We start from the raw sequence: 72,089 nt of genomic DNA, 5'->3' as shown, positions 1-72,089 counted from the left end.
CATCATCTTGAGTTCATTAGCAATTCTTCCGACATCACTGTTGCATCATTTTGAGATCTTTAGCAGTTCTTCTGACATCACTGTCGCATTATTTTGAGGTTCGTAGCAACTCTTACTACATGACTGTCAGCATCACTTTGAGGTTGTTCGAAACACTTACTACATTACTGTAAGCATCACTGACTTGATTAGCAACTATCACTACATTACTGTTAGCATCATTTCAAGTTCATGAGCAATTCTTCCGACATCACTGTCGCAATATTTTGAGGTTCGTAGCAACTCTTACTACATTATTGTTGCATTATTTTAAGCTTCATAGCAACTCTTACTACATTACTGTTAGCATCACTTTGAGTTTATTAGCAACTATCACTACATAACTGTTAGCATCATTTTGAGTTGTTGAGCAATTCTCACGACATCACTGTAGCATTAAATTGAGTTCATTAGCAACTCTTACTAAATGACTTTCAGCATCACTTTGAGGTTGTTCGAAACTCTTACTACATTACTGTAAGCATCACTGAGTTTCTTAGCAACTATCACTACATTACTGTTTGCATCATCTTGAGTTCATTAGGATTTCTTCCGACATCACTGTCGCAATATTTTGAGGTTTCGAAGCAACTTTTACTACATTACTGTCGCATTATTTTGAGGTTCGTAGCAACACTTACTACATGACTTTCAGCATCACTTTGAGGTTATTCGAAAGTTTCACTCCATTACTCTTTGCATCATTTTGAGATCTTTAGCAATTCTTCTGACATCACTGTCGCATTATTTTGAGGTTCGTAGCAACTCTTACTACATGACTGTCAGCATCACTTTGAGATTGTTCGAAACACTTACTACATTACTGTAAGCATCACTGACTTGATTAGCAACTATCACTACATTACTGTTAGCATCATTTCAAGTTCATGAGCAATTCTTCCGACATCACTGTCGCAATATTTTGAGGTTCGTAGCAACTTTTACTACATTACTGTCGCATTATTTTGAGGTTCGTAGCAACTCTTAGTACATGACTGTCAGCATCACTTTGAGGTTATTCGAAACACTTACTACATTACTGTAAGCATCACTGAGTTGATTAGCAACTATCACTACATTACTGTTAGCATCATTTTGACTCCATTAGCAATTCTTCCGACATCACTATCGCAATATTTTGAGGTTCGTAGCAACTTTTACGACATTACTGTCGCATTATTTTGAGGTTCGTAGCAACACTTACTACATGACTTTCAGCATCACTTTGAGGTTATTCGAAAGTTTCACTCCATTACTGTTAGCATCATCTTGAGTTCATTAGCAATTCTTCCGACATCACTGTTGCATCATTTTGAGATCTTTAGCAATTCTTCTGACATCACTGTCGCATTATTTTGAGGTTCGTAGCAACTCTTACTACATGACTGTCAGCATCACTTTGAGGTTATTCGAAACACTTACGACATTACTGCAAGCATCACTGAGTTAATTAGCAACTATCACTACATTACTTTTAGCATCATTTTGAGTTCATTCGCAATTCTTCCGACATCACTGTCGCAATATTTTGAGGTTCGTAGCAACTTTTACTACATTACTGTCGCATTATTTTGAGGTTCGTAGCAACTATTAGTACATGACTGTCAGCATCACTTTGAGGTTATTCGAAACGTTCACTCCATTACTGTTCGCATCATTTTGAGATCATTAGCAATTCTTACTACATCACTGTCGCATCAATTTGAGATCTTTAGCAATTCTTCTGACATCACTGTCGCATTATTTTGAGGTTCATAGCAACTGACTACATGACTGTCAGCATCACTTTGAGGTTGTTCGAAACACTTACTACATTACTGTAAGCATCACTGACTTGATTAGCAACTATCACTACATTACTGTTAGCATCATTTTAAGTTCATTAGCAATTCTTCCGACATCACTGTCGCAATATTTTGAGGTTCGTAGCAACTTTTACTACATTACTGTCGCATTATTTTGAGGTTCGTAGCAACACTTACTACATGACTGTCAGCATCACTTTGAGGTTATTCGAAAGTTTCACTCCATTACTGTTAGCATCATCTTGAGTTCATTAGCAATTCTTCCGACATCATTGTTGCATCATTTTGAGATCTTTAGCAATTCTTCTGACATCACTGTCGCATTATTTTGAGGTCCGTAGCAACTCTTACTACATGACTGTCAGCATCACTTTGTGGTTGTTCGAAACACTTACTACATAACTGTAAGCATCACTGACTTGATTAGCAACTATCACTACATTACTGTTAGCATCATTTCAAGTTCATGAGCAATTCTTCCGACATCACTGTCGCAATATTTTGAGGTTCGTAGCAACTTTTACTACATTACTGTCGCATTATTTTGAGGTTCGTAGCAACTCTTAGTACATGACTGTCAGCATCGCTTTGAGGTTGTTCGAAACACTTACTGCATTACTGTAAGCATCACTGAGTTGATTAGCAACTATCACTACATTACTGTTAGCATCATTTTGACTCCATTAGCAATTCTTCCGACATCACTATCGCAATATTTTGAGGTTCGTAGCAACTTTTACGACATTACTGTCGCATTATTTTGAGGTTCGTAGCAACACTTACTACATGACTTTCAGCATCACTTTGAGGTTATTCGAAAGTTTCACTCCATTACTGTTAGCATCATCTTGAGTTCATTAGCAATTCTTCCGACATCACTGTTGCATCATTTTGAGATCTTTAGCAATTCTTCTGACATCACTGTCGCATTATTTTGAGGTTCGTAGCAACTCTTACTACATGACTGTCAGCATCACTTTGAGGTTATTCGAAACACTTACGACATTACTGCAAGCATCACTGAGTTAATTAGCAACTATCACTACATTACTTTTAGCATCATTTTGAGTTCATTCGCAATTCTTCCGACATCACTGTCGCAATATTTTGAGGTTCGTAGCAACTTTTACTACATTACTGTCGCATTATTTTGAGGTTCGTAGCAACTATTAGTACATGACTGTCAGCATCACTTTGAGGTTATTCGAAACGTTCACTCCATTACTGTTCGCATCATTTTGAGATCATTAGCAATTCTTACTACATCACTGTCGCATCAATTTGAGATCTTTAGCAATTCTTCTGACATCACTGTCGCATTATTTTGAGGTTCATAGCAACTCTGACTACATGACTGTCAGCATCACTTTGAGGTTGTTCGAAACACTTATACATTACTGTAAGCATCACTGACTTGATTAGCAACTATCACTACATTACTGTTAGCATCATTTTAAGTTCATTAGCAATTCTTACTACATCACTGAAGCAATATTTTGAGGTTCGTAGCAACTTTTACTAAATTACTGTCACATTATTTTGAGGTTCGTAGCAACTCTTACTACATTATTGTTGCATTATTTTAAGCTTCATAGCAACTCTTACTCCATTACTGTTAGCATCACTTTGAGTTCATTAGCAATTCTTCCGACATCACTGTCGCAATATTTTGAGGTTCGTAGCAACTCTTACTACATTATTATTGCATTATTTTAAGGTTCGCAGCAACTCTTACTACATTACTGTCAGCATCACTTTTAGTTTTTTAGCAACTATCACTACATAACTGTTAGCATCATTTTGAGTTGTTGAGCAATTCTCACGACATCACTGTAGCATTAAATTGAGTTCATTAGCAACTCTTACTAAATGACTTTCAGCATCACTTTAAGGTTGTTCGAAACTCTTACTACATTACTGTAAGCATCACTGAGTTTCTTAGCAACTATCACTACATTACTGTTTGCATCATCTTGAGTTCATTAGGATTTCTTCCGACATCACTGTCGCAATATTTTGAGGTTCGTAGCAACTTTTACTACATTACTGTCGCATTATTTTGAGGTTCGTAGCAACACTTACTACATGACTGTCAGCATCACTTTGAGGTTATTCGAAAGTTTCACTCCATTACTGTTAGCATCATCTTGAGTTCATTAGCAATTCTTCCGACATCACTGTTGCATCATTTTGAGATCTTTTGCAATTCTTCTGACATCACTGTCGCATTATTTTGAGGTTCGTAGCAACTCTTACTACATGACTGTCAGCATCACTTTGAGGTTGTTCGAAACACTTACTACATTACTGTAAGCATCACATACTTGATTAGCAACTATCACTACATTACTGTTAGCATCATTTCAAGTTCATGAGCAATTCTTCCGACATCACTGTCGCAATATTTTGAGGTTCGTAGCAACTCTTACTACATTATTGTTGCATTATTTTAAGCTTCATAGCAACTCTTACTACATTACTGTTAGCATCACTTTGAGTTTATTAGCAACTATCACTACATAACTGTTAGCATCATTTTGAGTTGTTGAGCAATTCTCACGACATCACTGTAGCATTAAATTGAGTTCATTAGCAACTCTTACGAAATGACTTTCAGCATCACTTTGAGGTTGTTCGAAACTCTTACTACATTACTGTAAGCATCACTGAGTTTCTTAGCAACTATCACTACATTACTGTTTGCATCATCTTGAGTTCATTAGGATTTCTTCCGACATCACTATCGCAATATTTTGAGGTTCGTAGCAACTTTTACTACATTACTGTCGCATTATTTTGAGGTTCGTAGCAACACTTACTACATGACTGTCAGCATCACTTTGAGGTTATTCGAAAGTTTCACTCCATTACTTTTAGCATCATCTTGAGTTCATTAGCAATTCTTCCGACATCACTGTTGCATCATTTTGAGATCTTTAGCAATTCTTCTGACATCACTGTCGCATTATTTTGAGGTTCGTATGAACTCTTACGACATGACTGTCAGCATCACTTTGAGGTTGTTCGAAACACTTACTACATTACTGTAAGCATCACTGACTTGATTCGCAACTATCACTACATTACTGTTAGCATCACTTTGAGGTTGTTCGAAACACTTACTACATGACTGTCGCATTATTTTGAGGTTCGTAGCAACACTTACTACATGACTGTCAGCATTACTTTGAGGTTATTCGAAAGTTTCACTCCATTACTGTTAGCATCATCTTGAGTTCATTAGCAATTCTTCCGACATCACTGTTGCATCATTTTGAGATCTTTAGCAGTTCTTCTGACATCACTGTCGCATTATTTTGAGGTTCGTAGCAACTCTTACTACATGACTGTCAGCATCACTTTGAGGTTGTTCGAAACACTTACTACATTACTGTAAGCATCACTGACTTGATTAGCAACTATCACTACATTACTGTTAGCATCATTTCAAGTTCATGAGCAATTCTTCCGACATCACTGTCGCAATATTTTGAGGTTCGTAGCAACTCTTACTACATTATTGTTGCATTATTTTAAGCTTCATAGCAACTCTTACTACATTACTGTAAGCATCACTGAGTTTCTTAGCAACTATCACTACATTACTGTTTGCATCATCTTGAGTTCATTAGGATTTCTTCCGACATCACTGTCGCAATATTTTGAGGTTTCGAAGCAACTTTTACTACATTACTGTCGCATTATTTTGAGGTTCGTAGCAACACTTACTACATGACTTTCAGCATCACTTTGAGGTTATTCGAAAGTTTCACTCCATTACTCTTTGCATCATTTTGAGATCTTTAGCAATTCTTCTGACATCACTGTCGCATTATTTTGAGGTTCGTAGCAACTCTTACTACATGACTGTCAGCATCACTTTGAGATTGTTCGAAACACTTACTACATTACTGTAAGCATCACTGACTTGATTAGCAACTATCACTACATTACTGTTAGCATCATTTCAAGTTCATGAGCAATTCTTCCGACATCACTGTCGCAATATTTTGAGGTTCGTAGCAACTTTTACTACATTACTGTCGCATTATTTTGAGGTTCGTAGCAACTCTTAGTACATGACTGTCAGCATCACTTTGAGGTTATTCGAAACACTTACTACATTACTGTAAGCATCACTGAGTTGATTAGCAACTATCACTACATTACTTTTAGCATCATTTTGACTTCATTAGCAATTCTTCCGACATCACTGTCGCAATATTTTGAGGTTCCTAGCAACTTTTACTACATTACTGTCGAATTATTTTGAGGTTCGTAGCAACTCTTACTACATTATTGTTGCATTATTTTAAGCTTCATAGCAACTCTTACTACATTACTGTTTGCATCACTTTGAGTTCATTAGCAATTCTTCCTTCAACACTGTCGCATCATTTTGAGTTCATTAGCAATTCTTCCGACATCACTGTCGCAATATTTTGAGGTTCGTAGCAACTTTTACTACATTATTATTGCATTATTTTAAAGTTCGCAGCAACTCTTACTACATTACTGTCAGCATCACTTTTAGTTTTTTAGCAACTATCACTACATAACTGTTAGCATCATTTTGAGTTGTTGAGCAATTCTCACGACATCACTGTAGCATTAAATTGAGTTCATTAGCAACTCTTACTAAATGACTTTCAGCATCACTTTAAGGTTGTTCGAAACTCTTACTACATTACTGTAAGCATCACTGAGTTTCTTAGCAACTATCACTACATTACTGTTAGCATCATCTTGAGTTCATTAGCAATTCTTCCGACATCACTGTCGCAATATTTTGAGGTTCGTAGCAACTTTTACGACATTACTTTGGCATTATTTTTAGCTTCGTAGCAACTCTTGCTAAATGACTGTCAGCATCACTTTGAGGTTATTCGAAACACTTACGACATTACTGCAAGCATCACTGAGTTAATTAGCAACTATCACTACATTACTTTTAGCATCATTTTGAGTTCATTCGCAATTCTTCCGACATCACTGTCGCAATATTTTGAGGTTCGTAGCAACTTTTACTACATTACTGTCGCATTATTTTGAGGTTCGTAGCAACTATTAGTACATGACTGTCAGCATCACTTTGAGGTTATTCGAAACGTTCACTCCATTACTGTTCGCATCATTTTGAGATCATTAGCAATTCTGACTACATCACTGTCGCATCAATTTGAGATCTTTAGCAATTCTTCTGACATCACTGTCGCATTATTTTGAGGTTCATAGCAACTCTGACTACATGACTGTCAGCATCACTTTGAGGTTGTTCGAAACACTTATACATTACTGTAAGCATCACTGACTTGATTAGCAACTATCACTACATTACTGTTAGCATCATTTTAAGTTCATTAGCAATTCTTACTACATCACTGAAGCAATATTTTGAGGTTCGTAGCAACTTTTACTAAATTACTGTCACATTATTTTGAGGTTCGTAGAAACTCTTACTACATTATTGTTGCATTATTTTAAGCTTCATAGCAACTCTTACTCCATTACTGTTAGCATCACTTTGAGTTCATTAGCAATTCTTCCGACATCACTGTCGCAATATTTTGAGGTTCGTAGCAACTCTTACTACATTATTATTGCATTATTTTAAGGTTCGCAGCAACTCTTACTACATTACTGTCAGCATCACTTTTAGTTTTTTAGCAACTATCACTACATAACTGTTAGCATCATTTTGAGTTGTTGAGCAATTCTCACGACATCACTGTAGCATTAAATTGAGTTCATTAGCAACTCTTACTAAATGACTTTCAGCATCACTTTAAGGTTGTTCGAAACTCTTACTACATTACTGTAAGCATCACTGAGTTTCTTAGCAACTATCACTACATTACTGTTTGCATCATCTTGAGTTCATTAGGATTTCTTCCGACATCACTGTCGCAATATTTTGAGGTTCGTAGCAACTTTTACTACATTACTGTCGCATTATTTTGAGGTTCGTAGCAACACTTACTACATGACTGTCAGCATCACTTTGAGGTTATTCGAAAGTTTCACTCCATTACTGTTAGCATCATCTTGAGTTCATTAGCAATTCTTCCGACATCACTGTTGCATCATTTTGAGATCTTTTGCAATTCTTCTGACATCACTGTCGCATTATTTTGAGGTTCGTAGCAACTCTTACTACATGACTGTCAGCATCACTTTGAGGTTGTTCGAAACACTTACTACATTACTGTAAGCATCACATACTTGATTAGCAACTATCACTACATTACTGTTAGCATCATTTCAAGTTCATGAGCAATTCTTCCGACATCACTGTCGCAATATTTTGAGGTTCGTAGCAACTCTTACTACATTATTGTTGCATTATTTTAAGCTTCATAGCAACTCTTACTACATTACTGTTAGCATCACTTTGAGTTTATTAGCAACTATCACTACATAACTGTTAGCATCATTTTGAGTTGTTGAGCAATTCTCACGACATCACTGTAGCATTAAATTGAGTTCATTAGCAACTCTTACTAAATGACTTTCAGCATCACTTTGAGGTTGTTCGAAACTCTTACTACATTACTGTAAGCATCACTGAGTTTCTTAGCAACTATCACTACATTACTGTTTGCATCATCTTGAGTTCATTAGGATTTCTTCCGACATCACTATCGCAATATTTTGAGGTTCGTAGCAACTTTTACTACATTACTGTCGCATTATTTTGAGGTTCGTAGCAACACTTACTACATGACTGTCAGCATCACTTTGAGGTTATTCGAAAGTTTCACTCCATTACTTTTAGCATCATCTTGAGTTCATTAGCAATTCTTCCGACATCACTGTTGCATCATTTTGAGATCTTTAGCAATTCTTCTGACATCACTGTCGCATTATTTTGAGGTTCGTATGAACTCTTACGACATGACTGTCAGCATCACTTTGAGGTTGTTCGAAACACTTACTACATTACTGTAAGCATCACTGACTTGATTCGCAACTATCACTACATTACTGTTAGCATCACTTTGAGGTTGTTCGAAACACTTACTACATGACTGTCGCATTATTTTGAGGTTCGTAGCAACACTTACTACATGACTGTCAGCATTACTTTGAGGTTATTCGAAAGTTTCACTCCATTACTGTTAGCATCATCTTGAGTTCATTAGCAATTCTTCCGACATCACTGTTGCATCATTTTGAGATCTTTAGCAGTTCTTCTGACATCACTGTCGCATTATTTTGAGGTTCGTAGCAACTCTTACTACATGACTGTCAGCATCACTTTGAGGTTGTTCGAAACACTTACTACATTACTGTAAGCATCACTGACTTGATTAGCAACTATCACTACATTACTGTTAGCATCATTTCAAGTTCATGAGCAATTCTTCCGACATCACTGTCGCAATATTTTGAGGTTCGTAGCAACTCTTACTACATTATTGTTGCATTATTTTAAGCTTCATAGCAACTCTTACTACATTACTGTTAGCATCACTTTGAGTTTATTAGCAACTATCACTACATAACTGTTAGCATCATTTTGAGTTGTTGAGCAATTCTCACGACATCACTGTAGCATTAAATTGAGTTCATTAGCAACTCTTACTAAATGACTTTCAGCATCACTTTGAGGTTGTTCGAAACTCTTACTACATTACTGTAAGCATCACTGAGTTTCTTAGCAACTATCACTACATTACTGTTTGCATCATCTTGAGTTCATTAGGATTTCTTCCGACATCACTGTCGCAATATTTTGAGGTTTCGAAGCAACTTTTACTACATTACTGTCGCATTATTTTGAGGTTCGTAGCAACACTTACTACATGACTTTCAGCATCACTTTGAGGTTATTCGAAAGTTTCACTCCATTACTCTTTGCATCATTTTGAGATCTTTAGCAATTCTTCTGACATCACTGTCGCATTATTTTGAGGTTCGTAGCAACTCTTACTACATGACTGTCAGCATCACTTTGAGATTGTTCAAAACACTTACTACATTACTGTAAGCATCACTGACTTGATTAGCAACTATCACTACATTACTGTTAGCATCATTTCAAGTTCATGAGCAATTCTTCCGACATCACTGTCGCAATATTTTGAGGTTCGTAGCAACTTTTACTACATTACTGTCGCATTATTTTGAGGTTCGTAGCAACTCTTAGTACATGACTGTCAGCATCACTTTGAGGTTATTCGAAACACTTACTACATTACTGTAAGCATCACTGAGTTGATTAGCAACTATCACTACATTACTTTTAGCATCATTTTGACTTCATTAGCAATTCTTCCGACATCACTGTCGCAATATTTTGAGGTTCCTAGCAACTTTTACTACATTACTGTCGAATTATTTTGAGGTTCGTAGCAACTCTTACTACATTATTGTTGCATTATTTTAAGCTTCATAGCAACTCTTACTACATTACTGTTAGCATCACTTTGAGTTCATTAGCAATTCTTCCTTCAACACTGTCGCATCATTTTGAGTTCATTAGCAATTCTTCCGACATCACTGTCGCAATATTTTGAGGTTCGTAGCAACTTTTACTACATTATTATTGCATTATTTTAAAGTTCGCAGCAACTCTTACTACATTACTGTCAGCATCACTTTTAGTTTTTAGCAACTATCACTACATAACTGTTAGCATCATTTTGAGTTGTTGAGCAATTCTCACGACATCACTGTAGCATTAAATTGAGTTCATTAGCAACTCTTACTAAATGACTTTCAGCATCACTTTAAGGTTGTTCGAAACTCTTACTACATTACTGTAAGCATCACTGAGTTTCTTAGCAACTATCACTACATTACTGTTTGCATCATCTTGAGTTCATTAGCAATTCTTCCGACATCACTGTCGCAATATTTTGAGGTTCGTAGCAACTTTTACTACATTACTGTCGCATTATTTTGAGGTTCGTAGCAACACTTACTACATGACTGTCAGCATCACTTTGAGGTTATTCGAAAGTTTCACTCCATTACTGTTAGCATCATCTTGAGTTCATTAGCAATTCTTCCGACATCATTGTTGCATCATTTTGAGATCTTTAGCAATTCTTCTGACATCACTGTCGCATTATTTTGAGGTTCGTAGCAACTCTTACTACATGACTGTCAGCATCACTTTGAGGTTATTCGAAACGTTCACTCCATTACTGTTAGCATCATTTTGAGATCATTAGCAATTCTTACTACATCACTGTCGCATCATTTTGAGATCTTTAGCAATTCTTCTGACATCACTGTCGCATTATTTTGAGGTTCATAGCAACTCTGACTACATGACTGTCAGCATCACTTTGAGGTTGTTCGAAACACTTACTACATTACTGTAAGCATCACTGACTTGATTAGCAACTATCACTACATTACTGTTAGCATCAGTTTAAGTTCATTAGCAATTCTTCCGACATCACTGTCGCAATATTTTGAGGTTCGTAGCAACTTTTACTACATTACTGTCGCATTATTTTGAGGTTCGTAGCAACTCTTACTACATTATTGTTGCATTATTTTAAGCTTCATAGCAACTCTTACTACATTACTGTTAGCATCACTTTGAGTTCATTAGCAATTCTTCCTACAACACTGTCGCATCATTTTGAGTTCATTAGCAATTCTTCCGACATCACTGTCGCAATATTTTGAGGTTCGTAGCAACTTTTACTACATTATTATTGCATTATTTTAAAGTTCGCAGCAACTCTTACTACATTACTGTCAGCATCACTTTTAGTTTTTTAGCAACTATCACTACATAACTGTTAGCATCATTTTGAGTTGTTGAGCAATTCTCACGACATCACTGTAGCATTAAATTGAGTTCATTAGCAACTCTTACTAAATGACTTTCAGCATCACTTTAAGGTTGTTCGAAACTCTTACTACATTACTGTAAGCATCACTGAGTTTCTTAGCAACTATCACTACATTACTGTTAGCATCATCTTGAGTTCATTAGCAATTCTTCCGACATCACTGTCGCAATATTTTGAGGTTCGTAGCAACTTTTACTACATTACTGTCGCATTATTTTGAGGTTCGTAGCAACACTTACTACATGACTGTCAGCATCACTTTGAGGTTATTCGAAAGTTTCACTCCATTACTGTTAGCATCATCTTGAGTTCATTAGCAATTCTTCCGACATCACTGTCGTAATATTTTGAGGTTCGTAGCAACTTTTACTACATTACTGTCGCATTATTTTGAGGTTCGTAGCAACTATTAGTACATGACTGTCAGCATCACTTTGAGGTTATTCGAAACGTTCACTCCATTACTGTTGGCATCATTTTGAGATCATTAGCAATTCTTACTACATCACTGTCGCATCATTTTGAGATCTTTAGCAATTCTTCTGACATCACTGTCGCATTATTTTGAGGTTCAGAGCAACTCTGACTACATGACTGTCAGCATCACTTTGAGGTTGTTCGAAACACTTACTACATTACTGTAAGCATCACTGACTTGATTAGCAACTATCACTACATTACTGTTAGCATCATTTTAAGTTCATTACCAGTTCTTACTACATCACTGAAGCAGTATTTTGAGGTTCGTAGCAACTTTTACTTAATTACTGTCACATTATTTTGAGGTTCGTAGCAACTCTTACTACATAATTGTTGCATTATTTTAAGCTTCATAGCAACTCTTACTCCATTACTGTTAGCATCACTTTGAGTTCATTAGCAATTCTTCCTACAACACTGTCGCATCATTTTGAGTTCATTAGCAATTCTTCCGACATCACTGTCGCAATATTTTGAGGTTCGTAGCAACTCTTACTACATTATTATTGCATTATTTTAAGGTTCGCAGCAACTATTACTACATTACATTCAGCATCACTTTTAGTTTTTTAGCAACTATCACTACATAACTGTTAGCATCATTTTGAGTTGTTGAGCAATTCTCACGACATCACTGTAGCATTAAATTGAGTTCATTAGCAACTCTTACAAAATGACTTTCAGCATCACTTTAAGGTTGTTCGAAACTCTTACTACATTACTGTAAGCATCACTGAGTTTCTTAGCAACTATCACTACATTACTGTTTGCATCATCTTGAGTTCATTAGGATTTCTTCCGACATCACTGTCGCAATATTTTGAGGTTCGTAGCAACTTTTACTACATTACTGTCGCATTATTTTGAGGTTTGTAGCAACTCTTACTACATGACTGTCAGCATCACTTTGAGGTTGTTCGAAAGTTTCACTCCATTACTGTTAGCATAATCTTGAGTTCATTAGCAATTCTTCCGACATCACTGTCGCAATATTTTGAGGTTCATAGCAACTTTTACTACATCACTGTCGCATCATTTTGAGGTTCGTAGCAACACTTACTACATGACTGTCAGCATCACTTTGAGGTTATTCGAAAGTTTCACTCCATTACTGTTAGCATCATTTTGAGTTCATTAGCAATTCTTCCGATATCACTGTCGCAATATTTTGAGGTTCGTAGCAACTCTTACTACATTATTGTTGCATTATTTTAAGCTTCATAGCAACTCTTACTACATTACTGTTAGCATCACTTTGAGTTCATTAGCAATTCTTCCTACAACACTGTCGCATCATTTTGAGTTCATTAGCAATTCTTCCGACATCACTGTCGCAATATTTTGAGGTTCGTAGCAACTCTTACTACATTATTATTGCATTATTTTAAGGTCCGCAGCAACTCTTACTATATGACTGTCAGCATCACTTTGAGTTTATTAGCAACTATCACTACATTACTGTTAGCATCATTTTGAGTTGTTGAGCAATTCTCACGACATCACTGTAGCATTAAATTGAGTTCATTTGCAACTCTTACTAAATGACTGTCAGCATCACTTTGAAGTTGTTCGATACTCTTACTACATTACTGTAAGCATCACTGAGTTTCTTAGCAAGTATAGCTACATTACTGTTAGCACCATCTTGAGTTCATTAGCAATACTTCCGACATCACTGTCGCAATATTTTGAGGTTCGTAGCAAGTTTTACTACATTACTGTCCCATCACTTTGAGGTTCGTAGCAACGCTTACTACATGACTGTCAGCATCACTTTGAGGTAATTCGAAAATTTCACTCCATTATTGTTAGCATCATTTTGAGTTCATTAGCGATTCTTACTACATCACTGTCGCATCATTTTGAGATCATTAGCAATTCTTCCGACATCACTGTCGCATTATTTTGAGGTTCGTACCAACTCTTGCTACATGACTGTCAGCATCACTTTGAGGTTATTCGAAACACTTACTACATTACTGCAAGCATCACTGAGTTGATTAGCAACTATCACTACATTACTTTTAGCATCATTTTAAGTTCATTAGCAATTCTTCCGACATCACTGTCGCAATATTTTGAGGTTCGTAGCAACTCTTAGTACATGACTGTCAGCATCACTTTGAGGTTATTCGAAACGTTCACTCCATTACTGTTAGCATCATTTTGAGATCATTAGCAATTCGTACTACATCACTGTCGCATCATTTTGAGTTCATGAGCAATTCTTCCGAAATCACTGTCGCGATATTTTGAGGTTCGTAGCAACTCTTACTATATGACTGTCAGCATCACTTTGAGGTTATTCGAAACCTTCACTACATTACTGTTAGCATCATTTTGAGTTCATTAGCAATTCTTACATCACTGTCGCATCATTTTTAGATCATTAGCAATTTTTGCGACATCACTGTCGCATTATTTTGAGGTTCATCGCAACTCTTTCTACATGACTGTCAGCATCACTTTGAGGTTATTCGAAACGTTCACTCCATTACTGTTAGCATCATTTTGAGATCATTACCAATTCTTCTGACATCACTGTTGCATCATTTTGAGATCTTTAGCAATTTTTCCGACATCACATTCGCATTATTTTGAGGTTCGTAGGAACTCTTACTCCATGACTGCTAGCATCAGTTTGAGGTTGTTCGAAACACTTACTACATTACTGTAAGCATCATTGACTTGATTAGCAACTATCACTACATTACTTTTAGCATCATTTTAAGTTCATTAGCAATTCTTACTACATCACTGTCGCAATATTTTGAGGTTCCTAGCAACTTTTACTACATTACTGTCGCATTATTTTGAGGTTCGTAGCAACTCTTAGTACATGACTGTCAGCATCACTTTGAGGTTATTCGAAACACTTACTACATTACTTTAAGCATCACTGAGTTTATTAGCAACTATCACTACATTACTGTTAGCATCATCTTGAGTTCATTAGCAATTCTTCCGACATCACTGTCGCAATATTTTGACGTTCGTAGCAACTTTTACTACATGACTGTCGCATTATTTTGAGGTTCGTAGCAACTCTTACTACATTACTGTCAGCATCACTTTGAGTTGATTAGTCACTATCACTACATTTCTGTTAGCATCATTTTGAGTTAATGAGCAATTCTCACGACATCACTGTTGCATTGAATTGAGTTCATTAGCAACTCTTACTAAATGATTATCAACATCACTTTAAGGTTTTTCGAAACTCTTACTACATTACTGTAAGCATCACTGAGTTTCTTCGCAAGTATCGCTACATTACTGTTAGCATCATCTTGAGTTCTTTATCAATTCTTCCGACATTACTGTCGCAATATTTTGAGGTTCGTAGCAACTTTTACTACATGACTGTCGCATTATTTTGAGGTTCGTAGCAACACTTAATACATGACTGTCAGCATCACTTTGAGGTTATTCGAAAGTTTCACTCCATTACTGTTAGCATCATTTTGAGATCATTAGCAATTCGTACTACATCACTGTCGCATCATTTTGAGTTCATGAGCAATTCTTCCGAAATCACTGTCGCAATATTTTGAGGTTCGTAGCAACTCTTACTATATGACTGTCAGCATCACTTTGAGGTTATTCGAAACCTTCACTACATTACTGTTAGCATCATTTTGAGTTCATTCGCAATTTTTGCGACATCACTGTCGCATTATTTTGAGGTTCATCGCAACTCTTTCTACATGACTGTCAGCATCACTTTGAGGTTATTCGAAACGTTCACTCCATTACTGTTAGCATCATTTTGAGATCATTACCAATTCTTCTGACATCACTGTTGCATCATTTTGAGATCTTTAGCAATTTTTCCGACATCACATTCGCATTATTTTGAGGTTCGTAGGAACTCTTACTCCATGACTGCTAGCATCAGTTTGAGGTTGTTCGAAACACTTACTACATTACTGTAAGCATCACTGACTTGATTAGCAACTATCACTACATTACTGTTAGCATCATTTCAAGTTCATGAGCAATTCTTCCGACATCACTGTCGCAATATTTTGAGGTTCCTAGCAACTTTTACTACATTACTGTCGCATTATTTTGAGGTTCTTAGCAACTCTTAGTACATGACTGTCAGCATCACTTTGAGGTTATTCGAAACACTTACTACATTACTTTAAGCATCACTGAGTTTATTAGCAACTATCACTACATTACTGTTAGCATCATCTTGAGTTCATTAGCAATTCTTCCAACATCACTGTCGCAATATTTTGAGGTTCGTAGCAACTTTTACTACATGACTGTCGCATTATTTTGAGGTTCGTAGCAACTCTTACTACATTACTGTCAGCATCACTTTGAGTTGATTAGTCACTATCACTACATTTCTGTTAGCATCATCTTGAGTTCATTAGCAATTCTTCCGACATCACTGTTGCATCATTTTGAGATCTTTAGCAATTCTTCTGACATCACTGTCGCATTATTTTGAGGTTCGTAGCAACACTTACTACATGACTGTCAGCATCACTTTGAGGTTGTTCGAAACACTTACTACATTACTGTAAGCATCACTGACTTGATTCGCAACTATCACTACATTACTGTTAGCATCACTTTGAGGTTGTTCGAAACACTTACTACATGACTGTCGCATTATTTTGAGGTTCGTAGCAACTCTTACTACATTACTGTCAGCATCACTTTGAGGTTGTTCGAAACTCTTACTACATTACTGTAAGCATCACTGAGTTTCTTCGCAACTATCACTACATTACTGTAAGCATCATCTTGAGTTCATTAGCAATTCTTCCGACATCACTGTCGCAATATTTTGAGGTTCATAGCAACTTTTACTACATTACTGTCGCATTATTTTGAAGTTCGTAGCAACACTTACTACATGACTGTCAGCATCACTTTGAGGTTATTCGAAAGTTTCACTCCATTACTGTTAGCATCATCTTGAGTTCATTAGCAATTCTTCCGACATCACTGTCGCAATATTTTGAGGTTCGTAGCAACTTTTACTACATTACTGTCGCATTATTTTGATGTTCGTAGCAACTCTTAGTACATGACTGTCAGCATCACTTTGAGGTTATTCGAAACGTTCACTCCATTACTGTTAGCATCATTTTGAGATCATTACCAATTCTTCTGACATCACTGTTGCATCATTTTGAGATCTTTAGCAATTCTTCCGACATCACTGTCGCATTATTTTGAGGTTCGCAGCAACTGTTACTCCATGACTGCTAGCATCAGTTTGAGTTTGTTCGAAACACTTACTACATTACTGTAAGCATCACTTTGAGGTTATTCGAAAGTTTCACTCCATTACCGTTAGCATCATCTTGAGTTCATTAGCAATTCTTCCGACATCACTGTCGCAATATTTTGAGGTTCGTAGCAACTTTTACTACATGACTGTCCCATCACTTTGAGGTTCGTAGCAACACTTACTACATGACTGTCAGCATCACTTTGAGGTTGTTCGAAACACTTACTACATTACTGTAAGCATCACTGAGTTGATTAGCAACTATCACTACATTACTGTTAGCATCATTTTAAGTTCATTAGCAATTCTTACTACATCACTGTCGCAATATTTTGAGGTTCGTAGCAACTCTTACTACATTATTTTTGCATTATTTTAAGCTTCATAGCAACTCTTACTACATTACTGTTAGCATCACTTTGAGTTCATTAGCAATTCTTCCTACAACACTGTCGCATCATTTTGAGTTCATTAGCAATTCTTCCGACATCACTGTCGCAATATTTTGAGGTTCGTAGCAACTCTTACTACATTATTATTGCATTATTTTAAGGTCCGCAGCAACTCTTACTATATGACTGTTAGCATCACTTTGAGTTTATTAGCAACTATCACTACATTACTGTTAGCATCATTTTGAGTTGTTGAGCAATTCTCACGACATCACTGTAGCATTAAATTGAGTTCATTTGCAACTCTTACTAAATGACTGTCAGCAGCACTTTGAAGTTGTTCGAAACTCTTACTACATTACTGTAAGCATCACTGAGTTTCTTAGCAAGTATAGCTACATTACTTTTAGTATCATCTTGAGTTCATTAGCAATACTTCCGACATCACTGTCGCAATATTTTGAGGTTCGTAGCAAGTTTTACTACATTACTGTCCCATCACTTTGAGGTTCGTAGCAACGCTTACAACATGACTGTCAGCATCACTTTGAGGTTGTTCGAAACACTTACTACATTACTGTAAGCATCACTGACTTGATTCGCAACTATCACTACATTACTGTTAGCATCACTTTGAGGTTGTTCGAAACACTTACTACATGACTGTCGCATTATTTTGAGGTTCGTAGCAACTCTTAGTACATGACTGTAAGCATCACTTTGAGATTGTTCGAAACACTTACTACATTACTGTAAGCATCACTTAGTTGATTAGCAACTATCACTACATTACTGTTAGCATCATTTTAAGTTCATTAGCAATTCTTACTACATCACTGTCGCAATATTTTGAGGTTCGTAGCAACTTTTACTAAATTACTGTCACATTATTTTGAGGTTCGTAGCAACTCTTACTACATTATTGTTGCATTATTTTAAGCTTCATAGCAACTCTTACTCCATTACTGTTCGCATCACTTTAAGTTCATTAGCAATTCTTCCTACAACACTGTCGCATCATTTTGAGTTCATTAGCAATTCTTCCGACATCACTGTCGCAATATTTTGAGGTTCGTAGCAACTCTTACTACATTATTATTGCATTATTTTAAGGTTCGCAGCAACTCTTACTACATTACTGTCAGCATCACTTTTAGTTTTTTAGCAACTATCACTACATAACTGTTAGCATCATTTTGAGTTGTTGAGCAATTCTCACGACATCACTGTAGCATTAAATTGAGTTCATTAGCAACTCTTACTAAATGACTTTCAGCATCACTTTAAGGTTGTTCGAAACTCTTACTACATTACTGTAAGCATCACTGAGTTTCTTAGCAACTATCACTACATTACTGTTTGCATCATCTTGAGTTCATTAGGATTTCTTCCGACATCACTGTCGCAATATTTTGAGGTTCGTAGCAACTTTTACTACATTACTGTCGCATTATTTTGAGGTTCGTAGCAACACTTACTACATGACTGTCAGCATCACTTTGAGGTTATTCGAAAGTTTCACTCCATGACTGTTTGCATCATCTTGAGTTCATTAGCAATTCTTCCGACATCACTGTTGCATCATTTTGAGATCTTTAGCAATTCTTCTGACATCACTGTCGCATTATTTTGAGGTTCGTAGCAACTCTTACTACTTGACTGTCAGCATCACTTTGAGGTTGTTCGAAACACTTACTACATTACTGTAAGCATCACTGACTTGATTAGCAACTATCACTACATTACTGTTAGCATCATTTCAAGTTCATGAGCAATTTTTCCGACATCACTGTCGCAATATTTTGAGGTTCGTAGCAACTCTTACTGCATTATTGTTGCATTATTTTAAGCTTCATAGCAACTCTTACTACATTACTGTTAGCATCACTTTGAGTTTATTAGCAACTATCACTACATAACTGTTAGCATCATTTTGAGTTGTTGAGCAATTCTCACGACATCACTGTAGCATTAAATTGAGTTCATTAGCAACTCTTACTAAATGACTTTCAGCATCACTTTGAGGTTGTTCGAAACTCTTACTACATTACTGTAAGCATCACTGAGTTTCTTAGCAACTATCACTACATTACTGTTTGCATCATCTTGAGTTCATTAGGATTTCTTCCGACATCACTGTCGCAATATTTTGAGGTTCGTAGCAACTTTTACTACATTACTGTCGCATTATTTTGAGGTTCGTAGCAACACTTACTACATGACTGTCAGCATCACTTTGAGGTTATTCGAAAGTTTCACTCCATGACTGTTAGCATCATCTTGAGTTCATTAGCAATTCTTCCGACATCACTGTTGCATTATTTTGAGATCTTTAGCAATTCTTCTGACATCACTGTCGCATTATTTTGAGGTTCGTAGGAACTCTTACTACATGACTGTCAGCATCACTTTGAGGTTGTTCGAAACACTTACTACATTACTGTAAGCATCACTGACTTGATTCGCAACTATCACTACATTACTGTAAGCATCACTTTGAGGTTGTTGGAAACACTTACTACATGACTGTCGCATTATTTTGAGGTTCGTAGCAACACTTACTACATGACTGTCAGCATCACTTTGAGGTTATTCGAAAGTTTCACTCCATTACTGTTAGCATCATCTTGAGTTCATTAGCAATTCTTCCGACATCACTGTTGCATCATTTTTAGATCTTTAGCAATTCTTCTGACATCACTGTCGCATTATTTTGAGGTTCGTAGCAACTCTTACTACATGACTGTCAGCATCACTTTGAGGTTGTTCGAAACACTTACTACATTACTGTAAGCATCACTGACTTGATTAGCAACTATCACTACATTACTGTTAGCATCATTTCAAGTTCATGAGCAATTCTTCCGACATCACTGTCGCAATATTTTGAGGTTCGTAGCAACTTTTACTGCATTACTGTCGCATTATTTTGAGGTTCGTAGCAACTCTTCGTACATGACTGTCAGCATCACTTTTAGGTTATTCGAAACACTTACTACATTACTGTAAGCATCACTGAGTTGATTCGCAACTATCACTACATTACTGTTCGCATCATTTTGAGTTCATTAGCAATTCTTCCGACATCACTATCGCAATATTTTGAGGTTCGTAGCAACTTTTACTACATGACTGTCGCATTATTTTGAGATTTGTAGCAACACTTACGACATGACTGTCAGCATCACTTTGAAGTTATTCGAAAGTTTCACTCCATTACTGTTAGCATCATTTTGAGTTCATTAGCGATTCTTACTACATCACTGTTGCATCATTTTGAGATCATTAGCAATTCTTCCGACATCACTGTCGCATTATTTTGAGGTTCGTAGCAACTGTTACTACATGACTGTCAGCATCACTTTGAGGTTATTCGAAACACTTACTACATTACTGCAAGCATCACTGAGTTAATTAGCAACTTTCACTACATTACTTTTAGCATCATTTTGAGTTCATTAGCAATTCTTCCGACATCACTGTCGCAATATTTTGAGATCTTTAGCAATTCTTCTGACATCACTGTCGCAGTATTTTGAGGTTCGTAGCAACTCTTACGACATGACTGTCAGCATCACTTTGAGGTTTTTCGAAACACTTACTACATTACTGAAAGCATTACTGACTTGATTAGCAACTATCACTACATTACTTTTAGCATCATCTTGAGTTCATTCGAAATTCTTCCGACATCACTGTCACAATTTTTAGAGGTTCGTAGCAACTTTTACTTCATTCCTGTCGCATTATTTTGAGGTTCGTAGCAACTCTTAGTACATGACTGTCAGCATCACTTTGAGGTTATTCGAAACTTTCACTCCATTGCTGTTAGCATCATTTTGAGTTCATTAGCAATTCTTACTACATCACTGTCGCATCATTTTGAGATCATTTGCAATTCTTCTGACATCACTGTCACATTATTTTGAGGTTCGTAGCAACTCTTACTACATTATTGTTGCATTATTTTAAGGTTCGTAGCAACTCTTACTACATGACTGTCAGCATCACTTTGAGGTTATTCGAAAGTTTCACTCCATTACTGTTATCATCATTTTGAGTTCATTAGCAATTCTTACTACATCACTGTCGCATTATTTTGAGGTTCGTAGCAACTCTTAGTACATGACTGTCAGCATCACTTTGAGGTTATTCGAAACTTTCACTCCATTACTGTTAGCATCATTTTGAGTTCATTAGCAATTCTTACTACATCACTGTCGCATCATTTTGAGATCATTTGCAATTCTTCTGACATCACTGTCACATTATTTTGAGGTTCGTAGCAACTCTTACTACATTATTGTTGCATTATTTTAAGGTTCGTAGCAACTCTTACTACATGACTGTCAGCATCACTTTGAGTTCATTAGCAACTATCACTACATTACTGTTCGCATCATTTTGAGTTCATGAGCAATTCTCACGACATCACTGTAACATTGAATTGAGTTCATTAGCAATTCTTCCGACATCACTGTCGCATTATTTTGAGGTTCGTAGCAACTCTTAGTACAAGACTGTCAGCATCACTTTGAGGTTATTCGAAACCTTCACTCCATTACTTTTAGCATCATTTTGAGTTCATGAGCAATTCTTTCTAAATCACTGTCGCATAATTTTGAGATCTTTAGCAATTCTTCTGACATCACTGTCGCATTATTTTGAGGTTCGTAGCAACTCTTCCTACATGACTGTCAGCATCACTTTGAGGTTGTTCGAAACACTTACAACATTACTGTAAGCATCACTGAGTTGATTAGCAAGTATCACTACATTACTGTTAGCATCATTTTAAGTTCATTAGCAGTTCTTCCGACATCACTGTCGCAATATTTTGAGGTTCGTAGCAACTTTTACTACATTACTGTCGCATTATTTTGAGGTTCGTAGCAACTCTTAGTACATGACTTTCAGCATGTCTTTGAGCTTATTCGAAACTTTCACTCCATTACTGTTAGCATCATTTTGAGTTCATTAGCAATTCTTACTACATCACTGTCGCATCATTTTGAGATCATTTGCAATTCTTCTGACATCACTGTCACATTATTTTGAGGTTCGTAGCAACTCTTACTACATTACTGTCGCATTATTTTGAGGTTCGTAGCAACTCTTAGTACATGACTGTCAGCATCACTTTGAGGTTATTCGAAACGTTCACTCCATTACTGTTAGCATCATTTTGATTTCGTTCGCAATTCTTACTAAATCACTGTCGCATCATTTTGAGATCATTAGCAATTCTTCTGACATCACTGTCACATTATTTTGAGGTTCGTAGCAACTCTTACTACATTATTGTTGCATTATTTTAAGGTTCGTAGTAACTCTTACTACATTACTGTCAGCATCACTTTGAGTTTATTAGCAACTGTCACTACATTACTGTGAGCATCATTTTGAGTTCATGAGCAATTCTCACGACATCACTGTTGCATTGAATTGAGTTCATTAGCAATTCTTCCTAAATGACTGTCAGCATCACTTTGAGGTTGTTCGAAACGTTCACTCCATTACTGTTAGCATCATTTTGATTTCGTTCGCAATTCTTACTAAATCACTGTCGCATCATTTTGAGATCATGAGCAATTCTTCTGACATCACTGTCACATTATTTTGAGGTTCGTAGCAACTCTTACTACATTATTGTTGCATTATTTTAAGGTTCGTAGTAACTCTTACTTCATTACTGTAAGCATCACTGAGTTTCTTAGCAACTATCACTACATTACTGTTAGCATCATCTTGAGTTCATTCGCAATTCTTCCGAAATCACTGTCGCAATATTTTGAGGTTCGTAGCAACTCTTACTACATGACTGTCAGCATCACTTTGAGGTTATTCGAAACTTTCACTCCATTACTTTTAGCATCATTTTGAGTTCATTAGCAATTCTTACTACATCACTGTCGCATCAGTTTTAGATCATTAACAATTGTTTTGACATCACTGTCGCATTACTTTGAGGTTCGAAGCAACTCTTACTACATTACTGTCAGCATCACTTTGAGTTCATTCGCAACTATCACTACATTACTTTTAACATCATTTTGATGTTAGAAGCAACTCTTACTACATGACTGTCAGCGTCACTTTGAGGTTGTTCGAAACACTTACTACATTACTGTAAGCATTACTGAGTTGATTAGCAACTATCACTACATTACTTTTAGCATCATTTTGGGTTCATTAGCAACTTTCACTACATTACTGTTAGCGTCATTTTGAGTTTATTAGCAATTCATAGACATCACTGTAGCATTAAATTGAGGTTAGTAGCAACTCTTACGACATGACTGTCAGCATCACTTTGAGGTTGTTTGAAACACTTACAACATTACTGTAAGCATCACTTAGTTTATTAGCAACTATCACTACATTACTGTTAGCATCATTTTGAGGTTTGAAGCAACTGTTACTACATGACTGACAGCATCACTTTTTGGTTGTTGGAAACACTTACTACATTACTGTAAGCATCACTGAGTTAATTTGCAACTATAACTACATTATTGTTCGCATCATTTTGAGTTCATTAGCAATTCTTCTGACGTCACTGTCGCATCATTTTGAGATCTTTAGCAATTCTTCTGACATCACTATCGCAGTATTTTTAGGTTCGTAGCAACTCTTACGACATGACTGTCAGCATCACTTTGAGGTTTTTCGAAACACTTTCTACATTACTGAAAGCATTACTGACTTGATTAGCAACTATCACTACATTACTGTTAGCATCATTTTGAGTTCATTAGCAATTCTTCCGACATCACTGTCACAATTTTTAGAGGTTCGTAGCAACTTTTACTTCATTCCTGTCGCATTATTTTGAGGTTCGTAGCAACTCTTAGTACATGACTGTCAGCATCACTTTGAGTTTATTCGAAACGTTCACTCCATTACTGTTAGCATCATTTTGAGTTCATTAGCAATTCTTACTACATCACTGTCGCATCATTTTGAGATCATTAGCAATTCTTCTGACATCACTGTCACATTATTTTGAGGTTCGTAGCAACTCTTACTACATTATTGTTGCATTATTTTAAGGTTCGTAGCAACTCTTACTACATGACTGTCAGCATCACTTTGAGGTTATTCGAAAGTTTCACTCTATTACTGTTATCATCATTTTGAGTTCATTAGCAATTCTTCCGACATCACTGTCGCATTATTTTGAGGTTCGTAGCAACTCTTCCTACATGACCGTCAGCATCACTTTGAGGTTGTTCGAAACGTTCACTCCATTACTTTTAGCATCATTTTGAGTTCATGAGCAATTCTTTCTAAATCACTGTCGCATCAGTTTGAGATCTTTCGCAATTCTTCTGACATCACTGTCGCATTATTTTGAGGTTCGTAGCAACTCTTCCTACATGACCGTCAGCATCACTTTGAGGTTGTTCGAAACACTTACAACATTACAGTAAGCATCACTGAGTTGATTAGCAACTATCACTACATTACTGTTAGCGTCATTTTAAGTTCATTAGCAATTCTTCCGACATCACTGTTGCAATATTTTGAGGTTCGTAGCAACTCTTACTACATTATTGTTGCATTATTTTAAGGTTCGTTGCAACTCTTACTACATTACTGTCAGCATCACTTTGATTTTATTAGCAACTATCACTACATTACTGTTATCATCATTTTGAGTTGTTGAGCAATTCTCACGACATCACTGTAGCATTAAATTGAGTTCATTAGCAACTCTTCCTAAATGACCTTCAGCATCACTTTGAGGTTGTTGGAAACTCTTTCTACATTACTTGAAGCATCACTGAGTTTCTTAGCAACTATCACTACATTACTGTTAGCATCATCTTGAGTTCATTAGCAATACTTCCGACATCACTGTCGCAATATTTTGAGGTTCGTAGCAACGTTTACTACATTAGTGTCGCATTATTTCGAGGTTCTTTGCAACTCTTAGTACATGACTGTCAGCATCACTTTGAGGTTATTCGAAACGTTCACTCCATTACTGTTAGCATCATTTTGAGTTCATTAGCAATTCTTACAAAATCACTGTCGCATCATTTTGAGATCATTAGCAATTCTTCCTTAATGACCTTCAGCATCACTTTGAGGTTGTTCGAAACACTTACTACATTACTATAAGCATCACTGACTTGATTAGCAACTATCACTCCATTACGTTTAGCATCATTTTGAGTTCATTAGCAATTCTTACTACATCACTGTCGCATCATTTTGAGATCATTAGCAATTCTTCCGACATCACTGTCGCAATATTTTGAGGTTCCTAGCAACTCTTACTACATGACTGTCAGCATCACTTTGAGGTTATTTTAAACGTTCACTCCATTACTGTTAGCATCATTTTGAGATCATTAGCAATTCTTCTAACATCACTGTCGCATCATTTTGAGATCTTTAGCAATTCTTCTGACATCACTGTCGCATTATTTTGAGGTTCGTAGCAACTCTTACTACATGACTGTCAGCATCACTTTGAGGTTGTTCGAAACACTTACTACATTACTATAAGCATCACTGACTTGATTAGCAACTATCACTCCATTACTGTTAGCATCATTTTGAGTTCATTAGCAATTCTTACTACATCACTGTCACATCATTTTGAGATCATTAGCAATTCTTCCGACATCACTGTCGCAATATTTTGAGGTTCGTAGCAACTCTGACTACATGACTGTCAGCATCACTTTGAGGTTATTTGAAACGTTCACTCCATTACTGTTAGAATCATTTTGAGATCATTTGAAATTCTTCTAACATCACTGTCGCATCATTTTGAGATCTTTAGCAATTCTTCTGACATCACTGTCGCATTATTTTGAGGTTGTTCGAAACTCTTACTACATTACTGAAAGCATCACTGAGTTTCTTACCAACTATCACTACATTACTGTTAGCATCATTTTGAGTTCATTTGCAATTCTTCCGACATCACTGTCGCAATATTTTGAGGTTCATAGCAACTTTTACTACATTACTGTCGCATTATTTTGAGGTTCGTAGCAACAATTACTACATGACTGTCAGCATCACTTTGAGGTTATTCGAAAGTTTCACTCCATTACTGTTAGCATCATCTTGAGTTCATTAGCAATTCTTCCGTCATCACTGTCGCAATATTGTGAGGTTCGTAGCAACTTTTACTACATTACTGTCGCATTATTTTGAGGTTCGTAGCAACTCTTACTACATGACTGCTTGCATCACTTTGAGGTTGTTCGAAACACTTACTACATTACTGTAAGCATCACTGACTTGATTAGCAACTATCACTACATTACTGTTAGCATCATTTTAAGTTCATTAGCAATTCTTACTACATTACTGTCGCATTATTTTGAGGTTCATAGCAACTCTTAGTACATGACTGTCAGCATCACTTTGAGGTTATTCGAAACACTTACTACATTACTGTAAGCATCACTGAGTTGATTAGCAACTATCACGAAATTACTGTTAGCATCATTTTGAGTTCATTAGCAATTCTTCCGACATCACTGTCGCAATATTTTAAGCTTCGTAGCAACGTTTACTACATTACTGTCGCATTATTTCGAGGTTCTTAGCAACTCTTAGTACATGACTGTCAGCATCACTTTGAGGTTATTCGAAACGTTCACTCCATTACTGTTAGCATCATTTTGAGTTCATTAGCAATTTTTACAAAATCACTGTCGCATCATTTTGAGATCATTAGCAATTCTTCCTTAATGACCTTCAGCATCACTTTGAGGTTGTTCGAAACACTTACTACATTACTATAAGCATCACTGACTTGATTAGCAACTATCACTCCATTACGTTTAGCATCATTTTGAGTTCATTAGCAATTCTTACTACATCACTGTCGCATCATTTTGAGATCATTAGCAATTCTTCCGACATCACTGTCGCATTATTTTGAGGTTCGTAGCAACTCTTACTACATGACTGTCAGCATCACTTTGAGGTTGTTCGAAACACTTACTACATTACTATAAGCATCACTGACTTGATTAGCAACTATCACTCCATTACTGTTAGCATCATTTTGAGTTCATTAGCAATTCTTACTACATCACTGTCACATCATTTTGAGATCATTAGCAATTCTTCCGACATCACTGTCGCAATATTTTGAGGTTCGTAGCAACTCTTACTACATGACTGTCAGCATCACTTTGAGGTTATTTGAAACGTTCACTCCATTACTGTTAGCATCATTTTGAGATCATTTGCAATTCTTCTAACATCACTGTCGCATCATTTTGAGATCTTTAGCAATTCTTCTGACATCACTGTCGCATTATTTTGAGGTTGGTAGCAACTCTTAGTTCATGACTGTCAGCATCACTTTGAGGTTGTTCGACACACTTACTACATTACTATAAGCATCACTGACTTGATTAGCAACTATCACTCCATTACTGTTAGCATCATTTTGAGTTCATTACCAATTCTTCCTACAACACTGTTGCATCATTTTGAGTTCATTAGCAATTCTTCCGACATCACTGTCGCAATATTTTGAGGTTCGTAGCAACTCTTACTACATTATTGTTGCATTATTTTAAGGTTCGTAGTAACTCTTACTACATTACTGTCAGCATCACTTTGAGTTTTTTAGCAACTATCACTACATAACTGTTAGCATCATTTTGAGTTGTTGAGCAATTCTCACGACATCACTGTAGCATTAAATTGAGTTCATTAGCAACTCTTACTAAATGACTGTCAGCATCACTTTGAGGTTGTTCGAAACTCTTACTACATTACTGAAAGCATCACTGAGTTTCTTAGCAACTATCACTACATTACTGTTAGCATCATTTTGAGTTCATTAGCAATTCTTCCGACATCACTGTCGCAATATTTTGAGGTTCGTAGCAACTTTTACTACATTACTGTCGCATTATTTTGAGGTTCGTAGCAACAATTACTACATGACTGTCAGCATCACTTTGAGGTTATTCGAAAGTTTCACTCCATTACTGTTAGCATCATCTTGAGTTCATTAGCAATTCTTCCGACATCACTGTCGCAATATTTTGAGGTTCGTAGCAACTTTTACTACATTACTGTCGCATTTTTTTGAGGTTCGTAGCAACTCTTTGTACATGACTGTCAGCATCACTTTGAGGTTATTCGAAACGTTCACTCCTTTCCTGTTAGCATCATTTTGAGATCATTACCAATTCTTCTGACATCACATTTGCATCATTTTGAGATCTTTATCAATTTTTCCGACATCACTGTCGCATTATTTTGAGGTTCGTAGAAACTCTTACTACATGACTGCTTGCATCACTTTGAGGTTGTTCGAAACACTTACTACATTAGTGTAAGCATCACTGACTTGATTAGCAACTATCACTACATTACTGTTAGCATCATTTTAAGTTCATTAGCAATTCTTACTACATTACTGTCGCATTATTTTGAGGTTCGTAGCAACATTTACTACATTACTGTCACATTATTTTGAGGTTCGTAGCAACTCTTAGTACATGACTGTCAGCATCACTTTGAGGTTATTCGAAACACTTACTACATTACTGTAAGCATCACTGAGTTGATTAGCAACTATCACGAAATTACTGTTAGCATCATTTTGAGTTCATTAGCAATTCTTCCGACATCACTGTCGCAATATTTTAAGGTTCGTAGCAACTTTGACTACATTACTGTCGCATTATTTTGAGGTTTTTTAGCAACACTTACTACATGACTGTCAGCATCACTTTGAGGTTATTCGAAAGTTTCACTCCATTACTGTTAGCATCATCTTGAGTTCATTAGCAATTCTTACTCCATCACTGTCGCAATATTTTGAGGTTCGTAGCAACTCTTAGTACATGACTGTCAGCATCACTTTGAGGTTATTCGAAACATTCACTCCATTACTGTTAGCATCATTTTGAGTTCATTAGCAATTCTTCCGACATTACTTTCGCATTATTTTGCGTTCATTCGCAATTCCTACGACATCACTGTAGCATTATTTTGAGGTTAGTAGCAACTCTTACAACACGAATGTCAGCATCACTTTGAGGTTGTTCGAAACTCTTACTACATTACTGTAAGCCTCACTGAGTTTATTAGCAACTATCACTACATTACTTTTAGCATCATTTTGTGTTCATTCGTAATTCTTACGACATCACTGTCACATTATTTTGTGGTTCGTAGCAACTCTTGCTACACGACTGTCAGCATCACTTTGAGTTTATTAGCAATTATCACTACATTACTGTTAGCATCATTTTGAGTTCATTAGCAATTCTTCCGACATCACTGTAACATTATTTTGTGGTTAGTAGCAAATCTTACTACACGACTGTCAGCATCACTTTGAGTTTATTAGCAACTATCACTACATTACTGTTAGCATAATTTTGAGTTCATTAGCAATTCTTATGACATCACTTTCGCATCATTTTGAGATCATTAGGAATTCTTCCGACATCACTGTCGCATCATTTTGAGATCATTAGCAATTTTTACAACATCATTGTAGCATTATTTTGAGGTTATTAGCAACTCTTCCTCCATTACTGTTAGCATCATTTTGAGTTCATTAGCAATTCTTCCGACATTACTGTAGCATTATTTTGAGGTTTTGAGATTCCTTTGTTTGTAACCGATCTGCTGACCAGCGAGACGCCACCACGCACGGCTGTCAGCTCTGTAAAGGAGGGAGAGGAAGTGGAAAGGACGGAGAAGGGTCGGACCAGGTCTACTTCGAGGTGACCACTCACTATCGTCTTCCACACTGCCCCTCATGGTGGGGAGTGTAGCGCCATCCTGCCACAGTACATTTGTTTAATTCTTTTGCTCTTGCACTTTAATTAAAATGGACTTGACTTGAGAATGTTTTGTTTCAAAATATAGATGAATTCCCAGATTTATAGCTAGCATGAGTATGAAGTTGCACTTGCACCCGGTGGGAAAATGTCCTCTGCATTTGACTCTAACTATGTAGGAGCAGTGGTAGCAGTGTCAGCCTGGGGGCTTGGTCAAGATCAATGACAGGAGTAGCAGACAGGTAATATCCATAGCATGCATGTTGTTTGAGAGGAGTAAGGGTACACTGTTGGTCTCTCACCTGATGCGCTGTCATCAGCACAAATGATCTGTTCCTAGACATCAAAATCTACCATCCCCCCTGATTGTTTTTTACAACTGGAGTACTGGTTAACACTTTAGAAAGCCTTCATTCAGAGCTGTGAAGAACCTTGAACCTGATATCCCAGACATCAAAGTGGGCCACTAACTGGCCAGATGAAGCTATGCTAGGCTGCTGTATCCTGAAGAGCTAAAGTAGCAGCTTCTGAGAGGGATGCTAACCTGGATGTGTTCATCTCCTACTTTAATATCAGCCCCCAACTTGGAGCTCTGACAGCCTCCAGCTTGTTGTTCCTGTTTCTGCTTCAGTCAACAGGGAACTCCAACCTGCAGTAGAATCTTCAACAACAATGGAATAGAAAAGTGAGGAAGAAAAACTAGAATAAACTTACAAAGCTGAGAAATGTTCATGAAGAAGAAAGGCACACGTTATGATTGAGGCCAGAAACTAAAACTCCACACCAAATGTACTTTGACTTGTAGGATAATGAACTTGAATGTGTTGAAACAGCAGATCAATGAATCCACTACCACACAACAAGATGATGACCCCCTACCACAAGATGGCGTCACAGATCCTGACGCTCTGAGCAGGAAACACCGAGCAAAACATTACAACAAAGCTCCTGTTGTTCCCTCCAGGAAAAACTGTGGCTCTGATGAGAAGAAGGATCCCAGCCTCCTCTGAGGATCCATGGCCGCACCATTGGGTAGAAGGACGATGGGGTCGGCACCAGGAGGAACCCTGGTGTCTCCGATGCAGGGAAGATGGAGCAGTGAAGAGGCCACATTGTGGCGTCCTAAAGAGGACATTTGGTGGAGCCTGAGACAGCAAACATCACGCCCCCTTCATCAGAAGAACCACAGCACCAGAAGAAAGAATCCTGGCAGTGACGACAGGGAGGATCAGGGTGACCTCCTCACCTCCACCTTTGAACCTTCAAATGAACTTTAAAAAGCTTCAGAGTGGAGAAGGTTTTTAAAACATTTTATTGTTTTTTTCCTTTCATTCTCATTTGTGCGATTGTCTGATTTATTAGAAATAAACACTGTCTGCTGGGACTGTGATTGACTGTGATTCTCTTTTTGCATGCAAGTTGAAAGTTCTGCCAATAAAAACCACAAGTATTTGAAGACCAAAGGAAGGACCCCCAAAGTCAGGACCCTGAGATCAAAGTGAGCGCTCTGATCTCAGAGGTCTGGGATATTTCCCATCCCATGGCCCTTCAAATAAGAGCCCTGTGTCTCTGTCTCAAAGTTTTCAACCGTATTTGTTTGTTAAATTAAAACCAGACGACCACTGTGGTCCTTTTTTACACGGTAAGTAAAGCACAGATGCCCTGGTGGACCTGTTGGCACCCTGGACTTTGAATCCAGTGACCTGAGTCCAAGTCTCAGTTCCAGCAGGTTTCCTGCAGCCTTCAGCAGAGCTGCCATGTTTCTCTGTAGAGAACTAAGTGATGCTCTCAGCAGGTTGAGGGCACCACCAACAAGTGAGGTATGAACCTCTGACTTCCTTCTTGTCAAACAGGAAACTCCTAATACCTCATTTGAGTAAAGTACCTCATATTCCTGACATCCAAGTAGTAGTGAAGTGGAGGAAGAAGGGAGGAGATCTCCAACAGGATCCTTCTTTCCTCTGTCCTCCTTGATCTCATGGATCACCACAGTCAAGGGGAGACCCAAGCTCCCGGATGGATCTGGCACTCAGGAACTGCTGAGTTTTCCAGTGGACTTTGTTCCATCCATGGTTCAGGAGCAGGACTCCTCCTGGTTAACCTGGTGTCTTTCCACCCAACTGTGGGTTCTTGGAGAATTTTTCATGTCGTGTCAAGAAATCAGGCTGGTGGGTTTTTCAATGAGAGAAATTCTGGTAACTTAATTAAGTGGCATGTTTGTTGAAGCAGTAATTAACTGATAAATTAAGGAAGGCCTGGCCAGTCTTTGCTCCCAGGTCATACGATGGAGTTAGAAAGTCCTGAATAAATCTGGAGTTCCTTGATTTCCTTGTGGTTCATGATCCTTTTGCCAATGTAGTCTGGAACAAGAGCAAGATGAACCTCCAAATATCAACAGGTTGATTGCAGGTGATGTCAAGTGGTATTTTGAGGAACCTCCTCCTTGTGTTTGGTTCCATGATGGAAGGGTGAGAACTCTGGATCCAGTGATCCCAGTTCAAGTCTTGGTGGGACCTTCCTGTCTGGAAGGTGTCCCATGTAACAAACTGATCAAGAGATGCAATGTGGTTCTAATGTTCTGGTTCATTTCTTGTCCTTTAGAAAAATGAAAATCATTTCTTCCTGCCATGAACTCAGACTGTGTGTTTAATGTTAACAATTTAAAAAATTCTACTTTGTCAGTGAATTAATTCAGTCTGCAACTGTCAGTTTCTGTCAGGATGGCCGAGCGGTCTAAGGCGCTGCGTTCAGGTCGCAGTCTCTCCTGGAGGCGTGGGTTCAAATCCCACTTCTGACAAAGGACATTTTCTCCACATTCCTATGCATCCACAGTGGTAAATTCCAAACCCAGTTGAAGCTGCTCTCCACTGATGGGAGTGAGTGGTTGAACTGGCAGCAGAGGAGGCAAAGGAGCTTCCCTGTGACGGTCCAACATCGCCTGGTTTCCTCCAACATGGAGCAGCCACCAAACTCTAACTTCAATGTTGGATCAAAGTCTACTGAAGGAATGTGTTTTCTTTCAATTCACGTTTTGTCCATTAACTTCATCATCAGAGTCTCCATCTCATCACATGACTAAAGTCTGGGTTCTGTATTGGTGGTAAACATCCTTCCGTGCCCCTCACTAATTTGCACACAGAAAAGCATATTTTACTGGTTTCAGATCTCTTAGCTTGTTCTCTCTCTTAAACCAGCTGAGGCAGCTTTCATTGTGTGATTGATTTAAAATATAAATATGGAACAGAACCATTGGAATCAGATGTCAGGACATTTGAAGGAATGTCAATCTCCTGTTGAAATGTTGCAGTGTGCAGCTGAGGCTCTCTGGCAGTGGCACCAGGAGCCCCAATGGCAGAACCTGGACCCTCCTGGAGGAGAACCACAGGTGAGGGCCTTCTTGGCTCCAGATTGATGGAAATCAAGTGTCTGAGGCTGTTAGCAGCCATGAAGTTGATCTGGTTGGCACTGGTATTTGTTCTTGCTGCAGCTCAGGAGTGATTCAGGAGAAGAGTTTCAGAACAGCCAAGGTTGGGGACTGGAATTCTAAAATTTCCCCTGGAACCAGACAACCTTGGGAGGTAAAAGCTCCAATCATAGCCACTCAGATGCAGCAGCAGAAAGAAGCTGTCATCTACCCTGACAGTCAGAGCATCAAGTCAAGGAAACATCACCATCTTGTAGTTCCAAACCTCCGCCTGTCAGATTCAGCTACTTCTTATTGTGGGACTTTAAACTTGAACACAATGGAATTTGGACAAGGAGTTTTCCTTCCAGTCCAAACATCATCGTCCAGCCTCCAACCAGAGGTCCATCAGTTATCCTGGAGCCACAGGTGGAGTCTGGATTCTTTTCTAGAATGAGACGGCAATGACAGTCCTGCCAAGTGACATCACTGACATGACTGGATGACTTCAGTCACATGACTGGATGACAGTGTAGATACCAATGTAGAGGTTGGGGAAATAGTCTCTGAGAATCCAGCTTGAAGCCACAGCCTCCTTGTTTTCCAAAAACCCAAACAGCGACCATCAGTCTCCCTCCAATCCTGTACTTGGGTAAACAACAGAAACAGAGTAAAAGTCTCTGGCAACATATTTGTTTCCTGTAGGGTTTCTTCATGTATGTGTGGTGTACCTGCTTTCCCAGAGGACTGCCATCTTTGTTCTGTGGGCTGACATGTTTTAGTGTCAGCACAGGTCTTTGCGCTGAGACTGAACTCTCATTCTCCTCCAACTATTATTTCCACCTCACACTCCTGCAGATATTCAAGTGAACAGGGAACACAAATTTATGCTCAACTTCTCCTGTGTATTCATCCACAGTCACTAAACAACAACCAAACCAAACAAAAGAGGTTTGCTAGCATGGCGATCAGCTGTAGTTCACCATCTTATCCAGGTCACATGACTCAGGAGTAGCATGGCCGTCTGGCAACCAAAGGGTGGCTGGTTTGATCCTCACTTTCTCCAGTGACCATGTCAAAGTGTCCTTGAGTAAGAGACTGAACCCCTAAATACTTCTGATGAGTAGGTTGGCTCCTTGCATGGCAGCCTTCAGCATCAGTGTGTGAGTGTGTGTGAATGAGAGGACATTGTTCAGCTCCTTGAGTGCTGCTGAGGTAGAAAGGCTCTGTACAAACTGAGTCCTTTTACCATTTCTTTCCTGCTTCTAGCAGCGCTGTCGTCACTTCCTGTGACCGTGGAGGAAAGGGGTCCCCCTTCAGAATACGTTTGATATCATTGTTACTTCCTCTTCAACATGCCTTTAGCAGACCAACTCAGAGAGCAGCACAGTGAGGTAGTGTGGCCGAGCGGTCTAAGGTGCTGGATTAAGGTTCCAGTCTCTGAGGAGGCATGGGTTCAAATCCCACCACTGCCATCATGTCCCAGGTCACTGGAGACGTGTGGCAGGTCTCTAACTACCTCTCCTCTCTCTTCCACTGAGGTCTTCAAACCTGTGACCAAAAGAAGAACCCTCCTCTGAGTCCACAGACCTGAGCATCGCTGCTCTGACTACCAGGTTACCTCCTGGTGATCAGTGTGAAGTCATGGGGAGGTAGTCAGTTGTTCCTTTGTTTTTTGACAGAGGCTTCATTGTGAATTAAATAATTTTAATTCTTTACTTGTAGTTTCATGCTGTTTCGATTGAAAAAGACCAGTTCCTGGAGAAGATCTTCTAGGGGTCCAGGTTAAAGCGGCGCCCCAGCTGGCACCAGGTGCTGACCCAGGTCCTGCATGGGAGATACTGTCAGTTCTGTTCTGCCCTGCTCACAACCACAGGCTGGTGTTGAGGCCTGCAGCAACCAGGGCCCCAGTCACCAAGAGTATAAAGGCTGGTCATTGTGGCAGTGGGAGGAGTCAAAATGAAGACAGACCAATGTGAGCAGGACGTTCCTGGAGAAGTCAGAAGAACTTGACCATGTTTCCTACAGTACCCAGGAGGCCTGGTAGTTGTTGAAGGAAGCTCCAAAAGCAAAGAGCAGACAGCAGGACATCAAAAGAAAAGATCCAGACACTAAAACTACAAGTAGAAACTAGAAGAAGTACTAAAAGCTTTGGAAAGATACTACAAGGTTGGATATACATTATTATATACACTACTATTCTCACTGACTCCTAAAGAGGGACAGGAAACATTAGAATGTGGATCAGATCAGCTGATTTCAGTGTTGAGTCCATCCCTCCATCCACTTTCTGTTCTTATCCTTTAAGGGTCATGGGGGGGGGGGGGCGATCCCAGGTGACATTGTTCAAGAGGCAGGGTTCACCCTGGACAGGTCAGAATTCCTGATGATGTCATCAGGGCTTTGACAGTAGCTAGAATTCTGTCTTTGATGTCAGGAGGACATGAAAGAAACCCAATTGAGGAAAGTAGAGGAGAACATTCAGCTTCATTAGAGACACTTGAACTGTTGAACAGTAGAATTTGTTTGAAACAGTTTACAACACTGAGTGACAGGATTGAAGAGGGAAGAGTTTTCTACTTTAAACTTAATTCTAACTTTAAACTGGAGATGAACATTTTTAGTCGTTCATATTCTAACATACAGAGGAAGTCATGTCATTCCCTTTTTAAAAAAATAAAAACCATGTGAAGCTCCTCCCCCCAGCTCCAGATGGACAGACAGACATGAGAGTGGCCAGGAAGCAAAGAAGTGTTGTGCTCCTCTCCAGTGCTCTGGTGTTGTTGTGTTCTTCTCAGCTCCATCATGAAGACCTGCTGGCACTGGGCGCTGGTGGAAGTTTGCAGCTCTCACTGGAAAGTCCTGAGGCTCCTCCCACTCTGAAGCAGGCAGTTGCTCCCAGCCAGCCCACACTTTCACTCTCTGGTGTAGGAGTGAAGAACAAAATCAGAATCAAGAACCATCTCTCTTTCATTGGGGCTCCTTTCTCCTTGTTCTGATCCAGAAACTCAACAGCTTCTATCATTGATTTGACAGGAAATGTTGATGACACACTGGGATTTTTGTTCTCCTGCTGTCACTGTCAAGTGCAGCTTAACATGAGAGGTAGCAGGATCATTCATGTGTTCATGTTTCCAGCTGACAAGGAGGAAACCTGGGAGGACTTCAGTGACTTTGATCACTGGTTCTCACTTCATCTTCTCAGTATAAAGTTTAAAGCGAGCTGGCCAGGAGTTGAACCTAGAATCTTCTGATCCGTAGTCAGACGCGTTATCCATTGCGCCACCAGCCCTGTGAAGAAGCTGCTATGTTCATGTGTGCTTGCTGTTACAGAAAATCCCAACAAGGTGGTGGCATTTTCAGGGGACACAATGGTGCAGTGGTCAGCACTGTGGCCTCCCAGCAAGAAGGTTCAGCTCTCCTCCTATTTGGTTGCTAGGAACCTGAATCAGTCCTCAGTGGAGCGGTGCTGCTGAGGCTGAGTGAGGCTGAGTGAGGGACTGAGCAGGAGCCAGCAGGTCCAAGCAGGTTCAGGCAAACTCCCCTCAGTCCACCAACATCAAAGCAGAGGAATTGAGTTCATCTAACAAAATGATTCATATCATCTCCTCTTGGAATGTTCTGGAACTACAAGTACACTTAAAATGGCCGACTTATGACAACAGAAGGAACTTTGAAGTAGATTTGATTTATTTAAGTCAGTGACAGTCATTTTTTCAAGAATTTAGTTCAGGTAACTTGATTGTTTTACTAAGATGAGCTTTAATGTTATACCATTGAAAAAAGACCTTCATGTATTTATGATGACATCACCAATAGGAGCCTTCAGTCTGTCAGGGGGTAGAGTTCAGTCACCACCAATGACATCAGAGTCAGAGTTCAGAGATCAAACACAGACATTAAAGTCTCACATTAAAGCCTCTCTTATTAAAAAAATTAAAGTGTCATATCTTTGAAAATATACTGCAATACATGAAATATTATATTTACATGAATGGTAACCTCGTTCTTATATTCTTTAATATACTGCAATAGTAATGGACCCTCTATGACACTGTAGTGATGAATCTATCAAGGAGTACAAATGATTATAATCTGAGAATTTTGAAGTCAAGTTTGAGATCAGTTTGATCCTCTCTCTCCCTCCCCCCTCTATCTCTCTCTCCCCCCCTCTCTCTGTCTCCCTCTCTCTCTCTCAGGAGCTTTTAAATGAATATTTTAATAAAACAGAACAGGAGACTGAAGAGTGATCACTCAAACCCACAAGCTGAATGGGACATCTCTTAAAAATATTGAACCACTGAGTAAAACCATAGAAGCGCTCCTGTCTAGTCGGTGCTAACAAGTTAGCTGTTGCGTGAGTCCAGCTGTGCTGTCGAGGAATCCTGGTCAAAAGCCTCCACACATCAAACAGCTGGTGTGTTGGTGGATCTGTGGATCCTGCTGGAAGAAGCAGGGTGGAGCTCTGAATGGTTCCTGTCTCAAAGAGCTCCTCTGTGCAGCTCCCATCAGCTCCTAAAAACAGGAAACCAGCAGATTCACTGTTGAACGGTGGCATTAAAATGTCTCAAAAGCTGTCCTGTCCACCATTTGTTGGTGCAAAGACATTTAAAAACACCAGTTGAACATTTTCCAAAGTTGCTCTCACCTTCTTTCAAACACCTGGAATGATTTCCTCCAAACCAAAAGAAACTGGTAAAAAAAACAACAAAAACTCCTGGAGAATCAAACTCCACCCTCTGCTCCAACTGGACTTGGGACTTCAAATGACCCCCATTAAAAGCCTGCCTGCATCCCCATTCACTGACTGTTGTGCTGTGGGTCTCCTGGACAAACATGGCAGGATCCTCTTGATCTCCAGGAGAATAAAAGAGGGAACCCTAGAAAACAAGTCAGCGTGAAAGAGGAGCAGATTTTAAAACTCCTCATCATTTCCACCTCCAGGAGTGAAGCCTCCCGGGACCCAAGAGGCTCCAGCTGGCAGAGCTCTCACTGGTTTCTCCACCACCTCGCTAACCTGAGGTGGAGCATCTGAGAACCAAACAGTGACCCCCTTCACTCCAGAGCCGACTCCACAAACTCTGAGCCCCCACTTTACCCACAGCCAGCAGGCCTCCTCAACACTGCATGACACACGACGACTAAATTTAAGACTTCTCATCCAGAGATCAGTCACAGGTGTCTGCTGTGGAGGGTCAGTCTGTCCGTCCACATTCAGATCATTAACACAGCGACTCCTAAGCACCAGCAGAGCCTGTTCATCGTCCCTGGGTGGGCTCGAACCACCAGCCTCTCGGTTAACAGCCGAGCGCGCTGACCGATTGCGCCACAGAGACTCTGAGTCACTGCTTTTCATGAAGAGTTTTCAGGCTAAATTCAGTTTGTGAGGTCCACGCTGCACATTTGAGGGACCATGAAGGACAGAGGAGAGTCTGACTGTCATAATGAAAGCCTTCAGCACTAGAACTGAAACAGCCCCACCATCTTAACCCCCCCAGACCAAACAGGCTTCATCAGAAACAGACCCCCCTCCTAGAACATCCAGAGATCATCAGTCTGATTAATAGAACATGACAAACAATCAAGAACTTGTTATTGTTTGATCAGAAGCTGAAACAATGTTTCTATGTTTGTCTGTTCTGGTCTGAATGAAAGAGGAGGTTTTCTTGGTCATGTGACGTGGATGAGAGTTCAACTAGAACTTCCTGATTCAACAGGATTTGAGTTTGTTGGGATTTTGTCAAAGACACCAACCAAACCTCTGAGTGGTGCAGATGTCTCCTGCCTCCTCAGAGCAGACTGGAGCTCAGCCTCACTCACCTGTGGGAGCCCCAGCAGAGCCACCGTGTGATGGAGTTTCAGTTTAGGATCCAAGGTCCTGGATTGAGTTGGTGTTTTGTGTGTTTTTAGGCCTCCTGGCACCGATGAATGAATGAACCATTGTTCCAGAGGGAGCTGGTGTCAGGTCAGTCCCTGTTTCTACAAGACCTCCTGCTGCAGAGCCAAACTGGGAAACATTTGAAACTCAAAATCCTGTTCTTGTCACAATCCTGCTCTCCTAAATCAAGGACTGTTCAGTCAATGGTAGAGCAGAGAGGTGCAGAGGAAGAGAGCTGGGACCAAAACCAGAGGTTGATGGATCAAAACCATCCTCTGCTAGAAGAAGAAAAATAAAATGAACCTGCATCTTTAGAAATGTGTGTCTGTTAAAAAGAGGTTCGTAAGGATTTTTTCTTCCTCCAGAATCACCAACCATTGTGAGAGTTAACAACAGTCCACTTTCTGACTGAAGCAAAAGTTTACTTCAAAAGGTTTTTCTGATTCAACATAGCAGCTAAATTTCCATTTCTCCACTGATTATTTGTTAAGGTTCGTGGGGGGTGGAGCCTATCACAGCTGACATTGGTCGAGGGGCGGGGTTCACCCTGGACAGGTGATCAGTCCATCACAGGACCAACACATCGAGACAGACAACCATTCACACTCACAGTCACACCTACAGTCAATTTAGAGTATCAATCAGCCTCGTCCCCTCTTGATGTCTTTGGACTGTGGGAGGAAGCTGGAGTACCAGAGAGAACCCACACAGGAACAGGGAGAACATGGAGACTCACACAGAAAGATCCTGTGCTCCAGCTGGGACTAGAACCTGGAACCTTCTTGCTGTGAGGAGACAGTGCTGACCACTGCACCACCGTGCTGGATTTTCTGTAACATCAAGTACATCTGAACTGGCACTTGACAGTGACAGCAGGAGAACAAAAATCCCAGTGTGTCATCAACATTTCCTGTCAAATCAATGATAGAAGCTGTTGAATTTCTGGATCAGAACAAGGAGAAAGGAGCCCCAATGAAAGAGAGATGGTTCTTGATTCTGATTTTGTTCTTCACTCCTACACCAGAGAGTGAAAGTGTGGACTGGCTGGGAGCAACTGCCTGCTTCAGAGTGGGAGGAGCCTCAGGACTTTCCAGTGAGAGCTGCAAACTTCCACCAGCGCCCAGTGCCAGCAGGTCTTCATGATGGAGCTGAGAAGAACACAACAACACCAGAGCACTGGAGAATTACTGTGTTCTCTTTTGGTGTCCCAGTGTTAATTTGAGGATCTAAACCTGATATTTAGAAAATCAGACAGCACAAAAAAAGAAAATGCCACCACATCATTGAAATTTTCTGTTATACAAATGAACGTGTTGACTCTTTTTGTATAAGCCCTGCCACTGAGGTCACCAACATGAGCTGGAGTTGGGAATCTTGAACTGAACCTGGTATCACAGCGACCCCTGCTGCTGCAAAATGGAAATGCAACACTGAACCAAGTACAGGATTGGAGGGAGACTGATGGTCGCTGTTTGGGTTTTTGAAGAACAAGGAGGGTGTGGCTTCAAGCTGGATTCTCAGAGACGATTTCCTCTGCTACTCTTACGTCCACTTCTGTCAACGTGCAGACATCTTTCTCGTTTCTGCGTACTTCAGGTGACAGCAGAGCTGCTGAGATGGCTGGTTGCTGCTGGAGGAAACGGTCCAGCATCTCCAGTGAGCTATTCCAACGTGTCACCACGTCAATCACCATCTTGTGCTCAGGAAGCTCCAGCACCCTTTGCTTCTCTCTGAGGATGCGGCTCGCCGTAGAGCTACGATGAAAAAATGCAGCGATGCGTCTGACTCTGCCGAGCAAGCGTGCAGCTGTAGGGACTTAAATTAAGAAGGTGTGCAAAGCAACCAATGTGCAACAAGCCCGTCATCTCCGCAGCGCGGACAATATTTGCTGCTGAGTTTTCTCGCTGTGTGGCTGGTTTCCACGTCTCTGGTTTGAAGAACATGGCATGCGAGGATCCAGTCGCTAATGTAGTGAGCTGTAATGGTCAGATATGAATGATGATGTCATCAGGGCTTTGACAGTAGCTAGAATTCTGTCTTTGATCTCAGGAGGACATGAAAGAAACACAATTGAGGAAAGTAGAAGAGAGCATGGCAGCATGGTGGTGCAGTGGTGAGCACTGTGGCCTCACAGCAAGAAGGTTCTGGGTTTGAGTCCAGGCTCGGGTGCAGAATCTTTCTGTGTAGAGCCTGCATGTTCTCCCCATGAATGCGTGGGTTCTCTCCGGGTACTCCGGTTCCTTCCCACCGTCCAAAGACGTGTAATTTGGGATGAGGCTGATTGGACACTCTAAATTGACCGTAGGTATGAATGGTTGTTTGTCTCTGTATGTTGGCCCTGTGATGGACTGGTGACCTGTCCAGGGTGAACCCTACCTCTGGCCCGTAGATGCTCGGATAGGCTCCAGACCCCTCGACCATCAATGTGGGTCTTTTGTTAATTGCATGCCACATGAAATTATTGTTGGTCAGTTTTCTAGCGACTGTCTCACAGTGGCAAGACAAGAACAAAAAATGAACAAAAATGACTGTCACTGACTTAAATAAATCAAATCTACTTCAAAGTTCCTTCTGTTGTCATAAGTCGGCCATTTTAAGTGTACTTGTAGTTCCAGAACATTCCAAGAGGAGATGATATGAATCATTTTGTTAGATGAACTCAATTCCTCTGCTTTGATGTTGGTGGACTGAGGGGAGTTTGCCTGAACCTGCTTGGACCTGCTGGCTCCTGCTCAGTCCCTCACTCAGCCTCACTCAGCCTCAGCAGCACCGCTCCACTGAGGACTGATTCAGGTTCCTAGCAACCAAATAGGAGGAGAGCTGAACCTTCTTGCTGGGAGGCCACAGTGCTGACCACTGCACCATTGTGTCCCCTGAAAATGCCACCACCTTGTTGGGATTTTCTGTAACAGCAAGCACACATGAACACAGCCGCTTCTTCACAGGGCTGGTGGTGCAATGGATAACGAGTCTGACTACGGATCAGAAGATTCTAGGTTCAACTCCTGGCCAGCTCGCTTTGAACTTTATACTGAGAAGATGAAGTGAGAACCAGTGATCAAAGTCACTGAAGTCCTCCCAGGTTTCCTCCTTGTCTGCTGGAAACATGAACACATGAATGATCCTGCTACCTCTCATGTTAAGCTGCACTTGACAGTGACAGCAGGAGAACAAAAATCCCAGTGTGTCATCAACATTTCCTGTCAAATCAATGATAGAAGCTGTTGAGTTTCTGGATCAGAACAAGGAGAAAGGAGCCCCAATGAAAGAGAGATGGTTCTTGATTCTGATTTTGTTCTTCACTCCTACACCAGAGAGTGAAAGTGTGGGCTGGCTGGGAGCAACTGCCTGCTTCAGAGTGGGAGGAGCCTCAGGACTTTCCAGTGAGAGCTGCAAACTTCCACCAGCTCCCAGTGCCAGCAGGTCTTCATGATGGAGCTGAGAAGAACACAACAACACCAGAGCACTGGAGAGGAGCACAACACTTCTTTGCTTCCGTGCCTCTCTCATGTCTGTCTGTCCATCTGGAGCTGGGGGGAAGAGCTTCACATGTTTTTTCTTTTTTTAAAAAGGGAATGACATGACTTCCTCTGTATGTTAGAATATGAACTACTAAAAATGTTCATCCACAGTTTAAAGTTAGAATTAAACTGAAAATACAAAACTCTTCCCTCTTCAATCCTGTCACTCAGTGTTGTAAACTGTTTCAAACAAATTCTACTGTTCAACAGTTCAAGTGTTTCCAATGAAGCTGAATGTTCTCCTCTTCTTTCCTCAGTTGTGTTTCTTTCATGTCCTCCTGACATCAAAGACAGAATTCTAGGTACAAATAAAGACACCATCAAAGCCCTGATGACATCATCATCAATTCTGACTTTGATCTGTGTCTGTCCAGCTTGTCCTGAGTGGATCCAAAAGTTTCCCATGGGTGACTCTGTCATGGTCTCTCTCCTGCTGCCTGCAACTCTCAGAGTGCTACTACTGGTTTCTCTCCATCGTCCCTGTTGCTAGGCAGAGCACTGGTGAGGACTGAGGCCAGTGATGTCATCACCTCCAGCTGAGACCTGCCAGGTGGTCCTCCTTCATTCAACTCTGCTGCCTCTGCCACTGCCCTGACTGGTGAGGCTGACAGCAGGTTCTCTCTCATCTTAACTCTCTGTTTACAATGGAGGCTGAAATCCTTGTGATTGGTGGTTCAATCATCAGGTCTGTTGAACTCCCAGGTGCCATCACCTGCTGTCTTCCTGGTGCCAAAGTTGTGGACATTATTGAACGTCTCCAGGACTCATCGATCTCCCCCCCCTCAGCTCACATCCTGATTATACAGGTGTGTGTGAATGACATCACGAAGAGGCAGCCAATCATACTTCATGACCAGCTTGAGTCTCTTGCTAGTTCAAATCAGAGTCTGGGTAAATTCTGTGTTTTTTCTGGCTCCATCTCTGCTCCTTCCAGAAGCAGGGAGCATTTCAGCCTCTTTCCAGTCTGCATGAATGCTGAAAGGCTTCTGTACTGTTTGGCTTTGCTGTTCCCTGCAGCTTGGACATCAGATTAGAACGAACCACACTCACTAACTCACCTGTTCTTAACCACTGAGAGCTGATTGGGTTAAACATGGAAAAATACTGACTCACTATGAGGATGTTCTCCTGCCCTGTGTGGGTGGAGCCAAGAGAGTAAAAAGACTGAGACCCAGAAATCAGGGCTTCTTCTCCTCCAGCTTAAGGTGGTTAGACTGAAGTCTCAGCTCTGACTCTGGATCTGTTCTCTGTGTGCCAACATAAATGTGATTGGACCAGAGAAGTTGATGAGGATTTTGTTAACCTGAACCATGATAGAAAATTGTTTTAGTTTATTTGACAGCTGATTGAAGACGTGGGTCAAAACTGACCGTTACCATAGAGATGGGAACATGAAGCTGACACAAGAGGAAGGTTCCAGCTCTGAAAAAGGAGTCTGCAACCATTAACAGGAATGAGCGGAAGACAATGGATGAATGGATGGATGTTTGTGAAAATTAAAACCAGACAACCACTGTAGTCCCTCCTACATGATAAGCGCCATAATTTTTCTCACTCATGTCTTTTTCTTAGACTGGTTCCATGGTGTAATGGTTAGCACTCTGGACTTTGAATCCAGTGATCCGAGTTCAAATCTCGGTGGAACCTCCAGCAGGTCTCTGACGGACTTTGAAAGAGGAATTGGATTTTTCTATGGCCAACTCCTGCTACTTGGCTGTGGCTGGTTGGGAGGAGGCTCAGGCCCTAACAACGCTGCCACCACCTTCAATTAAGACCTCAGTTTTGTCCTGGTTGAGCTGGAGAAAGTTCTCTGTCACCATGACAGGTAAATGGACATCAACTGGTCCTGAGTCATCAGGAGACACGGCGATGTGAAAAGGAAAGAATCGCTGCAAGCTTGACAAATAACTGGCACAAACCAGGTTCAAGCCTGGACTTTGGACACTGGTATCTCCCATCAACTCCTAATCTAGCATCTCTGCTGAGGGTCCAACTATTTTACAGAACATTTGAGCATCACAACACTTAGCAGGACCTTCAAGTTGGATTCTCAGAGACTATTTCCCCAACCACTACATTGGCATCTACACTGCCCAGATAGCAGGAGTCTTTGGGCCAGATCCGTTTGAAAGCTTCCTGATCCGGCTGTGGTGCACACATGACGGTTGTGGCCCACACATGAAATTCAGGTTTTAACCCGAAAGCGCCAAAATCCAAGGTGAAATGAAAATGTGTGGAACTAACTGGATTCGGTCCGAACATCCGAAGGTGCCAAATACTAAAGTAAAATCAGAACTGGACCAATCCTGGGTCTGGTGTGGTGCTGATCTGCAATCGGGATGCGGGCCGTTTTTGGGCCATCGTGCGTCGAGACACTGTTTGTGTTCAAAGTTAAAGTCCCACAATAAGAAGTAGCTGAATCTGACAGGTGAAGGTTTGGAACTACAAGATGGTGATGTTTCCTTGACTTGATGCTCTGACTGTCAGGGTGGATGACAGCTTCTTCTGCTGCTGCATCTGAGTGGCTAAGATTTGTGTCCAACCAGATCAACGTAAAGAGCTTCAACAGACAAACTGTCCAGTTTAACAACAAATACCAGTCAGTAGGGCTGAGTATCGATTCAGATTTTCCTAATCGATTTGATTCGATTTTCCGAGGTCCGATTCAATTCAATTCACGATTCAATTCGATATCCATTTATTTATTTATTTAAACCTGACCAAGTGACTGACAACACAAAAAAATGAATGAATATAAATCAAATTAAAATAAATTACAAGATAGACAATGTAAATTATGTATATGTATATATACAATGTATATTATTCAAGTATCTCCAAAGATGACACACATAAACAGGACACTCACTTAGCTACAACTGTCTCACAGCTTCTGTGCAATAACACTACAATGGTTGTGACAACTGCATCAGAACAGAATTAACAGCCATCTGTTGACTCAAATAAATATAGGCAAATTAAAATAGCGCCAATATCTCCATTTTTTGGAACATGGTCTGTATATTTGAAACATACAATGTAAACTGAAAAACACCATCAGACAAGTGGTGACATTCCATCTTGTTTTCCAGGCATTCTGAACTTCCTGTTTGGGTTTGGTTTGTTTTTCATTCATGCAAAAAAGAAAAGTATTTACAAGTCTAAACAGCTCTGAATTACTCCTTAAAGGGTTTTCTTGACACACGAATGAAAAAGATCTCGTAAACTTCTGAACAATAATCACAAACCTAAGTCCATAAAACTTCAAGACCTGTCATCCCTTTTCTTACTTGTTGGAGAGAGTAAGATTTTTCTGCATGAAAAGGAGTTGATCAACATGTTGAGGAGTAAGGCAGCTCCTTTTTGCCGTCACAACATCCCCAGTGGTGGAAAAAACCCGCTCGGACGGGACACTGGTACCAGGTACACAAAGGTACTGTTTTGCTTGGTGGGCCAATAGGGGATCCTGCTTTGCATGTGTTCTCCACCAGTTGAGAGGATTCTCAGAGAGTGGAATGGGTGTTACTTCCCTGTATATTTTGATTTCCTCCTGGGCCTTTTCAAATACAGTTTTCTGTGTAACTGTGTCTTTCCGCATGTAGGCTGACCCTAGGAGAGACATCAGTGCTGAGGATTCCTTTGGTCTCTTTGGTGGAGCAACATCTTCAATGGGATCAGGCACAGCTTCTTCTTTTCCACCAAAAGCAGATGTTTGCTGTTTGAAAATAGCAAGAAAATGATCTGGAAAGTCACTTGGAACACAATTCAGAATGCAACTGCTTAATATTAAAATAATGAAGACAAATTAAATTTGAGTTGAATACAGTAAAGTACAAAAACTGTAGGAAATAAGGTTTTTTTTGTGTCAATAACTTACATTAGATGCCTCCGCCTGTGCCACAACAGAAGCTTCAGTCACCAGTCGGGAGAATGTGTGGTTCCGGGCCTCATCAGACAAGAAAGGCAGAGCCTTGAAACGAGGGTCTGACGCTGAAGCAACATAGAGCCTGTCCTTCAAGGCACGAACCTTGAAAAGATATATTTGATCACTTAAATATAATTTAATTGGAAATGAATGTGCATGAATGCACACGCATTCACCTACATACTTTTTAAGCTTACCTTGAATTGAGGTTGTTGTCTGCTGCTGTCCTGACCTCTTTGATGACTGTTGAATCCTGGGGGACACAGCGCATCTCTTCCAACAGTTGTGCATGCAAGGGTGCAATGATGGACAGAGTCGGGGATTTTTCCTCAGACGTGGCAAGAGTGGCTGCTTTCAGTGGCTGAAGGGCTTTGACCACATCCTCTGCTACTCTTTCGTCCACTTCTGTCAACGTGCAGACATCTTTCTCGTTACTGCGTACTTCAGGTGACAGCAGAGCTGCTGAGATGGCTGGTTGCTGCTCGAGGAAACGGTCCAGCATCTCCAGTAAGCTATTCCAACGTGTCACCACGTCAATCACCATCTTGTGCTCAGGAAGCTCCAGCACCCTTTGCTTCTCTCTGAGGATGCGGCTCGCCGTAGAGCTACGATGAAAAAATGCAGCGATGCGTCTGACTCTGCCGAGCAAGCGTGCAGCTGTAGGGACTTTCAGCGCAGTTTGTGAGGCTAAATTAAGAAGGTGTGCAAAGCAACCAATGTGCAACAAGCCCGTAATCTCCGCAGCGCGGACAATATTTGCTGCATTGTCAGTTCCGATGGCTGGCACCTTGTTCGTAAGCTTCCACTCGCCTATTGCACTGAATAACAGTTCACTGAGTTTTCTCGCTGTGTGGCTGGTTTCCACGGCTCTGGTTTGAAGAACATAGCATGCGAGGACCCAGTCACTAATGTAGTGAGCTGTAATGGTCAGATATGAATCTGTTGCTCTTGACGTCTAACAATCACAAGTCAATGCTACGTTCTCTGCTGAGTGAAGCGAAGTTTCGATGCTTTGTTTTAAGCTTGCGTTCATGTTTGGTATTGTCACTTCACTTAGGTGTTTGCAAGTCGGCAAAATGTAGCGCGGCTCCAAAGTTTTTATGAGACCTCGGAAACCGTCGTTTCCTCGACGCTGTAAGGTCGGATGTCTTTGCATATAAAAACTGCGACAGCCTCGGTTATCTTATACCTGCTCCAGGCTGCGTTGTTTGAGCCGTGTCGACTGGTTTTCTGCTGGGTGATGTCTTGACAAGTGGAGATTTGTCGTATTCCCACAGTACTTTACCATCCCGTTGCATAGGTTGCATATTGCTCCCCCCCCCCCCCAAGTCGTCGTTTTCTCCGTCCTTAAAACAAAAGTGCACCCAAACATCGGCCTTTAATCTCGCCGGGGGTGCCTTCAGGGTTGTGCTTCCTTCCGCCATGTTTGCTTGACTGGTAGTAAATTCTCGCGAGATCACATTCCATTAAAACTGCCACGCTGATCACGCGAGACTGCCAGAGTTGATACACAGGCTGTTCTCTGCGAGTTGGAAATCGATCTGTGGGTTTTATGAATCGATATCAAACCATGAAAAGGAAAATTGATTCAAATGGATTAAATCGATTTTTTAAACCCAACCCTACTCATTAACGATAAATCTTCCATGCAAAACAAAGTTAAACACGGTGTTCCCCAAGGTTCAGTGCTGGGGCCGATACTCTTCACTTTATATATGCTTCCTTTAGGTCATATTATTCAAAAACACTCCATCCATTTCCATTGTTTCACAGATGATACTCAATGATATTTATCAATAAAGCTGGATGAAGGCCAACAGTTATCCAATCTACAAGCATGCATTCCAGACATGAAGGTCCGGATGACTTATAACTTGTTACTGTTCAACTCTGATAAGACAGAAGTTCCTGTGCTTGGCCCAAAACCCCTTAGAGACATTATCTAGTGATGTCACTGCTCGATTGTAACTCTTAATTATCATATATTTTTATTTACTTTATTATCAGGCTGTACTAACAAGTGGTTGAAGACTCTGCAGCTGGTCCACAATGCAGGTGCACACATAGAAATAAAGCGTAAAGCATAGACAAGAAGCATAGACAGGAACTAGGAAGAGAGAGCACATCAAGCAAATCTTAGCTTCGCTGCACTGGCCTCCAGTAAAATCCAGAGTAGCGTTTAAAATCCTTCTCCCAGCTTGTGAAGCTCTTAAAGGACAATTCCAGTGCAAAACAAACCTAATGTGTGTTCTTGTATTATTAATTATTTTTGAAGAATTGCAGGGATGTATTTTTGCAACATCCAAAAGTAACCTGGTTTGGTTGCATACTGCAAATTAGCTCTCAACACAGGTTTAACAGAAAAGTCACGCAGAATCTCGTGTCTTTCATGATGTTTCTTGTGTTGCAGCAGGTATCTGGAGGGTGGGGAGCTGTTCATTCCTCCTAGTTGGAAGCACCTGGGCCCATTTTTGATTTATCGTGGTGTTTTTTTTAGTTAAATACATTCATTATTGGCTTTCAACCTGCGTCTCCCACTCTTTTGTCATGGCTTCAGTGTCATGTTTGGAAAAATGGTTTCTCCCCACTGTGCATTCTCATGTGTCTTTTCAGTTGTGCCTTTATCAAGAATCTTTTAGCACAAAGTGAGCAGGGGAATGGTTTCTCCCCAGTGTGCGTTCTCATGTGTTTTTTCAGATTTCCACTGTCTGACCATCTTTTTCCACAAACTGAGCAGGGGAATGGTTTCTCTCCAGTGTGTGTCCTCATGTGGTTTTTCAGATATCTCTTTTCTGAGAATCTTGTGCCACAAATTGAGCAGAGGAGTGGTTTCTCTCTAGTATGTGTTCTTATGTGGCTTTTCAAATATCCTTGAACAGAGAACATTTTTCCACAAATGGAGCAGGGGAATGGCTTCTCCCCTGTGTGAGTTCTCATGTGCATTTTCAGATGCCCATTTTCTGAAAATCTTGTGCCACAAACTGAGCAGGGGAATGGTTTCTCCCCATTGTGCATTTTCATGTGTCTTTTCAGACCTCCCTTTTCTGAGAATCTTTTGCCACAAACTGAGCAGGGGAATGGTTTCTCTCCAGTGTGTCTTCTCATGTGTCTTCTCAAATTACCCTTTTCTGAGAATCTTCTGCCACAAACTGAGCATGGGAATGGTTTCTCCCCAGTGTGTGTTCTCATGTGATTATTCAAACTCCTTCTGTTCCTAAAACCTTTACTACATGTTGAGCACCTAAAAGGACGCTCATCCTCACTGACTTCTGTCTCAGATTCAGAAGGACCAAAGTTCACGTTCCTGACGATATCTGATTCTCTTTCAGTCTTAACTCTTTGCTCTTTTGAGCTGCAATGAGTCACTTCCTGTCCTGGGCTCAGTTTCTGAAGCAAATTCCTCCTTGAGGTGGCCGTGTTATCAGGTCTGACCCAATCATCCTCACTGACTTCAGTCTCAGCTTCAGAAGAGTCTGATATCTGGTCATCAGTCTCAGGTTGTACAAGTGGATCTGGATCTACCTTGCTGGCTGGTTCTGGTTCTGGTCCTCCACACTCTTCTCCATCAGCTTCTGTTTTCAGAGGATGAACTGGGCTGCTGCTCAGAGACTCTTCTTTCAAGTTCTCCTCAGTTAGACTCTGGTGAAGCTGTGGGAACTGAGGTTTCTCTTCGTCCCCTTCACTCTTCACAGGGACCAGAGTGAAGGGGAACGTGGTGATATCAGCCTCGTCCTGCCCTTGAAGCTGCCCTCCCTCCTCACTGATCCTGAGCTCCTCCCACTCCTCTTTAATGTGGGGGGGCTCTGGGTCCTGCAGTTCAGGGGGAACCTCTTCTTTAATCACCAGCAGCTGCTCCACATCTGCAGGACACAAACAGCAACATCAGAAATCTCTTCATTTGACTCTGAAACAGCGGAGCAACAGACAGAAACAGAAATCAACTCAATGAAAAGAGACGTCCTGCTACTGAGGACCAGTCAGCAAACTGGGAACAGAAACGCTGGCTTCAGATGTTTGGATCAACGTTGTGTCACCCAGGTCAAAGGTCACTGGTCCCCTCCACTGAATGGTTTTGTCCATTCATAATCACAAGGTGAGGTTTAACCACTCTAACAACACCAAATAGCCGTCAGCTATTAAAATCTTCTATGTTTTTACATTCCTACTCAGTTGGAACACAATGGCCCGCATTACAGACACAACAAGACCAGAGACACTTGCTGGCTACCATTAGCATGAGTGCCGCCTCCCCGTGTCCTGGTCAGTGTGTGGGGTCCAGGGATGTCCTCTCCACTGGGAAAAGTGGGACAATTCTTGAATGGCCGGTCCAGCCCAGGCCAGCTGGGCAGGGAACAAAAATAACTTTTTAAAAGGCCTGTATAGTTTCTATTATAGGAGGCACAGTGGTGCAGTGGTTCAACCTGTCACCTCACAGCAACAAGGTTCTGGGTTCAAGCCCCGGCTCAGGCACAGGATCTTTCTGTGTGAGTCTGCATGTTCTCCCTGTTCCTACGTGGGTTCTCTCCAGGTTTTCTGGCTCTGCATTTGTATTCCACATGTAGCTGAGTCAATGCCTATGATATCATTTTACTCTTAATTTGGTGAACTTTCTAAACCTCTAATACTGTAATATTGTAGTAGTAACAGTGTGATAGCCTTTTATTTAGAAGTGGAAACTCTTCTCATTGTTCTGTACTGTTGATGAATGGTTGATGGTCTTCAAGGTTCCTGTTCATGTTGGAGCACTGGAGGTCTGAACCAGTGAGACACTCAAAGAGCTGCATGAGTGACGTCACTTCAAGCTGGCAGAACGACTCCAGCCAGGGTCCTGCTGAGTGTTGTGATGCTCCGTGTTTAGCTGTCAAGCTAGCAGCTCTGGACTCACTGATCTGGACTGAAACTGCATTGAAATGAAACAACAGAGCTTCACTGGTGTCTGCAGGAGGTTTGCCTTTGGATTTTGTCCCCTAAAGCTGCTGTAACATTGGTTCATTCTGACGGGACTCATTTGGATATCATGTGACTTGCTGCAGGAGACAGAGAGACTGCTGACACGTGTGTGTGTGTGTGTGTGTGTGTGTGTGTGTGTGTGTGTGTGTGCGCTGACTGTTTTGATGTTGAGGTGTTAATTGTCATGTTGTATGCATTTCTTTGAAGGTTTTAAATTAAATCAGTAACAACAGGAAATAAACCAATTGTTTCAGGTCGACTTTGTTTCCTGAGTTCCTAAAACTTCCCTTTATGTTGGTAACAATGCAGCAGGAGCCTGGTTCACATTCTGGTCCACAAGTTAGCAGCAGTTGGTGATCCAGTGTGAACGTCATTCAGGCGAGGTGTTGTTGTGGTTCAGTTCAATGGTAACACGCTGCTACTGATTGTTAAGGCAGGGCTTCTTAACAGGACCCAGGAATGAGGGGCCCAGCAGGTCCGGGGGACTCACCTGCTCTGTCCAGCCTGACTCGGGGCTTCAGCACGGCATCGAGCAGCAACCTCTGCCGGCGGTTCTCCCGCTCGTACTCCGCCACGGTTTCCTCCAGCAGAGCCACGATCTGCTCCGCGGCCGCCGCCAGCCGCTCGGTGAGCAGCGCTCTCAGCACCGGGACTCCAGCCGCTGAGTCTCCTTCTCCCAGCTGCAGCAGGAAGTCTTCAGCGGCGGCGAGGATCCGCTCCTGGACCGACACCCGCAGCAGCTGCGCGGCGCACATGTTGAGGTTCTACCGGCGCCACTCAGCCTTCAGGAGACAAAGACCGAGGCCGGGGGTTCACGGACTTCTCCTTATTTCCTTGTTGTGTTCAAAGCTTCCCGCGTCTTCTTGTCGTTTTGTGAAGCGCGTATTGATGACGTATGTGGTGACGTCCAAAGCCTCTTCAGCCGGCAGTGACCACGTGACTGATTCAGGACCTGCTTCTCCGGCTTGGCCTGAGATTCTAAATGTAAAGCAGCGAAACGCCGTGGTTTCCTCCCTCTGGTTCGCGCGTCTGTTGGAGCTCCACGGCAGGAGAAATCGCTTCAAGAAACCCAACAGACTTGATTTGAAAACGTTGGAAAAACTTCTTTTTTTCATAAAAATTGTAAAAACAGAGCCCACAAGCATCCTCAGTCCCATCACTTTCACTGAGACTTTCACATCATGGTCCCATTGTTCAAAGACATGGAACGATCCAGTAGGAACGCAAAGACTTCAATGATCTCATTGTGTTCACGGGTCATCAAATCAGTGTCAGTTCAGTCGGTCAAGCCTGCAGGGAAGTTTACAGTCCAGCAGGTGTCAGTATTCAGTGACAGTAACACAGTGTCATGGCGTCCACAGGCTTCATGACGCCTCATCCACCCTTCACTCCTGTCTCGTCCTTGTGTGCTCACTCCAGCCCGTTGATGCACAGTTCCTGCCACAGCCTCTACCTTGTTAATGCAGCCGTGCCTGTCTTGTGTTCTTCAGCCTCTGAGAGTTTTTGAAAGTTTTATCCGATAGTCTCGATTTAGTGGATACGTTTGCAGCCGTTTGGTTTCTCTGCTCGGAGTACAAGAACATCAACGTCCCTTGCCGTGAACCCTGCTTCTGTCCTGAGTCTGAGCCTGGTCCTGTCAATCACAATGATCCAATTTTTGGAACTGACCATATCTTTCTTTCAAAAACAAAAGAAATCAAGAGAGCGATTCCTCAGTGATGGCATGAAAAGATCTTCCTCACAAACGTGGACGATACAAAGCTCTCTTCCTCTTCATCTCCAATTATTTGACCAAATTTGGCCGTCAAACTGGAGAGAAAACTCAGCCCTGTTGAACTCTGGCACCTTTCCATTTACAAATAACACGTGTCCACGTGACAAAGTGTGTGAGCAGGAAGGAAGGGAGGAGGGGGGCTGAGAAAATAACAGCAGATCCCTGGATGGAGACCCCGTGCTCTTCTCTCCACCTCTCTTCCTCCCTGCTCTCTCCACCCCTCTTGAACAACACTGCAGGTGAACAGTTAGCATTGCTCTGTTTGATGAAGCTGCGTTCAGGGAATGAGCAAGTTTCCCTTTGTGTCACTGCTTCTCTACTAATCTGATCTCTGATCAGTTCACCAAGAAGAGTCTGGGGTCAGGGGATTGATGAGTAGAGCTGTTTAGTCAGGAGGAGGCTGCTCTGATTGGTTCCTGACACTGAAACAAGGCCAAAGCTCAAGTACACAGGCTCACATATTGAAGTATTCTCAGTCTTCCCACTTCAAGTATTTTCTCACTTCAAGTATTTTCTACTCTGCACACCAAGTTACCTCTTATGTTAAGTTACTAGCTGAGAGTTGTGCAGGACACTTGGATGGAAACATAACCTTTTTCTCTAATCAGCACAACAATGTGGGCGTGTAGTGAATCAACACCATAACAGTGACGAGGAATGAACGCAGCAGCCATCTTGGAATCACCAGGTTTACAAGGCTTCCACTCGGTGAGAGCAACCCCTCGATGGAGGAGAAGAAGCCGGACCATCAAGAAGACCTGAAAGAAGACAGCAGAGGCAGGAAGAGGAACCAGAGACACACAAACAGACACAACACTGCCACCTTCTGATCTGATGACATCAGAGTTGAATGTGTGGACTGATTTGGAGGCCAAGCCTCACAATAAAAGAAGCATTTTCATGGGAATGTGTTCCATCCAGGGCTTCACAATTAAAGCATTTGAAATGTTGAGTCATTTTAACAGATGTTTGTGTGTATCGGTTGTTATATGAGTCACAGCAGGTTGACAGTTTGGGGAGAAACTCTTGAAGACTGGGACTTCAGGTCAAGCAGTGACATCACGGTGTGACGGTGAGTGTTGATGACAACCTGACTCTCAAACAGAAAACAGAACAGGAGACTGAAGAGTGATCACTCAAACCCACAGGCTGAATGAGACATCTTTTAAAAACATTGAACCACTGAGTAAAACCAGAGAAGCACTCCTGTCTAGTCGGTGCTAACAAGTTAGCTGTTGAGTGAGTCCAGCTGTGCTGTCTAGGAATCCTGGTCAAAAGCCTCCACACATTAGACAGCGACTGCACGGTGGTGCAGTGGTCAGCACTGTCGCCTCACAGCAAGAAGGTTCAGGGTTCCAGTCCCGGCTCCAGCACAGGATCTTTCTGTGTGAGTCTCGATGTTCTCCCTGTTCCTGTGTGGGTTCTCTCTGGTACTCCAGCTTCCTCCCACAGTCCAAAGACATCAAGAGGGGAAGAGGCTGATTGATACTCTAAATTGACTGTAGGTGTGACTGTGAGAGCGAATGGTTGTTTGTCTCTATGTGTTGGTCCTGTGATGGACTGGTGACCTGTCCAGGGTGAACCCCGCCTCTCGCCTGAAGATACTGGCATAGGCTCCAGCCCCCCCCCCCCCCCCCCGCGATCCTTAACATAAGGAATAAGCAGAAGACAATGGATGGATGGGATGGACATCAAACAGCTGGTGTGTTGGTGGATCTGTGGATCCTGCTGGAAGAAGCAGGGTGGAGCTCTGAATGCTTCCTGTCTCAAAGAGCTTCTCTGTGCAGCTCCCATCAGCTCCTAAAAACATGAGACCAGCAGATTCACTGTTGAACGGTGGCATTAAAATGATGCCAGTTCTGGTTGTCTCTGTCTATGGGCTGTGAGGGCGTCCAGCTGCAGCCAGGAGACAAACAGGGACGCTGCTTGAGGACATCATCCAGGAGGCTCTCCATGGTGTGGAGCTGGGGTCTCAGACAGGACCTTGGAGAAGAACTTCTCAGGAGGAAACTCATCATGGTGGCTCAGTGAAGAAAACTAGACCTGAGCTGCCTGCTGGAACCTAGCAGGTGAAGGACAGAGCTCCACCTCTTTGGAGACACCACCACTGTTGGCTCATGTCATATTTTGGGTTCTGGCTTGTTCTGCTTTTCATTTTGTGTTTGTATTAAAGTTCTGTTGCTGAAAAAGAGACTTTTTCTCTTTTTCTTGAAGTAAATTTATGAGGGTCTAAACTGACCCATAACACCATGGATGTTCCAATAGTTAATGATATTAAAATGAATAATAAATCAAACCAGTCCATGTCAGAGATGTGTTCTAACACCCTCAGTAACGGTCAGGAAACACAATAACCTTTTGTTTATTTCTAGGATTTTCTTGAGGTTCATTTTACCATTTTTTAAACTGAAATCGAGGGTTTAGTGACTAAAAAAAGGTCCAGAGGCCCACAACTAAATCTTCAAACCAATATTTCCATGGATAAGGAAGCCTAACAAGGTCACCAAGAGATGGAAACAACTTGGAGGATAGAAAATTGTTTTAGTTTATTTGACAGCTGATTGAAGACGTGGGTCAAAACTGACCGTTAACATAGAGATGGGAACAGAAAGCTGACACAAGAGGAAGGTTCCAGCTCTGAAAAAGGAGTTTGATCAAAATCTTGAACTGACAGCAGAAATATCCTTTTGTATGTTGACCTTTGTTGACAGAAGTCACTTTGGCTTGGCAGTGACAAGAATGGCTGCTAGCTTGACAAAGAACTGCACAAACCAGGTTCAAGCTGGACTTTGGACCCTGGTATCTGCAACGACTCCATCAACTCCTAATCTAGCAGCTCTGCTGGGTCCAACTATTTTACAGAACATTTGACAGACCTGTGGAGCAGTGAGGACAGACATGAGTTGATCACATGATCCACTGAAGCACCATTTTACCTGCCACTGAGGTCACCAACATGAACTGGAGTTGGGAATCTTGAACTGAACCTGGTATCACAGCGACACCTACTGCTGCAAAATGGAACAGCAACATTGAACCCAAGTACAGGATTGGAGGGAGACTGATGGTCGCTGTTTGGGTTTTAGAAGGACAAGGAGGGCGTGGCTTCAAGCTGGATTCTCAGAGACTATTTCCCCAACCTCTACATTGGCATCTACGCTGTCATCCAGTCATGTGACTGAAGTCATCCAGTCATGTCAGTGATGTCACTCAGCAGGACTGTAATTGCCGTCACATTCTAGAAAAGAATCCAGACTCCACTTTTATGAGGCAGTTTTGGTCTTTAAACACTTGACAGTTCCAGGAGATTTAGTCTGGCTCAAGATCTTCAGATCAACCCAGGACAGAAGGCTATGACTCCATTGGATTGTATAGTTGGAGCATTCAGAGATCTGGTGGATCTCAGTAGGAGCTGTATTTATCCACTGAATGATCCTGGTCAATGTGATCCTGCTCCTCCATCTCTAAGGCTGACAGAGCAGGAGGACCTGACTGAGAAGAAAGCTGCCCTTGAGCAGCTTCAGTCTCTGAGTGACAACACACAGGCAGAAAACCAGAATTTGAGGGAACAAGTTTCTACTCTTGAACGTGAGAATAAAAGAGCAATCCAGGAGCTACAGAACCTCACTGCTGTGGTGGCCAACCTCCAAACGGTCCAGGACAAGAACCAGACTCAGATAGAAGATCTGAACGCAACAGTCCACAGTCTTCAGTGTGAGGGGAGGAAGGTTGATGGAGAGAACAATGAGCTCAGAAAAGAACTGACCCAGGTTCAGTCTCTGAGGGAGAGTGAACAGGTGGAGATGAAATGTCTTGAGGAAGACCTGACTGAGAAGAAAAGTGCTCTTGATCAGCTTCATTCTCTGTGTGACAAGAGATGGACAGAAAACCAGAATTTGTGGGGACAGGTTTCTAGTCTTGGACAAGAGAAGATCATTGCATATCAGCTGGTAGAGAACATGTCTGCCATGGTGGGCAACCTTGAATCTGTGAGGGAGGAGAATCAGACTCAGATCAGAGACCTGAACACACAAGTCCACAATCTTCAGCTTGAGGTGAAGATGGTTTACAAGGAGAAGTGTGACCTCAAGTGTGAGCTCAACTCCATCCAGGCAGAGAAGAACAAAATGAGAGAAGAACTCACTGAGAAGAAGACGACTCTTGAACAGCTGAGGTCCCAGAGTGAGGAGAGAGAGGAAGAAAATGGATGTTTGAGGAGACGAGTTTCTACTGCATCTCAGGAGACAGAGACCTTCACTGCTGAGTTGGCCCACCTTGAATCAAGGAAGGACCAGGACCCCACAATGACTGGCAGTCTGAAAGGTGAAGTTCAGAGTCTTCTATGTGCAGTGAGAACACAAAAGAAGAAAAGGAACAGTGCTCATTGGGAAATCCTGGGAAATCTTCATGATTTAAAAAGCTGTTTGAAAGAGGAAAATCATGACCTTCAAGCGAAGGTCCAGCAAACTTCTGAAGAGCAAACAGACTCTCCCCTACGTCCAGCCAGAGAAGAGCAAACAGACTCTCCCCTACGTCCAGCCAGAGAAGAGCAAGCAGACTCTCCCCTACGTCCAGCCAGAGAAGAGCAAACAGACTCTCTCCTACGTCCAGCCAGAGAAGAGCAAACAGACTCTCCCCTACGTCCAGCCAGAGAAGAGCAAACAGACTCTCCCCTACGTCCAGCCAGAGAAGAGCAAGCAGACTCTCCCCTACGTCCAGCCAGAGAGGAGCAAACAGACTCTCCCCTACGTCCAGCCAGAGAAGAGCAAGCAGACTCTCCCCTACGTCCAGCCAGAGAAGAGCAAGCAGACGCTCTCACATGTTCTTCTGCAGAGGAGCCATGGGATTCTGCTGCATGTCCTGCGACTGAAAAGCAGAATGATGGGGGCACCCTTGAGACTGGACCTGCTGCGGGTCAAACCAGAGGTCTACTGAGCCGTGTGACATCTGGTGTAGAAGATGCTCTGTTCATGTTCATAGTTTTTTCTTTGTGTGCTTTTCCTCAACTTTGTTTTCTTTGTTTGTTATATATGTTGATACCTTGATCACCACAGCAGTTGATCCCAGCTTGATTAGCTGAGTGCTTTGCAGTCTAAAGCACTTTAGTGACACCTGTGGGGTCCCTTATCCTCCCTGACCACAGGGATTCAGCCTCACTGAAGGAGAGTGAACGTTCCAGGTTGCAGCTCCTAGACTCTGGAACGCTCTCCCACTGGACATGAGGACGCTGAGGACACCTTCAGAAAGAAGCTAAAGACCCATTTGTTTAGTAATATTATTGTTCATGATGGAATTGTCCCTCTGTACCTGCCCACACAGGTCAAGAGGTCAAATGATTCCCTCTTTAAAACAGCTCTTCATCACATGGATGTGCATCCCAACAGTCAGAGCTCACAGACGCTCCTATTCCCTCCAGTGTGAGGCACAACGAGTGACTGATGAGGGTCAGGGGGGTCAGGCTAGTCCAGATAGTGGGTCTGTACGAGGATGTTAGGGAGGGATAAGGTAGTGGCAGAGTTCAGGCTGTAGTTGTGCTCCAACAGTTGAGACAGGGCAGGACAAAAAATGACCTCCTGATGGCGTTAGGAGTGATTCTTATAAGAACCAATCCATAAAAGTGGGTGGTGACCTGCTCATGTGACGCTTGTGTTGATGATTACTGCGTCTCCTCCATGCTCATTTATCATGAATGAATCCCTCTGAGTAAAACACCTGATAACTCCTGAGTTGTTTCACAAAATGTGTGTGTGTATGTGTGTGTGTGTGTGTGGGCAATATGTGTTATGGTTGTTTTGGAGTTTATGGTTATTATCTCTGTTTCTTGTGTCTTTGTCTTTGTCATCCTCCCCTTCGTCCGTCCTGGATTTTTGACCTTGGTTGCAGGAAGCCTGTGACCTCAACTCCTTTTTCTGTGTTGCTGAACGTAGAGCCTTGCTTCATTGTGCTAGCTAAAGTGTGATCCTCCCTGCTAATTCCTTATTTCGTTGACTAATTACCCACCAAAAATTAATCCCTAATTGCTTTATTTGGCTGAAGTTTAAAAGACCATCATTCTTGTAGCAACAGTCTTTGTGCCTTGTAAACACGCTAAGCTAACGATGGCTTCTCCCTCTTGTTCTCCTCTCTCCTGCTCAGGGTGCCACATGTTTTGTTCCTCCTCTGCCTCCTTTAGTGATACTGATAAGTGTGTTAAATGTAGTTTTCTTGTTGTGTTGGCGGTGAGGCTTAGCGATGTTGAATTGGACCTGCAGCGGCTCTGCACCAAAAGCTGCAAGAGCTAGCCAGCCCTCATTAGCTGGTGCAGACCACCTTAGCTTAGCTCCTAGCTTAGGCCCAACTAGCGCTTCCCCAGCAGCTCCCAAGCATCTGGGAGAGCGCCAAGAAAAGTTGGGCCTAAGCTAGGATGTGCTTGCTCATGAAGAATAGTTGGGTGTAAATTCATTTAAGGAGTGTGGAACTGGACCTTTTCTACTTGTAAAGTGTAACTTTTGTTATTTGGTGCTTTACAGGGTTATGACTTGACTTCATTGCAGCTTTGAACTGAGCAGGTGTTTATTCACATCTCAGTAACAGGGGACACTTTATCACACCAGTGGACAAACATCAGCATTCATCACCCAGCAGCTCCTCTGATCAACAGAACAAGCTAAAGTATTCTGGAGAATGAGGGCATCGATCCCTCTACCTCTCACATGCTAAGCGAGCGCTCTACCATTTGAGCTAATTCCTCTGTTAAGAAGCATAGCAGATAATGCAGGTTGACCTTCATGCATGGTTGAATGAGCGTCACCAGTTGAAGCTTCTCTGGTTGACCAATGTAATGGAGACCAAGGGTTCCATGACATCAATGATTAATTGAAGGTAGCATTTGTCTTGGTATTAACAGTTTATGTAAATTAGAGGCACACACACATGTTAATGGTAAGGTTTATTGAATCAGCAAACATGTGAAACATTTTCGATGCCATGTGTTCCAGGGAGGGACCTGGGAAGCACAGGGGGACCGGCCATCCTGCCTGTGGAAAATGAAGACCCCAGTGTCAGTCAGTGGTAATCACTGTGCAAGGCCTGGTATTTAGTGTTGATCTAGTTTGTCTCATGTAAATGTGGCAGTTTCAGTCGTCACGTCAGTCCTCACCTCTTCCTGGTGGTTTCCTTAAAGGGGGTGGAGCCAAAAGGGGAGAGTGGCCCAAGGAAGCTCCTTAAGAGCTGTAGGTGCAAACCTTTGCTCCCAGATGGGGGAGGGGGTACAATCACAGGCAAGGTTCATTCGAGTGATTATGTGGATGTATGATTGAGTTGGTGTAGTAGTCTGGAATCATGTATATATTTCGTCAGGTTATGTTATTGAGATGGTGCTGGTTTGATGTAAATATTGATTGTGGAGCATGGTTGTGGTCTCACCTCCACTCTATGGGCCATCCATCGTCATCTTCTGCTTATTCCTTACGAGTAAGGGTCGCGGGGGGGCTGGAGCCTATCCCAGCATCTACGGGCGAGAGGCGGTGTTCACCCTGGACAGGTCGCCAGTCCATGGCAGGGCCAACACACAGAGACAAACAACCATTCACAATCACATCTACGGTCAATTTAGAGAATCCAATCAGCCTCGTCCCCAAATTGCATGTCTTTGGACTGTGGGAGGAAGCTGGAGTATCAGAGAGGACGCACGCAGGGACGGGGAGAACATGGAGACTCCACACAGAAAGATCCCGCGCCCGAGCCAGGACTCGAACCCGGAACCTTCTTGCTGTGAGGGCACAGTGCTAACCACGGCACCACCGTGCAGCCCCACTCTAGGGGCTGGTCTGTCTAATTTCCTGCAGCCAGGAGGGAATTAAAGGCAGTCAGGGGTTTTTAATTTAAGTTGATGGTGTCTCATGCCATCTCTTTCAATACTCCAGTGGTGGTTTAAGTGAAGAAAAACATGGGTTAGTCAGTAGGACTCTGTGTGTTTGTGTGTGTGAGAAGTGGACTGTTGTTAACTCTCACAATGGTTGGTGATTGTGGAGGAAGAAAAAGTCCTTATGAACCTCTTTTTAACAGACACACATTTCTGAAGACACTGGTTCATTTTATTTTTCTTCTTCTAGCAGAGGATGGTTTCGATCCATCGACCTCTGGGTTATGGGCCCAGCACGCGTCCTCTGCGCCACTCTGCTCTACCATTGACTGAACAGTCCTTGTTGTAGAAGAGCATTATCTGTCTTTGTCTCTGCCCTGCTCTCCTGCTCTCTTTCCCCTCACTTAGTCCTTGACATGATCCATGCTCTACAGCTCTGCGGGTGGAATGAAGACCTGCGTCTGCTCTGCCCGTGCCGTCCTTCGTCTCAACCTAAATTGTTTGACCCACCTTTATAATGATCGGACTCGCTCCATTGTGTGTGTGTGTGTGTGTCTTTGTCTTTGTCTCATTGAGTGTCTTTGTCTTTGTCTCATGTCTTTGTCTCATTGAGTGTTAGGGTGAACAGCTGTTGAACAGCTGAGGCGCGACTGCGGCGGCCCCTGATGCAGGAGACGGGTCAGGCCCCGTTCAGAAGGTGGTGGATATTATTCTTGGTGTTTTGAGGGCATGTTTCGGCCTGTCAAATCCTGATCGGGGCCAGTTTGGTTGTGTTGTCTGCAGCGCCTGGCGCGCTCAGCGGGAGCGAGTCCGATCATTATACAGGTGGGTCAAACAATTTAGGTTTAGACAAAGGACGGCACGGGCAGAGCAGACGCAGGTCTTCATTCCACCCGCAGAGCTGTAGAGCATGGATCATGTCAAGGACTAACTGAGGGGAAAGAGAGCAGGAGAGCAGGGCAGAGACAAAGACAGATAATGCTCTCCTAAAACAAGGACTGTTCCGTCAATGGTAGAGCAGAGTGGCGCAGAGGAAGCGTGCTGGGCCCATAACCCAGAGGTCGATGGATCGAAACCATCCTCTGCTAGAAGAAGAAAAATAAAATGAACCTGCATCTTTAGAAATGTGTGTCTGTTAAAAAGAGGTTCATAAGGATTCTTTCTTCCTCCACAATCACCAACCATTGTGAGAGTTAACAACAGTCCACTTTCTGACTGAAGCAAAAGTAGACTTCAAAAGGTTCTTCTGATTCAACATAGCAGCTAAATTTCCATTTCCATTTCCTGAACAGGACAGGTTAAAAAAAGGGAATGTCATGACTTCCTCTGTATATTAGAATATGAACGACTAAAAATGTTCATGCCCAGTTTAAAGTTAGAATTAAACTGAAAATACAAAAACCTTCCCTCTTCAATCCTGTCACTCAGTGTTGTAAACTGTTTCTAACAAATTCTACTGTTCAACAGTTCAAGTGTTTCTAATGAAGCTGAATGTTCTCCTCTGCTTTCCTCAATTGGGTTTCTTTCATGTCCTCCTGAGATCAAAGACAGAATTCTAGGTACAAATAAATATACTATCAAAGCCCCCTGATGACGTCATCATCAATTCTGACTTTGATCTGGAGGCTCTTGCTTTAATCTTGGCTTTGATCTGACTAATGTTTCCTGACAGGTTGCTGTTTGCACTCCAGAGCAAACAGTAGTTGATCCTATCAGACCAGTCTGATGAACGAAGCTTTTCACTATCAGTGGAATCACTGGGAAAAGAAACTCCTCCTGTCAGATGAAGGCTTCACAGTGTTGAGGAGGGTTTCTTCAGATGATTCTGGAAGAATAAATCAAAACCTCATCATTGAACATGAACATCCATGAACACTGATGACTGTTTTAACTGAACCTACTGGATACTGTGGTGCCTGATGAGGAGACAACTTGGGTACAAAGTTGAAGAAGAGGGTTTTTGGAGAGGAGATTTAGATGAGATGGTTTCCAAATCAAATCGGTTGTCACAAGGAAAAGTCTGCATGGAAACACACACACACAAACACACACACACACACACACACACAGAGTCCTACTGACTAACCGATGTTTTTCTTCACTTAAACTTACTTAAAAAGTATTGAAAGAGATTGCATGAGACACCATCAACTTACATTAAAAACCCCTGACTGCCTTTAATTCCCTCCTGGCTGCAGGAAATTAGACAGACCAGCCCATAGCGGGGCTGCACGGTGGTGCAGTGGTCAGCACTGTGGCCTCACAGCAAGAAGGTTCCGGGTTCGAGTCCTGGCTCGGGCGTGGGATCTTTCTGTGTGGAGTCTCCATGTTCTCCCCGGGCCTGCGTGCGTCCTCTCTGATACTCCGGCTTCCTACCACAGTCCAAAGACATGCAATTTGGGGACGAGGCTGATTGATACTCTAAATTGACCGTAGGTATGAGTGTGAATGTTTGTTCGTCTCTGTGTGTTGGCCCTGCGATGGACTGGCGACCTGTCCAGGGTGAACACCGCCTCTCGCCTGTAGATGCTGGGATAGGCTCCAGCCCCCCCCCCCCCCGTGACCCTTACTAGTAAGGAATTAGCAGAAGATGACGATGGATGGCCCATAGAGTGGAGGTGAGACCACAACCATGCTCCACAATCAATATTTACATCAAACCAGCACCATCTCAACAACTTAACCTGACTAAATATATACATGATTCCAGACTACTACACCAACTCAATCATACATCCACATAATCATTCAATGAACCTTGCCTGTGATTGTACCCCCTCCCCCATCTGGGAGCAAAGGTTTGCACCTACAGCTCTTAAGGAGCTTCCTTGGGCTGCTCTCCCCTTTTGGCTCCACCCCCTTTAAGGAAACCACCAGGAAGAGGTGAGGACTGACGTGACGACTGAAACTGCCACATTTACATGAGACAAACTTGATAAACACTAAATACCAGGCCTTGCACAGTGATTCCCACTGACTGACACTGGGGTCTTCATTTTCCACAGGCAGGATGGCCGGTCCCCCTGTGCTTCCCAGGTCCCTCCCTGGAACACATGGCATAGAAAATGTTTCACTTGTTTGCTGATTCAATAAACCTCACCATTACCATGTGTGTGTGCCTCTAATTTACATAAACTGTTAATACCAAGACAAATGCTACCTTCAATTAATCATTGATGTCATGGAACCCTTGGTCTCCATTACATTGGTCAACCAGAGAAGCTTCAACTGGTGACGCTCATTCAACCATGAAGGTCAAGCTGCATCATCTGCTGTGCTCCTTAACAGGGGAATTAGCTCAAATGGTAGAGCGCTCGCTGAGCATGTGAGAGGTAGAGGGATCGATGCCCTCATTCTCCAGAATACTTTAGCTTGTTCTGTTGATCAGAGGAGCTGCTGGGTGATGAATGCTGATGTTTGTCCACTGGTGTTATAAAGTGTCCCCTGTTACTGAGATGTGAATGAACACCTGCTCAGGTCAAAGCTGCAATGAAGTCAAGTCATCACCCTGTAAAGCACCAAATAACAAAAGTTACACTTTACAAGTAGAACAGGTCCAGTTCAACACTCCTTAAATTAATTTACACCCAACAATTCTTCATGAGCAAGCACATCCTAGTTTTGGCCCAACTTTTCTTGGCGCTCTCCCAGATGCTTGGGAGCTTCTGGGGGAGCGCTAGTTGGGCCTAAGCTAGGAGCTAAGCTAAGTTGGTCTGCACCAGCTAGTGAGGGTTGGCTAGCTCTCGCAGCTTTTGGTGCAGAGCCGCTGCAGGTCCAATTCAACCTCGCTAAGCCTCACCTCCAACACAACAAAAAACTACATTTAACACACTTATCAGTATCACTAAAGGAGGCAGAGGAGGAACAAAACATGTGGCACCCTGAGCAGGAGAGAGGAGAACAAGAGGGAGAAGCCATCGTTAGCTTAGCGTTTTTACAAGGCAGAAAGACTGTTGCTGCCAGAATGATGGTCTTTTAAACTTCAGCCAAATAAAGCAAGTAGGTATTAATTTTTGGTGGGTAATTAGTCAATGAAATAAGGAATTAGCAGGGAGGATCACACTTTAGCTAGCACAATGAAGCAAGGCTCTACGTTCAGCAACACAGAAAAAGGAGTTGAGGTCACAGGCTTCCTGCAACCAAGGTCAAAAATCCAGGAAGGACGAAGGGGAGGACAACAAAGACAAAGACACAAGAAACAGAGATAATAACCATCAACTCCATAACAACCATAACAAATATAACCATACAGAACATATATAACAAATATAACAAGAAAAGTATGAAAAGATATGTCACCTCTGGTCAAATACCCTGATTTGCATTTGTGTCTGTCAGCATTTTCATTTTCATGTTAAAGCCTCCAGAATGAGGGGAGGGGTCAGGGGCAGTTTTCTGTGTTGTCTGCAAACTGAATTACAGGAAACCTGAACTTCCACTGTCAATGTATCCAACTGATTCATAATTTTTTGATCTATACATAGATAACTTGTAGTTATTGCCCACACACACACACACACACACACACACACACACACACACACACACACACACACACACACACACAAATATTTTGTGAAACAACTCAGGAGACATCAGGTGTTTTACTTAGAGGGATTCATTTATGATAAACGAGCATGGAGGAGACCCAGTAATCATCAACACAAGCGTCACATGAGCAGGTCACCACCCACTTTTATTGATTGGTTCTTGTAAGAATCACTCCTAACGCCATCAGGGTGTCATTTTTTATCCTGCCCTGTCTCAACTGTTGGAGCACAACTACAGCCTGAACTCTGCAACTACCTTATCCCTCCCTAACAACCTCATACAGACCCACTATCTGGACTAGCCTGATCCCCCCTGACCCTCATCAGTCACTCCTAGTGCCTCCCACTGGAGGGAATAGGAGTATCGGTGAACTCTGACTGTTGGGATGCACATCCATGTGATGAAGAGCTGTTTTAAACAAGGAATCATTTGACCTCTTGACCTGTGTGGGCAAGTACAGAGGGACGATTCCATCATGAACAATAATATTACGAAACAAATGGGTCTTTAGCTTCTTTCTGAAGGCGTCCACAGCGTCCTCATGTCCAGTGGGAGAGCATTCCAGAGTCTAGGAGCTGCAACCTGGAAGGTTCACTCTCCTTAACTGAGGCTGAATACCTGTGGTCAGTGAGGATAAGGGACCCCACAGGTATCACTAAAGTGCTTTAAACTGCAAAGGACACAGCTGATCAAGCTGGGATCAACTGCTGTGGTGATCAAGGTATCATCATATATAACAAACAAAGAAAACAAAGTTGAGGAAAAGCACACAAAGAAAAAAACGATGTACATAAACAGAGCATCTTCTACACCAGATGTCACACGGCTCAGTAGACCTCTGGTTTGACCCATAGCAGGTCCAGTCTCCAGGGTGCCCCCATCATTCTGCTTTTCAGTTGCAGGACATGCAGCAGAATGCCATCGCTCCTCTGCAGAAGAACATGTGATAGCATCTGCTTGCTCTTCTCTGGCTGGACGTAGGGGAGAGTCTGTTTGCTCTTCTCTGGCTGGACGTAGGGGAGAGTCTGTTTGCTCTTCTCTGGCTGGACGTATGGGAGAGTCTGTTTGCTCTTCTCTGGCTGGACGTATGGGAGAGCCTGTTTGCTCTTCTCTGGCTGGACGTAGGGGAGAGTCTGTTTGCTCTTCTCTGGCTGGACGTAGGGGAGAGTCTGTTTGCTCCTCTCTGGCTGGACGTAGGGGAGAGTCTGTTTGCTCTTCTCTGGCTGGACGTAGGGGAGAGTCTGATTGCTCTTCTCTGGCTGGACGTAGGGGAGAGTCTGCTTGCTCTTCTCTGGCTGGACGTAGGGGAGAGTCTGTTTGCTCTTCTCTGGCTGGACGTAGGGGAGAGTCTATTTGCTCTTCAGAAGTTTGCTGGACCTTCGCTTGAAGGTCATGATTTTCCTCTTTCAAACAGCTTTTTAAATCATGAAGATTTCCCAGGATTTCCCAATGATGAAATCATCAATATGTGCTGTCACTGCACATAGAAGACTCTGAAATTCACCGTTCAGACTGCCAGTCTTTGTGGGGTCCTGGTCCTTCCTTGATTCAAGGTGGGCCAACTCAGCAGTGAAGGTCTCTGTCTCCTGAGATGCAGTCGAAACTCGTCTCCTCAAACATCCATTTTCTGCCTCTCTCTCCTCACTCTGGGATCTCAGCTGTTCAAGAGTCGTCTTCTTCTCAGTGAGTTCTTCTCTCATTTTGTTCTTCTCTGCCTGGATGGAGTTGAGCTCACACTTGAGGTCACACTTCTCCTTGTAAACCATCTTCACCTCAAGCTGAAGATTGTGGACTTGTGTGTTCAGGTCTCTGATCTGAGTCTGGTTCTCCTCCCTCACAGATTCAAGGTTGCCCACCATGGCAGACATGTTCTCTACCAGCTGATATGCAATAATCTTCTCTTGTCCAAGACTAGAAACCTGTCCCCACATATTCTGGTTTTCTGTCCATCTCTTGTCACACAGAGACTGAAGCTGATCAAGTGCACTTTTCTTCTCAGTCAGGTCTTCCTCAAGACATTTCATCTCCACCTGTTCACTCTCCCTCAGAGACTGAACCTGGGTCAGCTCTTTTCTGAACTCATTGTTCTGTCCATCAACCTTCCTCCCCTCACGCTGAAGACTGTGGACTGTTGCGTTCAGATCTTCTATCTGAGTCTGGTTCTTGTCCTGGACCGTTTGGAGGTTGGCCACCACGGTAGTGAGGTTCTGGAGCTCCTGGATTGCTTTTTTATTCTCACGTTCAAGAGTAGAAACTTGTTCCCTCAAATTCTGGTTTTCTGCCTGTGTGTTGTCACTCAGAGACTGAAGCTGCTCAAGTGCAGCTTTCTTCTCAGTCAGGTCCTCCTGCTCTGTCAGCCTGAGAGATGGAGGATCAGGATCACATTGACGAGGATCATTCAGTGGATAAATACAGCTCTTACTGAGATCCACCAGATCTCTGAATGCTCCAACGATACAATCCAATGGAGTCATAGCCTTCTGCCCTGTGTTGATCTGAAGATCTTGAGCCAGACTAAATCTCCTGGAACTGTCAAGTCTTTAAAGACCAAAACTGCCCCAGAAATGAGGAGACTGGATTCTTTTCTAGAATGTGACGGTAATTACAGTCCTGCAGAGTGACATCACTGACATGACTGGATGACTTCAGTCACATGACTGATGACTTCAGTCATGTGACTGGATGACAGTGTAGATTCCAATGTAGAGGTTGGGGAAATAGTCTCTGAGAATCCAGCTTGAACCCACGCCCTCTTTGTTTTTCAAAAACCCAAACAGCGACCATCAGTCTCCCTCCAATCCTGTGCTTGGGTTAAATGTTGCTGTTCCATTTTGCAGCAGCAGGTGTCACTGTGATACCAGGTTCAGTTCAAGATTCCCAACTCCAGCTCATGTTGGTGACCTCAGTGGCAGGTAAAATGGCGCTTCAGTGGATCATGTGATCAACTCATGTCTGTCCTCACTGCTCCACAGGTCTGTCAAATGTTCTGTAAAATAGTTGGACCCAGCAGAGCTGCTAGATTAGGAGTTGATGGAGTCGTTGCAGATACCAGGGTCCAAAGTCCAGCTTGAACCTGGTTTGTGCAGTTCTTTGTCAAGCTAGCAGCCATTCTTGTCACTGCCAAGCTAAAGGGACTTCTGTCAACAAAGGTCAACATACAAAAGGATATTTCTACTGTCAGTTCAAGATTTTGATCAAACTCCTTTTTCAGAGCTGGAACCTTCCTCTTGTGTCAGCTTCCTGTTCCCATCTCTATGTTAACGGTCAGTTTTGACCCACGTCTTCAATCAGCTGTCAAATAAACTAAAACAATTTTCTATCCTCCAAGTTGTTTCCATCTCTTGGTGACCTTGTTAGGCTTCCTTATCCATGGAAATATTGATTGATTGATTGATTGATTGATTGTTTGTGTTTAGATTCATGTGTGACACTTGTGTGTGTTCTCTGCAGAGATGTTCCTTCAGTTGAAGCACCATCCGTCCGTCCTGCTGTCCTGATTGCTTGGGCAGTCCTGACCCTCTTTCTTCTGGAACCAGATCCTGAGTGGGGTTGTGGCTGTGGCTGTTCTGGTTGGTGTTGAGGCAGGGCTGCTGAGGAGGATGCTGTTGCACTCTTGGTGGATGTGGGTCCACAACACAAATGCATTCTATGCAGACACATCAAGGATGGTCTTTGTTTGTTATGTTGTTGTGCAGGTCGATGGGAGAACGAGGCTGATGAGAGTCCCTGAAGCTCCCATGACTGGGAGAGGAGCTGCTGGCAGTGTTGCTGACAGTGCACTTCTGACTTCAGGTTTGGCTCTGATTGTTGCTTTGTCATCTTATTTTGATAACTGGGTCTAAACCAATGCTAATGATTTTATAATTCAGTGAAAAACATTTTTTCTTTTATTTTGTTGAACTAGAGGTTCCTGACAAAGTCAAAAATCCTTGATACAATAAACAAATTGATGTGGTTCTTTGATACATTTAAATCCTAAAACAGGTCCCACAGGAGGAAGGTTAAATCATGTGACCATCATCATAACAGCTGTTGACCTTGTTTAACTAGTTGGTGGTGCTAAATATCACCAGCTTGCTAACGTTAACTAGCTAACGTAGCCAGCTAGCTAATATTATTTTCTAACTTCAGGCCTAAATTTTGGATTGACTGTTAAAATTGCTCACCTCACCTTTGTAACACCACGTTTTGTCTCGATGATGTCACTGTCACTGCCTTTCTGATTCTAAAATATAAATGCATCCAAAATAAAAATGTCAAACTGCCCCTCCATGGAAACATCATATTTAACATACTGCAATATTCTTTTCCAGTGTACTTCACTATATTTTTGTTTTATCAGAGAGGCTTTAATGTCTGTCTTTGATCTCTAAACTCTGACACTGATGTCATTGGTGTTGACTGAATTCTACCCCCTGACAGACTGGGAAGGCTCATATTGGTGATGTCATCATAAATATATGAAGGTCTTGTTTCAAAGTAACTTGTTATTTTGTTCTTGGTTGTCATGGTGACTCGTGGTATCGGGGCTCCATTGATGATGTCATTTTGTCCTGGTTGTGCACGTGTGACACTCAAGGTGAACGTACTCACAGTTGATTGGACCAACTCAGATCAGCTGTTCTGAACCTGATACTCAGAGTTTCCATCTCAGTGTCAACTCAGGAGTGACTGAGGAGAAGAGTTTCAGAACAGCCACAGTTGGAGGACTTCCATCCAGCAGCCATTTTCTATCCCTGTAAGGGAATGAAGGGATCTGGAGCTGCTGGGTTCAGGTGGATCCAGAACACAAGATGGAGGTCAGTCAGGACCCCAGAAGGAGACCAGCATCTGGAAGGTGGAGATGCTTTAATCTGACACCGTTGTGTCAACAGTTCAACAGAACAAAAATAAACAGTCGTATTTCCACCTGCTGCTCCTGCATGTATTCAAGTGAACAGGAACACAGATTCATGCTCAACTTCTCCTGTGTGTTCATCCACAGTCACTAAACAACAACCAGACTGAAGAACTCCTTCATCCCCCGAGCCATTAAACTGTTCAACTCCTCACTGGAGGGGGGAGGGCTAACAGAAGGACTGTTGGAGAGGGCTGAGCACCATTAGCTTAACCCAATAACAACTGGACACTCGTGCAATATAAGAGACTGTACATTATTATTATTATTATTATTATTAGTAGTAGTAGTAGTAGTAGTAGTAGTATCATTATTATTTTATTATTTTTTATTATTATTATATAATTCTTGTTACTACTGCTATTATTATTTTATTATATGTTTTATATTATATCATCATCATTATTATATTATATCATCATCCTTATTATTGTTATAATAACAATTAAGAACAATTAATATTATGATTATTCCTGTCACTATGCACATATACATAACCATCCAGGTACACACAGGCACCCGCACATGTATATATGCATATATATATATATATATATATATATATATATATATATATATATATATATATGATAGATAGATATATAGTCTTTGTTTTTTCTTCTTTGCTATTTTTAGTCTAATCTATGGTAACAGTGCTGTGAATGTATGTTGAGGAGAGTGCAATTTCCCTTGCAGAACGTCCAAAAGGGATTAATAAAGTAGTCTGTCTGTCTGTCTGTCTGTCCAAACCAGACAAAAGGGGGTTTG

The 72,089-nt window shown here is 41.7% G+C and overlaps 5 non-coding genes across 5 annotated transcripts; 3 read left to right on the top strand and 2 right to left on the bottom strand.

The window, feature by feature from the left end:
* The first annotated feature begins 33,293 nt into the window (after positions 1–33,293).
* trnal-cag (transfer RNA leucine (anticodon CAG)) lies at positions 33,294–33,376 on the top strand. Its single transcript has one exon. It is a non-coding gene; the product is annotated as a tRNA-Leu (tRNA).
* Positions 33,377–37,201: 3,825 nt separating this feature from the next.
* Positions 37,202–37,274, bottom strand: trnar-acg (transfer RNA arginine (anticodon ACG)). Its single transcript has one exon. It is a non-coding gene; the product is annotated as a tRNA-Arg (tRNA).
* A 1,970-nt stretch (positions 37,275–39,244) lies between these two features.
* Positions 39,245–39,318, bottom strand: trnan-guu (transfer RNA asparagine (anticodon GUU)). Its single transcript has one exon. It is a non-coding gene; the product is annotated as a tRNA-Asn (tRNA).
* A 5,638-nt stretch (positions 39,319–44,956) lies between these two features.
* On the top strand, positions 44,957–45,028 carry trnaq-uug (transfer RNA glutamine (anticodon UUG)). Its single transcript has one exon. It is a non-coding gene; the product is annotated as a tRNA-Gln (tRNA).
* A 17,861-nt stretch (positions 45,029–62,889) lies between these two features.
* trnam-cau (transfer RNA methionine (anticodon CAU)) lies at positions 62,890–62,961 on the top strand. The gene has a single exon. It is a non-coding gene; the product is annotated as a tRNA-Met (tRNA).
* The last annotated feature ends 9,128 nt before the right edge of the window (positions 62,962–72,089 follow it).

Source organism: Aulostomus chinensis, chromosome 1 (assembly GCF_037954235.1).
Source record: "Aulostomus chinensis isolate RoL2024-O1b breed Wild chromosome 1, RoL_Achi_v1.0, whole genome shotgun sequence".
NCBI classification, from domain to species: Eukaryota; Metazoa; Chordata; class Actinopteri; order Syngnathiformes; family Aulostomidae; genus Aulostomus; species Aulostomus chinensis.
Note: the sequence above shows the minus strand (reverse complement) of the source record. Positions and strands in the feature narration are given on the sequence as shown.